We start from the raw sequence: 61,286 nt of genomic DNA on the forward strand, positions 1-61,286 counted from the left end.
CCCGGAAATCGCGGGAGAGGATTCCCCACCCGTTCGCGACGCGCCGTGCGTCGGGGCCGCGTTTCGCGGGCCGGGGGCGAGGGAATTTTGACTGCGGAGCGGGGGAAAAAGCCGCAGGAAAGACACAAGTGGGAAAATAGCCGGCGAGGCGGGACGCCGCCGCAGAGGGAGCCGCTTTCCCGCGGAGCGGATCCCGGCGGCGCTTCAGGACATTCTGAAATATTGCAGAAGCCATGAGTGAAATTTAAAAAAAAAAAAAAAAAAAAAATCTTTCAGGGAAGGGAGCGGGGTGGGAAAAGAAAACCTGATGCCTTTAAGATACGCATTAAAATGTATTTTTTTTTTTTTTTTCCTTACTGGTATGGGTGGAGTTGGGAGCGATCGGAAGATGACCGCCGCGATGGTTGTGGTGAGTTCGGAGCGGAGGAATGTCAGGAGCGGGCGCTCCGTCTCATCTCCTCCGGCCGCTTCCCCTATCACCTTGACTCATGCCTTAACTACGCCTCGGCTTTATCCGAGCGGGCTCCACGCCACGGCCGCCTGCGGTTGGATTTGGCGGAGCGTTGGGATTTCGCCTGCTGGCGGAGGAGCGAGGGAGAGCGCGGCGGCGGCGGCGCGGCCGGGCAGTGTAAATCTCGCCGTGGTGGTGGTGATTTTTGGTTTTTTGGTTTATTTTTTTTGCTGTAAATCTGCTGTTTCCCTCCGCGGCTGCGTTTCTCGTTAGGCTGATGAGCTTAGGCTGCGGCTTCCGTCCGGGAACACGCTCGTCTCCCGCTGCGGCGGGCCGAATCCCTACGGATTCCTTGAGAGGAGCTTGGAAACAGCCCCTTCTCCGCGGGGATCGAGCCGTGGCCCGTTATTCTGGGCGAGAGGCGTGCGCAGGCGGATCTCTCCGCTCCGGGATTCCGTAATTCTCCGAGGAGGGAATGTGCGTGAGCGCGGGATTGTTTGCGATGAGGCAGGTAGAGGCGGGGTGCTGCTCAGGCCCTGCCGCCCTGTGGGCCCCCGGCGCCGGGATTTACCGAGCGCGGAGGAAAGGGGGGCGAAGGAGCCCCTTGATCCGGATCCACCCCCCCCTACCCCGGAGCCAGGAAGAGCGGGGGGGATGAGCGAGCGAACTCAGGAATTAGAAACACGAGGCCTTTCCCTCCCCGCGCCCAAGTGCCGCAGCCCGCGGGGCCGTTTTGAGGCAAAAAAACCACGAAAAAATGGAACCGTTTGGCTTTAAAAGTTTGTAATCGGTTTTTTTTTCTGAGGGGGGGTGGTGAGAGAGGGGGGGGGGGTGTTGTCTTCAGAGCCATTGCACTGCAAAGCCGGGAGCTCCGCGTTCAGGGATTCAGGACTCAGGTTTTCAGGACAACGGATCGGCCGCCGGCGACGGCACCCGTGGGCAACGGCACCCGGGGCGGGGAGGGTCACCGCGGCGCGAGGCGAGGCGGGGGGGGACGCTCCTCCCGACCGGACTTCCCATTGCCTAGCAGCGACCTCGGCGGAGGTTAAAGAAGAAAACGGAAAAAAAAAAGAAAAAAAAAAAAAGAAAAAAAAAAAAGAATATATATATTCCGATGTGCCAAAATATTTAAACTGGGAAAGTTGAACTGGTTTGGAATCGCCACGTCCACCTGTATTAATCGCGAGCATGTTCATGTTTAAACCATTTTTGCTTTGTTTAGTCGTAGAAAACCTGTAGGCAAGAGACTTTGAACCGGACAACCAGCACCAAGGCAAGATTTTAAGTGGGGGGGGAAATTAATTAAAAAATAAAGCTGTCGAGGCGCGGCGGGGCGGATTAACGCTGCGGAGCCGGAACGAGTCCAGGGGAGGATGAAGAGGAGGAGGAGGAAGAGCCCCTCTCCAGAAGCATTAACCTCGGCGGCGGCGCCGGCGGGAGCTTCCACCCCGTGCTCGGTTGTCCCGTGTTTTTTATTTATTCCATAATTATGATTTTTTTGTTGTTGTTGTTGTTGTTTTTAAAGTAACTTGGGGGTTGTTTTATTTTTTTTTTCCTCTCTTTTTTTTTTTTTTTTTTTTCTGTCTTATGGATCCTGGTGGGTTTAAAAAAAAAAAATAATGAATTTCTTTTGGTTTGAAATAATCGTAATCAGATTGTTTAAAAAAAAAATTGATTTTTAGAGTGCTTTTAAATATTTACCGATAGCAAGTTGGAGGGTTTTTTTTTGGTTGGGTTTTTTTTGGGTTTTTTTTCCCTAAAAAATCCCTTTTCCCGAGGCGTGTTCACTAGGATTGGTTCAGCAGGGAACGGGTGCGGACGCACACGCGGCCGGCGGTGACGCGGGACGGGGGGGACGTGTGCGTCTGTGTACATAACGGTGTAAAGTAGGCTTTACATTCTCCGTCGTGCAGTGCCTTTTCGACGTTCCACTTTCTAGAAAGTCTTCGAAAAAGAATAAAAAAAAAAAAATAAAAAACCACAAAGTTTGCATATATATATTATATATATATGATGTAATGTTATAGAAATATATGTATAATATACATATTTTTTTCCAGGGGTATCTGATAGCTCTGTATTTTGTTATGGAAGTTCAAACAAACAAACAAACAAAAAAAAGTATTTTACCTCAAATTAAAAAGTTAAATAAACCTTTTAATTAAGCGCTGCTGCTGCTGGCTGGGTTCTTGGGGGGTTCGCGGTGCCCCCCACCCCGCCCTGGGGGGGGTTTTGGGGGGGGTTTGTCCGTCCCCAGGGTGATCCCGGTTCCCGTCATCCCGACTGCGCGGATGGGTGCAGGGTTAGGGGGGACGCGGGGCGCTCCTGAAGTCGAGATTAAGCTAAATTTGGGTAAACCCGGCTTAAATCCACACCGTTTTCTTAGGATTCTCCGGCGGGAAGAAGCTGGGATGGAGGGGCCGGGGACGCCGTGCCGGCCGGGAACGCTGCTCCGGCTGGGAACGCTGCTCAGGGCTTTGGTTTGGGTTTTTTTTATAATTTCTTTTTATTCCAGAGCGAAGGATCTGTGTCAGGAGAGGATTAGGGGCTGGAGCTCCTGGCTCCCAGCCCGGTGCTCTGCTCCGGCTACCCCCTTTCCAGGCCCTCCTCGTTACTCTCTTATTATTAATTATTATTAATTATCATTTTTCTTTGGCGAACAGCGGCATGGGGCAGCTCCCCGGCACCCTTCTGTCCACGCCGGAGCTGCCCGGCGAGAGCTTTCCTTCCCGGGCCACGCAGTTAATCTAATAAGAAATATATTTAATTAAACACTCATTAATTCCACGGGCGCACGCGCTAGCGTTCTGACAGCCGGTTAATCCTCAGGGTGGATTTTTTTTTTTTTAAATTTATCAATCAGTGCTTCTCAATTAAAACGTGGATTCAAGGCCTTGTTCTTGCTGTTGCCGGTGGCTTCGGTGGGAATTGCGGGGGGGGGAGGTTGAGATATTTTTGGGAAAAAAAAAACCCCACGGATCCTGTTTGGAAGTTTGTAAAATGGTCAAAAAAAAAAAAAAGAAAAAATCCCGTTGTATGAGGCGCCGAGCGCGGAAGCCGGAGAGCGGGCGGCCAGGAAAATTGGGGAAGAAAGTATTTTTGTCGCTGCTTTTCCAGCTTTTTGGTGGAAAAGGAAAACCGCAAGCGCTCCTCGGATTTCCCGATGAAGACGAGCGCCCTTCCAGCCCCGCGGAGGGTTCCTCCGGAGCGTTACGCCGTCCGGGAAAAACACGGGAGATTTGAGCCCCAGCTGGAAAACCAAACCTTTGCCTTTAGAAATTTCCAGCAAAAATCCAAGCGGGAATTTTCCCAAGCAGCTCGTGCCGGTGGGCGAGGGCGAAGATGACGGAGAGGCCAGGCTGCGCGCCCTCCTCTTCATCGCCTTCCTCTTCATCGCCCTCCTCTCCTTCCTCCCCGTTTTCACCCCTTCCCTCTGCCGGCTCCTCGGCTCCCCAAAAAATCCTCCCGGGAATCGCCTGCCTCCGTCTGCTCCACGCCAGCAACGGGGGCTGGAAATCCCTCCGGGACTTTCCAGAGCCTTTCTGGGGAGCGATGCCTGGCTCGGCGGGGTGCGGGGGGGACGCTGGCGTGCAGCTGGGCGCGTGGGAGGTGCCCCCACCCCGAGGGCAGCGAGCCCACTGGGGATTTCCCCACGCTCCTAAATCCCCTCGGGTTTGTTCTTGCCATCCCTCCTCCCTCCCAAAAAAAAACCAAAATGTATCCCGGGGGGATGTCCTGCCGCTGTGGAATCCCGAAGCTCCTTCATCCCGTCCCGGCGATTAAAATCCCCCTCCCGCCTGGGGGGGGCCGCTGATTCGGGCCCCGGGGCCTGATCCTGCCCGGCGCTTGGGCTTCGCGCCCCGCGGGAGCGGCCGGAGAGGGTGGTTGCGCTGGCGGGGCGGGGGTGCCGGAGGGGGTGCGGGTGCCGGAGGGGGCGCGGGAAGGCGAGCGGGAGGCTGGCGGCGCGATGGCTGTCGATCGGCGGCCGTCGCTTTCCATCCCCGCTGACGGGACCTGAAGGGGCTCCGGGGGCGCGCGGCAGCCGCATCCTGCCCCCGGCACAGCACCCTGGCCCGGCTCCTGCGCCCCTTCTCCCTTTTCCTTCCCTCCGCTCCCTCCTTTATCCTCTCTCCCAATCCTGCCTTCCCTCCTCTCTCCCCGTCCCCGTTCGCCGCGTCCCCTCGCTCTTCGCCCCCTCCGCTCGCCCCGACCCTCATCCTCACCCTCACCCTCACCCTCACCCTCCCACCCACTCTCTTTGTCTCTTCCCTTCCCTTTCCATCCCATTTCTCCCTTTTTCGTGGATTTTCCTCCCTCACTCCCCAGGTCCCTCTGCCCCCCTCCGTCCCAACCCCTCGGCTCGGCCGCTGCCGTCCTGGGCTCCGCTCCCACTCCCGACCTCCCCTTCCCGCCCCGCTCCGTCGTATTAATAATTATTTTAATTTGCCAGGTCTCCCGGGCGGCAGGGGGGTGGATTAACCCATCCGAAACGACTTATTGATCCTGGCTCGCGCTTCGCGGCCCCATCCCAGTGGGGGCTGCGACGTCTCGCTGGGCGGCTGGCGGGTGGGTTTTCCGCCAGGATTTTTGCCGGGCGCTGGAGCGGGAGCATCCCGGCGCAACGGGCAAGGGGAAACCACGCACGGGACGCGATGGGTTGGGGGTCCGGTGGCGGCGCCGCCTCCCCGTCCCACCGTGCTCCCGGCTCACGCACGTGCGAGCGCTCGAGACGTTCAAGTCTGAACAGAGCGCAAGCTGCCTGGGCCTTCCCTCCCAGTTACGGAGCGGGAAAGCGAAGGAGCGGGAACTCGCCCGGCGCTTTGGTAGGCAAAGCGCCTGGCGCCCCAGGCCCTGGCACCGTGCCGGCGCGGCTGAACGGTGTCGCAATGGGTGGGCAACCGCGAGCCGGCCTCGCCCGGCGGGATCCGCAGCGAGGCTCCTGGATCGGCAAGAAACGTTTCGGCGGGCTCCGCCCGGCCTCGGCGCTGCCGGGACGCGCCTGGCTGGCTCCGGCTGGGCTCGGGGCCGCGGTGCCGGCTGGGAGCGGGCAAAATCCAGCCGTTGGCGCATCCCCGCGAGTGGAGCCGTGCAGGGCGTCCCACCGCAGGCTGGCGTCTCAGTAGGAGACGTCCCGGTGCTCCCCTCCGTCACTGCCGGCTCCCCAGGACAGTCGAGCCCAAGGCCACGGGCGCCGTGTCCTAGCCCCTCCTCGCCCAGCCTTTCCCTTCAGATCCCGGCTTTTCCCTGTGGCCGGATCCCTCCTGGCTTGGATCTGACCCTGCACCACCAGCTCAGACAAACTGGGAAGGGTCCAGTTGCCCTTCCAGCTGCCCGGCATCACCCGCTCCTCCCGAACCGCGGGGATGGAGGCGCTTTTGGTTCCCTTGAGCTTCCCGCGTGGCTCCGGGAAGGCTGGTGAATCCCTGCTCCGGCCAAAATATCCCTTGGGAGCCCCTCTGCCTCCCGGCGTAGGTCGGACGCCTGCCATGACGGCGCTGCGGACGCTCGGGGTGGGAGGTGGCTCTGCTCGAGGTCGCCGCGCCGGCCTCGTGCTCCCGAGGTCGCTCCACCTCCGGCCGCGGGCAGGGTTTGGCGCAGCCAGATCCAGCCCAGGAAGGACGTATCCAGCCCTGGGATGGTCGGATCCACCCCAAAATGGCCGAATCCACCCCAAAATGGCCGGGTCCAACCCCAAATGGCCAGATCCTGCGCCAGGAAGGACGTATCCAGCCCTGGGATGGTTGGATCCAACCCAAAATGGCCAGATCCAACCCAAAATGGTCGTATCCATCCCAAAATAGTCGTATCCATCCCAAAATAGTCGTATCCAACCCAAAATGGTCGTATCTAACCCCAAATGTCCAGATCTAACCGCAAATGGTCGGATCCAACCCAAAATGGCCGGATCCAGCACCAGGAAGGATGTCTCCAGCCCTGGGATGGCCAGATCCAACCCAAAATGGCCAAATCCATCCCAAAATGGCTGTATCCAACCCCAAATGGCCAGATCCAATCCAAAATGGTCGTATCCATCCCAAAATGGCCGTATCTAACCCCAAATGGCCAGATCTATCCCCAAATGGTCGTATCCAACGCCAAATGGTTGGATCCAACCCAAAATGGCCGGATCCAGCCCTGGGAATGCCGTCTCCAGCCCTGGCATACGGGAGAGGACCAAACAGGGGCCAGGGGGTGCCGCCGTCCCAGGACACGGCACGCTCGAGGACCCTGCAGACCCCCCCCCCAGCCCCTTACTGGGATTTTTCCAGGGCTGTGTGGCTTTCCCAGCATGACCTTCATCCCCTTGTCATCCTCCCCCCTGCCCTCCCTTTTCAATCCCGCAGACCCAGGAGATGGAGGGCTGGGAAGGAGCAGGGAAGGGAGGAATCACCGTGGGCGGCGGAGGGTGCTCCGAGCCTGGGGTGGGGGTCCCAGCCGGGGTGGGGGGGTCAGACCCCGCGGCACGGCGGGGAAGGAGGGGGTGACGTGTCCCCGAGGGTGGCCGCGGAGATGCTCCGTCCCCGTTCCCGCTGCGGGAACCCCTCTCCCCTGTCCCAGAGCTGGGATCTGGCCCCCCCCAGCCCCATTGGGGTGTCCGTCCCCCCCCCGGCTCCCGGCTGTTCTGAGGCCCCCTAATCCGCTTGGTTTAATAGCATTAAGCACTTTTAAACAAACAGGCCCTTCACCTCTGCCTGTCCGGGGCGGGGGGGCGATGTCCCCCCGCCACCCCACCCAGGACCAGGGTGGGGGGGCCACCTAAGGAGATTGGAGCAGGATTTGGGAGAGATCAAGGGGCAGGAATCCGGCCAAATCCCAGCCCGGCCAGCCAGCCCTGCGGGATCAGCCCCAAAATCTCCCCTGCGCCCCCACCCTGCTGTCCCCCCACATCCTGGGGGGGGTCCCAGGCAGCCTGGCTCGCTGCCCACCCTTAGAGCAGGGCAGCGGGGACCCCCTCCCCAATTGGGACCCCACTCCCCTTCCACGTCTGTGGTCCCTGCTCAGCTCCTCTCCGCCTAATCCGGGGGGACACCATCACTTGGGGATGGGGCATCCCAGAAAAACAACCCCCCTCCATGGGGTCCGACACTCCCCGGGGACCACAGCCCCCCACCCTGCACCCGAGAGGCGAAGGAGGCGTCGAGATGGAGAATAAACCAGGAGAGGAACACAAATTGGGGGTCGGGGGGGGATAAAGCGGGCAGGAAGCCTGGGCACCGCCGCCGCCGCCGGGCAGGGACCCCCCCAAACCTCCCCCCTGCACCCTGACCCCCCCCACCCCGCCAGGGTGTAAGCAGATTTGTGCTCCCCCGTCCCCCCCCTGCCCCGTTATAAACCCGGGAGATGCTCCCCCAGCTCCCACCCCGCAGCTCCCGCTCGGGAGGACCCCGGCCCCGGCGAGGCCGAAGGTGAGTGGGGGCTGGGGGGTCGGGGTGACGCCGCGGGGAGCGATCGGGGCGGTTTGGGGGGGGGGGTTCGGTGCTACTGAACCCCCCCCGTGGGTGAGGACACCACCACCCAACCCCGGAGCTGCAGTGGCCACCTTGGGGAGGTCATCGTCTGGCGCCGGGTGTGTCCCCCAAATGATGGGTGCATCCCTAGTGGTGGGTGAATTCCCAGTGATGGGTGCATCGCCCACGTGATGGGTGCATCCCCCGAATAATGGGTGCATCCCCAAATGATGGGTGAACCCTCAGTGATAGGTGCATCGCCCAGGTGATGGGTGCATCCCCAAATGATGGGTGCATCCCCCAAATAATGGGTGAATTCCCAGTGATGGGTGCATCCCCCAAATAATGGGTGCAACCCCAAATGATGGGTGAACCCTCAGTGATGGGTGCATCGCCCAGGTGATGGGTGCATCCCAAATGATGGGTGCATCCCCCAAATGATGGGTGCATGCCTCAAACGATGGGTGAATCCCCGGTGACGGGTGCATCCCTGAAATGATGGGTGCATCCCCACGGTGGGCGAATCCCCGGCGCTGGGTGCATCGCCCCGGCGCTTGGTGCACCCCCGCAGCGGGTGCTCACCGCAGGGCCCCTCTGCTCTCTGCTCGCAGGCTGGAGGATGCAGTGTGGCTGCCTGGCGCGGGGGCCGCCCGGCCCACCCGGCTCCCGCTGCCTCTCAGGTGAGAGCCCCCCGAAAGGGGCAAAGCCTCGGGGAGGGAAGGGCCCCCCTCAGCGCCCCGCTTTCCGGCTCTGCAGCTGCTCCGGGATGGGGCGCGGATTTCCTCACTATCCTCCCCGGAGCGAGGAACAGCGGGGAGCAGCCCCCGCTCCCCAGAGACCCCCAAGGGTGCCGCGCTCGCTCCGCAGGTCTGGCCTTCCCAGAGTGGGGGTACAGAGCCGAATCCAGCCCCGGCTCCCGCCAGATCCAGCTCTGGCATTTCATCCTGGAGCTGCTGCAGAAGGAGGAATTCCGCCACGTCATCGCCTGGCAGCAGGGCGAGTACGGGGAATTTGTCATCAAGGACCCCGACGAGGTGGCCCGGCTGTGGGGCAGGAGGAAATGCAAACCCCAGATGAACTACGACAAGCTCAGCCGGGCGCTCAGGTGAGCGCGGGGGGCGCGGGGCCCTCGCCCACCCCGCAGGGTGGCACCCAGCGCCCCGCAGGGACCCCCAAACCCCTGGGGGTGGCACCCAGCGCCCCACAGGGACCGCCAGACCCCTCAGGGTGGCACCCAGCGCCCCGCAGGGACCCCCAAACCCCTGGGGGTGGCACCCAGTGCTCCGCAGGGACCCCCAGACCCCTTGGGGTGGCACCCAGCGCCCCACAGGGACCGCCAGACCCCTCAGGGTGGCACCCAGCGCCCTGCAGGCATAGTCAGACCCCTCAGGGGGGCACCCAATGCCCTGCAGGGACCCCCAAACCCCTGGGGGTGGCACCCAGTGCTCCGCAGGGACCCCCAGACCCCTTGGGGTGGCACCCAGCACCCCGCAGGGACCCCCAGACCCCTCAGGGTGGCACCCAGCGCCCTGCAGGCATAGTCAGACCCCTCAGGGGGGCACCCAATGCCCTGCAGGGACCCCCAAACCCCTTGGGGTGGAACCCAGTACCCTGCAGGGACACCCAGACCCCTCAGGATGGCACCCAGCACCCTGCAGGGACCCCCAAACCCCTTGAGGTAGCACCCAGTGCCCCGCAGGGACCCCCAGACCCCTCAGGGTGGCACCCAGCGCCCCGCAGGCATAGCCAGACCCCTCAGGGTGGCACCCAGTGCCCCGCAGGGACCCCTAAACCCCTGAGGGTGGCACCCAGCACCCCGCAGGGACCCCCAGACCCCTCAGGGTGGCACCCAGCTCCCTGCAGGGACCCCTAAACCCCTGAGGGTGGCACCCAGCACCCCGCAGGGACCCCCAGACTCCTTAGGGTGGCACCCAGTACCCTGCAGGGACCCCCAAACCCCTTGGGGTGGCACCCAGCGCCCCGCAGGGACCCCCGGACCCCTCTCTGGGGATGGCACCCCCTCGGCCCGCTGACCCCCGCCCCGCACCCCCCAGGTACTACTACAGCAAGCGCATCCTGCGCAAGACCAAGGGCAAACGCTTCACCTACAAATTCAACTTTGGCAAACTCCTCTTCCTCACCCGCCCGCCATGGGACGCCCGCTGCTCGTCCTCGCCGCCGCCCGCCGGCACCCCGAGCCAGGTACGGGGGTCTTGGGGCACACACCCCCCCCCCCCCCAGGCCAGGGATATGCTGCCATCTCCCCTTTTTGTTGCCCCAGTTGGTGCCGGGCCTGCCGCTGGCCTGGCACCCGGGACCCCCACACCCTGACTCGCCAGAGAAGAGGGCGGCCGCGGCCAGGACCCGTAAGTTGGCGCGAGTGCCGGCACCCAGCACCCAGGGGTGGGTGGGGGATGGAAGCCCACCCTGCGGCGGCGGGGATTTTGTGGGTGTAGGGTACGGGGGGGGATGACTGGGGGGCCCTGGGCGCGGGCAGGCAGGGACGCGGCCGTTGCCGATCCCACAGCAGCACCCAGCGGCTGCGGCTGGGAGAGGGGACGGGGCACCCATCCGGAGGGTGCTGGGCTGGGAGCACCCCCCCACACCCAGCCCCGCGCCCCCCCGTCGCCGTGACCCCGCTCACGGGACTCCCTGTCTCTCGCTGCCCGCAGGCCTCGCTTCCGCCTCCCCCCTGTTTCTGGGGGGGTCCTGCTGCCGGCTGGGGGTCCCGGGCGAGTTTTGCCACCTGCTGCCGGCACTGGGACCCCCGCCCCCCACCTGGGACCACGTCCTGGCCCCCCCCAGCTGCCCCCCGCCGCTGCTGACCCCCAAGCTGGGGGTCCCCGGCCGCACGTGGGTCCCCACGTCGATGCTCCTGCACCCCGGCTTCCCCCCCCGAGCCTTCCCCATGGCTGGGGGGCTGGTGGCGGAGCCCCCACCGTCCCAGGCGGGGGAGGAAGGCAAGGAGGAAGAGGAGGAGGAGGAAGGCCGGCAGAGCTGCCCCGAGGCGAAGCTGGAGGTCAAGGGCGCGGGGACAGCCAAAAGTGGGGGGCTCCTGGCCAGCAGCTCCGCACCCCCCCGGCCTCCCAACTGGTCCCACCGGCCGCCCTAGGGTGGGCTGTGCTGTGCATTGTTGGGGGGGTGGGGGGGCAGCCATGACACCCCCTTGTCCCAACCCTGCAGCACGCCGGGAGGTGGCCGACGTCCCCAGCGCAGCCCCCGGGGTCTGGCTGAGCCCCCCCGCCCCACAAATTCCGCGGGGTCCCCAGTCGTTGGGTCCCTGCCCGGGTACAAACCCAGGTGTCCCTGTGGGTCCCCCCCATCCGTGGTGTCCTCATGGTCCCTGGGTCTCCCCCTGTGGGTCCCCCCCAAAAAAATAAACCAGTTTACAGAGAGGGGTCTGGCTGTTCTCGCCCCGAGTGGCACCCCAAATTCGGTGGCACCCCAAATCCGGTCACCGTGGAGGGGACGCCACGTCCACCACCCCAAACCCACCGCCCAGAGCGTGCAAACGGGATTCGGGGGGGACAGCGGGGTGCAGGGCTGCCCCCCCCGCCGATTTGGCGCCGGGGGGAGCAGTGGGAAGCCAGGAGCTGGGGGTCGGGGTGCGGGATTTGGGGTGCGGGGGGATGAGCCAGGCGCTGACTCCCAGAGATTCCCGGAAACCAGCTCGTTTTCATTTTCGCTTTCCCGTTTTCCACGCTGGGAAATCTGCGGGGGCAGGAAGCGGACTCGGGGTGTGGGGGGGAGCGCCTCGCTCCCCTTTTTGGGGACCCCCCCCGTCCTCCCATCACAGCACAGCGCACCCGTGGGGGCTGAAGGGGTGCGAGGGTTTGGGGGGCTCCTCACGGAGCCCCACTTCCCCTCGGAAGCCTCGTGCTCCCCAAATCCCTGCAGTACGGCCCCCCCCCATGGCCGGGGTGCAGGCGGGACCCCTGCAACCGGGCTGGGGCCGTGGGTCCCCCCCACTCGGGGGTCCATGTGGGTCCCCCCCATCCACGCTGTCTCTGTGCATGCCCCCCACTCGGGGGTCCCCGTGGGTCCCCCCCATCCACGCTGTCCTCATGGTCCCGGGGTCTCCCCGCATGGGTCCCCCCCATCCGTGGTGTCCCCGTGGGTCTCCCCCAAACCCAGGTGTTCCCGTGGGTCCCCAGCTTCGGATCTCCCCGTGGGTCTCCCCCAAACCCAGGTGTTCTCGTGGGTCCCCATCCGTGGTGTCCCCGTGGGTCCCCCCCAAACCCAAGTGTCCCCATGGGTCCCCACCTTCGGGTCTCCCCGTGGGTCCCCCCCATCCGTGGTGTCCCCGTGGGTCCCCATCTTCGGGTCTCCCCGTGGGTCCCCCCCATCCGTGGTGTCCCCGTGGGTCCCCACCTTCGGGTCTCCCTGTGGGTCCCCCCCAACCGTGGTGTCCCCGTGGGTCCCCTTCACCCACGCTCTCCCCGTGTCCCGTCCCCCCCCCGGGTCCCCCCACACTCGGCTCTCCCCTGGTGTCCCCCCACACCCCCTTCTTCCCGCGTGTCCCCCGACCCACGGGCCCCCCCATACCCGGTTCTCCCTCCCCGCGTGTCCCCGCACCCAGCTGTCCCCGCCGATCCCCCGCCACCCTCCGCCTCCTCCGCCCGGCCCCCGCCGGCGTCGCCCCCTCGCCGGCGGCGGCGTGGGCCGGGCGAGCCCGGGGATTGGGAGCGGGCGTAGGCCTCTCCCTCGGCCCGGCCCCCAGCGCTGCCGGGCGGGTCGGGGGTAGGGGGGGGCCGGGCCGCGCCGCCGCCACCGCCTCCTCCTCCCCCTCGTCCTCCTCCCCCTCCTCCTCCTCGTCCTCCTCCCCCTCCTCCTCCTCAGCCGCCACCGCCGCTCCGAGCCCAGCCGGGCAGGGAAGGGATCCACGCCGGACCGGAGGCGGTGGAAGCGGGGGTGGGGGGGGGTCGGGCCCCGCCGAGGCCGCCGGGGATGGTGGCGGCCGGAGCGGGGCGGCGGCTCCCCGCGCCCTGACCGCCGAGGGGCCGCGGGCGAGGCACCATGAGCGTGCGGCCTCCGCAGGCCCTCGACAGGTAGGTGCGGGGGCCGGGGAGGGCCGGGGCCGGGGGGACCGCGGCTCCCCGGGGGCTTCTGGGCGGCTGTCGGGGGCGGGGAGACCCCCGTGGGCAGCGGGGAGAGGCCGCGGTTTGGGGGGGAAACTCGGGGGTTTGGGGGAGGCCGCGGGCTCGCCGGGGAGGGGTCTCGGGCCTCTCTGCGGCCCCCCCCCCCCCCCCCCCGTCGCCCCGGGATGGGCCCGGCCCGCCCCGCGATGCAGGGACCGGGCTTGTGGTGTCCCCCCGCTAAAAAAAAACCCCACCCCAAAACCGCCTCAGGCCGCTCCCGGCCATCGCAAACCCACCCCTGGTCACCCCAAAACCACCTCAGGCCGCCCCAAAACCACCCTAGACCGCTGCAAAACTGCCCCAGGCCACACCAGCCCACCCCAAAACCACTCCCAGCCACGCCAAAACGACCCTAGACCACCGCAAAACTGCCCCAGGCCACACCAGACCACCCCAAAACCACCCTAGACCACTGCAAAACTGCCCCGGGCCACCCCAAAACCAACCCAGGCCACACCAGACCACCCCAAAACCACCCTAGACCGCTGCAAAACTGCCCCAGGTTACCCCAAAAGCAACCCAGGCCACACCAGCCCACCCCACAGCCACCCCAAAACCACCCTAGACCACCGCAAAACTGCCCCAGGCCACCCCACAACCACCCTAGGTCACCCCAAAACGATCTCAGGCCACCCCAGGCTACCCCAAAACCACCCCAGGACACCCCAGAACTGCCCCGGGCCACCCCAAAACTGCCCTGGGACACCCCAAACCCACCCCAGTCCACCCCAAAACCACCACAGCGCGGCCTACCCCATGTCCAAGCGGTGGGAAAACGCAGCCGAAATTAGAAATGGGGGGCGGGGGCGGGGGGGGAAGCACCTGGGTTCACTCCTGCGCCGTTCGATATCTTTCCCTGGAGCTTTTTACCCCAAATAGCCACAGTTTTTACCTAAATGTCTTCAGGTGGGTTTTTGGGGTGGAGGGTGCGCCCCTGGGGTGCATGGGGTGTCTCATCCTCGCCAGGGCTCAGTTCCTCGCAGGCGATTAAGCTAATTAATCCAGCTAATTAAGCCAGCGGGACGTGGTACCTCCAAAAGAGGGGGCAGGAGGGCAGTGAGGGTCCCGCTTGTCGCCCCCCTCCCCGTCTCTGGGCGTGGGGAAACGGGGATCCCTGGATGTTTGGGAGCTGGGAAGGGGCACCTTGCCCCTCAGCCGGGACCCTTCCCGGCGTGGGTGCCCCGGCTCCGAGCAGAGCGGCGTGGCAGAGGGCACGCTAGCCGCTAAAATAACTCCCAAAAAAACCAACCCCACGTTTGCTTTTGGGGTGACTCGAGGAGGAGAACGAGGTTTTCTTTTCGCTCCCCGTGCCCGGGAGGCTGATACGGGGCGGCGGGAGACGACATCCCCGGCCGGTGGCGTTGAAGATGCTCGCCGTCAGCTCCCGGCTGCTGCGCCGAAATCTGGTTCGGTGCCCTCGCTGGCGGGCCGGGCGGCGCGTTTCCACCGCCGTCGCCCTTTCTCCTGGTTTTGGGGGAACGAGTGCGGAGCAGAAAACCACCCCGCGTAACTCTGAATTCTCCGGAGAGCCCGGAGCCTTGGCAGCCAGCCCCTCCGCGGCAGAAATGAAGGAGCCGCGGAATTTCACTCGGGAAGCGGCAGGATGGGGTGTCGGCGGTGTGTCAGAGCCCGGCTGCCCGATTTCCCCGCCGAGGCGTTGTGACCGGGGCTTAAGGCTTCTCTCCGCTCTTTAAATAGCCGCCGGCTCCTCCACTCCTTAAGGTCAGGCGCCTGGAGCGGCCCGGCCGAGCCGGGAGTCGCTCGGTGCCGGGTGGCGGGGCTCTCCGGTGACAAAAATGATCGGAAAATGGGTTCGCGCGAGGATTTTCCCCCTCTTAAAAATAAAAAAAAAAACCAAAACAACCCACCCCAGCGGCCCCCGCCCTCTTGCCGGTGCCGAGCAAACGATGGCTTTGGGGTGGTCGCTGGTCCCCCGCAGCTCTCCCCGCAGAGACCAGTGCAAACCAGTATAGATCTTCCTCCTCCGCCGCAGAAGGAGCCGTGCGCCAGCAGCGAGCGTTTTAGTCACCGAAGGAGCAGCTGCGGGGGTGGAGAGAGGCACGATCTTCCCCGCCGTGGGGTGCGCGGCTTTGATTTGGGAGGAGGGCCGGGGAGAAAACGCATCCCTTCGGGGCAGGTTATTCCATATCTCGCTGGCTGCCGTGGATTTTCGCGCCCCGGAAGCGCGAAAATGGGTGCCAGCCAAACCAGATCTGCCAGTCTGCCTTTTCCAGGAGACGAGTGGCACCGTTAATGATTACACTGCCCAGCACTTGGGAGAGGTCGGGAGCCCTTCGGAGCGGCATTCCCGGAAAAGCTGGGCCTTGCGCTGCATGCGAACCGCGTCTCCCTTGGTGGGGAATTCGCATCCCGGCTCCGTTTTCACCGGCGGGCTCCCTCTGGCTCTTACTGGGCCCAGCATTCTGGTTTTCGTGGATTTTTGGGTCTAATCCCACTCGGAAGCTCTGAGGGAGTGGAGTTGGGGCAGTTTAAGGTCTCCCTTCCTTGGCTGCCCCCTCGCAGAGGCTGCCAAGGCTGTTTCGGGAGCCAGGCGGGTGACGGAGACCGCGAAAGCCGACGGATTTGGCGTGACCGAGCGGCTGCCCCGTGTCCCGGCTGTCCCCGGTCCTCCCCGTGGGGAATCGGCGCTGCAAAAATTTGCGGACGATTAGAAACGCGGGGGACGGAGGCTGCTGCGCCGCGAAACACCAGGGCTGCTGCGCTCGTCCTGTTAATTTTATTTTATTTTTTTTTTTCCCCATTTAATTAAAAGTCTTAATTTAAACAAAGCTTTTGCAGAATCCCCTGCCTGCTGCAGGGAAGCTGCTGGAGGAATCCGGGGATTTAAATTCGGTTTGCTGCGGCATGGACGCGGGACTTTGCATCCGATTTGCGAAATGAAATTTGCTACTGGCCGGAAAAAAAAAAAAAAATTAAACAGAAAGAGAGAGAAGGAAAAAGCTTTGCTGCAGAAACCCCGGCTGGATCCGGGATGATTCCGGCCTCGTGGATTTGCGGGCGGCCGGGCGGCAGCTGCAGGGCGGCTTGGCAGCGGCACGGAGCCCGCGTGCGGCGGGGATGCGCCGAGCTGGGCCGGTTGCCGCCGCCGAAATCCCGGGCGGAAGGAGCTGGGTGGCAGCGGGGTCGGCGCGGCGCGGGGTGGGGTCTTCGTCTGACACCGCTCCCCGCCGCGCTGTGAGCGGGCTCCAGTGCTCTTTGCCGGGAGTCGGGAAGCTGTTGTGTGCTGAAAAGATGAGAAGAAACCCAAATCTCCTCGAGGACTGGGGAGGCTGCGTCTGCAGGCAGCCAAAAATGGCGAGAAATGGTGATTTTTGGGGGGTTTTCCCCCCTTTTTTTCATTTGCTAGCGAGGTTTAAATCCGCCTCGCCGTGCCAACTTGACGCGGAATTCCTAGCTCCCCCGATGCGTCATCGTGCAGCGGCCCACGGCTCGGCCGCGGAACGGGCGCCTTCCAGCCTCGACCCCTCCGTCCCCGGCGTTCCCGGGGGACACCCACCCCGCTCCCGGAGGGATGCGGATCTGCGGAGGGATGCGGTGGGATGTCCCCGGGAGCCGCGCATCCTCGGCACAGCCGGCTTTCTGCTGCGAGGCTGGAGCGGCTCCAGCGAGCGGAGCGTCGCGGCTGGATGCGGTTTTCCCTCCGCCGTGCCGCGGGGAGGGGGAAGGGGAGGAAGCTGAATCATTTTTCTTTTTTTTTTTTTTTTTCAGCTGAAATTCCTTCCTTCCTTCCTGTCCCCAGAATACCAGTACGTGAAACCGTCTGTGGCCCGGGAGAGCGGCCGGCGGCGGGGTTTGGCACGGGAGACGCTGGGAATCCTGGTGCTCCCGGCAGCGCCGAGCGGGCTGCGGTGGAAGCAGTGACTCAGTTGCGAGAGGCGTCCCACCACGACGCCGATTTCCCTTTTCCAGTTGTTTTTTTTGTCCTATTTTTTATTTTTCTTTTTTTTTTTTTTTTTCCATATGCGTTTCTATTTTTTTACTTTTCCTGCCCATGGGCCAGCACCAGCGGTGGGTTTCCAGCCGTACCGGTGCAGCCTCCGGATCTTTGCAAAACGTTTTCTCTTCCCTAGAGCTGGAATCTCCGGGAGCATCCGTTCGGAGACCTGAGGGGGGGGGGGCGTGGAAAAAGGAAGCTCCCAGTCTGGGCCAGAGGCTGACCCGCTTTGAGGCTCTGATCCTGTTCCTCTCTTAATCTTTTAATTGCCGGCGTTTGCTCCGCGTGGGCTCCTGCGGTGGTGATGCTTTGCTCTTTAGCGTGCGGGATGATTTTATTTTCCTCCTTTTCTTTCTTTATTTTTTTTTTTATTCCCTTGGCTGTGCCCACCTGGCTGCCCAGTGCCCTCGCTCCCAGCCGTGCCGCCCCCGTCCCGCTCCCGCTCCCGTCGCGTGTCCGTGAAAAGCGAATCGCTGGGATTTCACTGAAGGGGAAAATGAAACGAGCTTCCACGGCTGGAGCCGGGCACCTCAGTCGGGTTGCCGCCGAGCCGGCGGCATTGGGTTTAAAATGGCATCTTTTGGCTTTCCGTAAGTCAATTAGGAAGGAGCTTACGCAAAGCCGAATTAAACCGCTCTTATAGCCGGAATAAGCCAGCGCTGGCCCAGCTCCTCCGAGCGGGACGGAAACGGGCTCCTGCCGTGGGCATGGGGTCGGCTTCTCCCCGTGTGGGACTGGTGGCTCCTGGCCTGGCTGGGGGCTCAGCCGCGCGTGGTCCTGGTGCCGTCGGGCACCAGGGAGCTTCCCCCGACGAAGAGGCTTAATGCGGCGGCGCCTTAAGTCCTGGCATCCGGAGGGATGCGGAAAAAGGAGCCGATCCTTCCTTGGCCTGGATAAGCGGCGGGGCTGACCTGCCCCCGGCACGCTGCGGGTAATCCCGTGGGGTTAATCCCGCAACCTCCCTTTCCACTGAGCTGCCGTCCCGGATTGGGAGGGGACTGGGCCCGCTCCAGCTCCCGGGAAAGCTGTTGGGGATGGCGTCCCCCCATTCCGCAGCCCCCATCCTGGGCTGCCACCGTGCCTGGGCTCCTTCGCGCCGAAATCCTGGTTTATCAGCGAGCGAGGGTTGGGATGGAGTGAATTAGAGGCTGTGGCCTAATGCTTGTGCAGGTCAGGTCTGGATTGGGATTATCCTCATGAGACATTCCCTAATATTCCTCTCCTGGAGTTGGGAAGGAGTTGGGGAGCCGCTGCGCCTCGGGAAGCGGCTACGGCAGCGGGGCCGTTGGGTTTGCGCCGCTGAGCTCCGGCTTTGCGTCCCCGTGGGGTGGTTTTGGGGAGCACCCTCTTGCTGGTGGCCCGAGGGGCGATGCCTCCCCCTCCCCGTTATCCAGAGGAAGGCGCGAAACCGGGAGGAGGGTTTGCGCCGGCGAATCCTGCCCCGGGCCTGATGGGCGCTGCGAGGCCGTGGCGGGCACGGGGCAGTGTTTTCGGGTCCGCACCTCTGCCTCTTGATCTGTTTGTCTCCTCTTTCCCCCCCTCTCCCCGCGCCGCTGTCCTCCGGGTGTCCCTCGGGCCACCCCTCTCTCTGTCCTCCCCGCCAGCCGGCCGGGCGGCAAGAGGCACCCTCACCTGCCCAGGTAAGCGGGGTCAGGGGCTGCTTGCGCCCTCCTTCTGCGCCCTCGCTTCGTTGCGGCCCTCGGGGTGCGAGGCAGAGGCCGGCTGCTCTTCCCCTTCATCGTTTTCTCCCTCTTCCTGTTGCTTTCCGACCCCTCGGGGGAAAGCTGTGGCTGGTTTGCTTGGGAGGAGGAGAGACAGGACAGCGGAGCTGGGCTTTCGTCCCTGAGACGGAGTAGGATCACGGAGGGGCGCGGGGAAGGGGAGGCAGCGCTCCGGGACCCTCGTTTTGCAGATGGTGCCGGGTTTGGATGCTGTGGGACGCCGTTCCCTCTGGCCGCAGCTCGTGGGTCCTGTTCCAAGGGTGTTGGCAGGGGAGGGCTGCCCAGAATTGATTTCTCCAGACCCCCGTGAGCTGGAGGACAAACGCCAAGGCCAAAAGAGCTGCGCGGGTGAGCCCCTCTGTCCTTCCAGCGCGGCGGCGAGGGGCTGTGCCGTGCCCCTTCCGTGCGGAGAAAGCCCCGGCACCCAAAGCCTTGGAGCGACGCTCAGCGAGAGGGCAAGACCGTAAAGCCTGTTGTCCGGCTGCCCGGCTGTCTCTCCCCCATCCCTCGCTGCTTCGTGTCTCTCCTTCCGCCAGCCCCGCCGCGGCCTGGCGAGACCCGCATGCCGCATCTCTCCCCTCGCCCGCCGCCTCCGCCGCTTGTCCCGGGCAGCCCCCGCCGCTCCCGCTGCTGGCAGACGCGAGGCCTCAGGGTCCTGGCCCCGAGCGGGGTCCTTTTTGGGGCTCTCCCCAGAGCCCTGGGGTGGTGAAGGGAGAGGAGCCTTTTCCCGAGGCGCTTTGGGGACAGGCAGCTGGCGGGACGGACAGCGCTTGCCCGTGCTGGCTGCCGTCACCTTCCAGCTCCGGGCATTTGTTTTCCCGAGCCCAGGAAGGACCCGCAGCCGGAGGATGGCTCCGTCCAGCCGTCCCCCTCCCTGACCTCTCCTCCTCCTCCTCCTCCTCTGCAGGTTAAGCAGCCTGTCCTCCGTGGGCGATTCCTCTTCAGAGCGGAGGTCTCCCGGCCACCACCGCCAGCCCTCTGACGCCTCCGAAACCACAGGTAGGGTTTTCCCACCTCCTCCTCCTCCGGTTTCTCCGAAACCACAGATGGGTTTTCCCACCTCCTCCTCCAGTTCTCTTGCGCTTCAGGACTGCGTTTCGTGCCCTGTCCGTCCGGGGAGCTTGGTGGCACGTTGCCGCCAGCCTCAGTCCTTGGAGACAGGGCTCCCGTGCTCCTTCGGAGCACCCGGAATCACCCGGCCAGGGCTGCGGGTGCCTGGGGAGGGGAGGACCCTTCCTCGGCTGCCGACGAAGCCACAGAGTGGCTGGGCGTCCCTGCAAGCCGAACCGGCGCCCCGGGCTCGGAGCCTCACCGATTCTCCCTCCTCTTCCTCCCCAGGTTTGGTCCAGCGCTGCGTTATCATCCAGAAGGACCAACATGGCTTCGGCTTCACCGTCAGCGGCGACCGCGTCGTCCTGGTGCAGTCGGTGCGGCCAGGTGAGAGGGGACAGGAGCTGCCACGGGGGTCCCCTCACTCGCTCAAAGACGCATCCCTCGTCAGAAAACACGGGAGAAACGGGATTTCATTCCTAAGCCTTGCCAGCTCGGGATCCCGCTACGGCATCAGCCAGCACGGGCTGGACACGATTGCTGGGGGGAAGGCAGGCGTTTTTAAGGGGAGCGTTTTGGGGAAGCTCCCCAGAATCGCTCCGCTCTCCCCGCTCCTTGTCCGAGGCGGGAAGCCGGGTGGGGGAATTCCCGTTTGTAGCCCCAAGTAAAGACGGATTCGGCGGCTCGCTGCTCCTGGCGCAGTGCTGCGGGACACGCTGCCGGTTTTGCTGGATAATGGCTTTGCGGGGTGACAGGGCTTGGAGCGGCAATTTACATGGACAATGAGCTGCTTATTTTACAGCGGATGTTCCCACCTCCTCCCCCTCCCCCCCCACCTCCTCTAGCCCGAAAGCCAGGAAAAATGGGAATATAGGAAAGGGAAAACACTCCGGGTTTCAAGGGCAGGTTAGCGCTGGAGTGCCGCTCTCCTGCGACTGGAGACCCCCCGCCTTGGCCCCCTCACCCCAGGGCTGGCTTAGGGAACGAGGATGAGACCCCCGGCCAGGAGTCCTGTCCCCTCCCTTTCCCCGCTGGCTTCGTTTGCCAACAGCAGGACCGTTAGAGCCGAAAGAATCCAAACAATCCGACGTACTTTCCGCTCTCGCAGCCCGCTGCCGTGTCTCGGGCCCTTGGCGTGGAGTCGAACCTCATGGAAACATTTTCCTCTCGGTTTTGGCTTTGGGAAGAGGGAATTTTTTCGTGTATTCCAGCCTCAGCGGCTCGGTTAAAGAGCGGGAGGCGGGAGAGGAGGCAGAGTGGTGCTGCTCTTCCGGGGCCCTGCTCCTGCCTGTGGATCCAGGCGCGTGGTGGCTCTCCGGATGTGCCGGAGCCCGCGCGGGTGGTGGGATAACATCCCCGTGATGGATGGAAAGGCTGGGGTCTGGCTGGGTGAGCCGAGGAGGGCTCGTCTGGATGAGCTGTGAGCTGAACGTGCGCTGGGTGTTGGACGTAAAGCACCCGCGGCGTGGTCTCCAGCCTCATCCCGTGCAGGATACGTGCCCGGTGGTCCCCGTGTCCCCGCCCCACGCGGAGTGTGCGGGACCGGTGTGGGGTGAGCCCCTGGCTCGGTCTGCCGCCCCTCCGGCCCCACTGACGCCTGTCTCTCCTCCCTGTGTCGCAGGGGGGGCGGCCATGAGAGCCGGGGTGCAGGAGGGGGACCGGATAGTCAAGGTGAGCATCCCCAGCCATCGCCCCTGCCGCTTCTCTGCGCGGGACCGTGCGCCCCGCTCCCCGCTGCCAGCCCGTCTGACCCCTTCTCTTCTCTCCCAGGTGAACGGCACGATGGTCACCAACAGCTCTCACCTCGAAGTGGTGAAGTTAATCAAGTGTGAGTATGGCCGGGGAGCTGCGGCGGCTCCTTCCCGGCTGGGGTGACCCGCGGCCCCGCTCCCCACCGGCCGCCCTGCTCCGTCATGCCCGCGTTGCTGGGGATGGAATGGGAGGAGGCAGCGCGAGTGTGCAGGGACGCGTTTCCATCAGGCTCTTCGGGAGACGGGTGGCAGCCAGCACCCACCTCTTGCACCCAGCAGTGTCCTAAAAGGCCAAACCAGCGTGCACAGCCTCGCTCGCAAGCCCTGCGAGCACGGAGAGGCGCACCTCACTGCTCCCCAGGCTGGGAGGCCACACATCCCACCCAAGGGAAGGTCTTGATCCTTGGGAAAAGATGGGAAAAGCTTTCTCGATCCTTCCAGTGGGCATTTGCAGGGTGGACCAAGGTAGCACCTGCCGCGGCAGAGGTGGCCTCGCTGCTTGCAGGGACAGGGACGTGCCCGCCATGATGCCCATCACGTGTTTTAGGTTGAGAAAGTGAATAATGGGGATTTTCTAACCCTCCCTTTCCTGTTCCCACATTTTTCCAGCCGGTGCCTATGTTGCTCTGACCCTCCTGGGCTCTCCCCCTCCCTCGGTGGGGCTCTCTGGTTCTCAGCAAGACGTGAGCACGACAGGGGCTCCCCGCACCACCCCCGCCTGTCCCCCGCCGCCTCCCCCGCCACCGCTCCCCCCGCCGCAGCGCATCACCGACCCCAAGCCCCTGCAGGTAGCAAACCGTGCGGTGCTGCCTCCGTGCCGCCGCCCCGCTCCGGCCCCTCGCCGCCGGCCGTGGTGGGCAGGAGGGAGGCGAAGCTCAGCCTGTCTCTTTGCAATTTCGGATGGGTGCAGGACCCCGAAGTCCAGAAGCACGCCACGCAGATTCTCCGGAACATGCTGCGGCAGGAGGAGGCAGAGTTACAGGTACGGTGGTGGCCCGGCTCTTTTCTTTTGCGGAACCGTGGCGGAGCAGCCCTTGGTGCTGCCCCGCTGCCGTCCTGGCTTCCCGGCCCTTCACCCCTTCGTCCCACCGGATCCGCTCAGCCCCGTTTCCTCGTGGGCAGCGGGACGGGGCCAACGGGATTGGGGCCGGTGCGAGCGTCCCCCCTCTTGTCTCTCCGCTCAGCGCTTCTACGAGGCGTACAGCCGAAACCCTGCCACGGCAGTGGAGGAGCAGATCGAGGGAGCGCGCCGGCGGGTCAGCCAGCTCCAGCTCAAAATCCTCCAGGAGACCGGTGGCTCTGTGGTACGTGGGGTACGCTGGGGAATTAGCGGGGTTACCCTCGGTGCGGGGGTCCTGCCGTCCTCCCGGCTCTCCCGGAACTTGGGAGACCCTCCCGAGGCGCTGGGCGCAGCAGCAGAGACAAAACCTGCTGCGCTGGGAGCCGCTGCCCGGCTGGCCCCGCATGCCGGGGGACGTCCCGCCGGTCCAACGCACCTCCTTGCCTTGCAGGATTCGGGACGGCTGTGCGGCGACTCCGGCTTGGCAGGTTTCAGGGCAACGGAAGGTGAGTTGTGCTGGCGGCTCGGATCGTCCCCGCGCCCCCGGCTCCTGAGCGCGCCGTCAGCTTCTCCTCCGCTCCCAGGACGTCTCTCCCTGGACTCACAGGACGGCGACAGCGGCTTGGAGTCTGGGACGGAGCGGTTCCCCTCCATCAGCGAGGTGAGAGCAGGGTTACTGCGGCTCTGACTTTCTTGGGCTTGTAATGCTTAGCCTGGCGTGACTGCCCCCAAAATGAAGGGTACCCCAAAATTCCTGGCTTGTGCTCCTAATTTTAAAGCGTTTCTGATGGCCCCAGAGGGTTTTTGTGGTGGGCTTGTCTCCCTTTCTGGTCTCTGTCCTGGAAACTGCTCTTGGGACGGCCCTGTGTGCCCGCGCCGGGTGGGCGAGCGGTGGCGGCAGCCCCCGGGGTGCAGCCTGCCCCGCGTCCCCTGACGCCTGCGCTGCCGTCCTGAGCAGACCTCCCTGAACCGCAACTCCGTCCTCTCCGACCACGGCCTGGACAGCCCGCGGACCTCCCCCATCATCACCGCCCGCCTCTTCCAGCACCATCGCCGGCAGGGATCCGACACCCCCTTCACCCCCTCGGCCGAGCAGGTGGGCTGGGGCCGGGCCGGGGGGTCCTGCTGCGGGGCCGAGGCGGCCGATGGGTGCTCGATCCAATCGGATGGGAGCTAGCGGGGTGGGACGCTGCGGGGAGGGCGAAGGCGTCCCCCCAAAGCCAGGCGCCTGGCTCCTGACTCTGTCCCCTCTCCCTGGCAGGGGTTGGACCGGACGGGACAGCCCCTCATCATCGGGCCGGAGGAGGATTATGACCCGGGATATTTCAATAATGAGGTAATGACATCCGAGGCGTTCTTACCTTCATCCCCTCACCTTCGGGGTCAGAGCTGGCCCCGTCTCGTGTGGCCTCCCATGCCCTGGCACCCGGGGGCATTTAGAAATCTTCCGGGCTGGTCCCAGGAAAGGGATGAGGAAAGAGGCGTGGGAGCTGGAGATCTACCCCGGAGTGAATTCCTTTCCTTCCGAGCTGACTCCTTTCTCCTTCCATCCCTTCTCTGTGCAGTGCGACTCCCTCTTCCAAGACCTGGCCAAGCTGAAATCCCGGCCGGCGCATCTGGGGGTCTTCTTGCGCTACATCTTCTCCCAGGCAGATCCCAGCCCCCTGGTAAGGGATGCGCCGCCGTCACTGACACGCGGGACGGGGCCGGGGACGGAGGGGACGCAGACAGGGAGGTGTGTTTGGCACCGTCCCCTCCTCCGGCGGAGCGCAGCTCTGCATTTGCCCTTCTTGCCAGCTGCCAGCCGGCATTTCCCACCACTCGGTGCGCACGCGAGAGGGAAATGCAGCGCAGGGTTACGCTTCCTCCCCTTCCTCCCAGGCGTAGCACGCTGGGGTGCTGCCCTCCCCAGACCCCGGCCATCGGTTCCGCTTTACTGAGCCTTTCACCTCCCTGCTCCGAAACCTTCCTCCTCCTCCTTCGCTGCCCACCTCTGCTCTCCCCTTCTTTGCAGCTCTTCTACTTATGCGCGGACGTTTGCCAGCAGACGACGGCCAAGGATTCACGGGTTTTGGGGAAGGATATCTGGAACATCTTCTTGGACCGGAACGCGGTAAGGGCAGGACTCAGGTGGGAGCCTGCGCAGGAATCCTTGTTCCGACAAGGAATCAGCTGGAAAGCCATCCCCCTTCCATCGGGACGCTTTTTTAGCGGTGTTTTTGCCTTGTTGCTGCTGGTTCCTCCGCATCGCTGCGATCGGTTGTGTAAGGCGCGGACCCACACGTTGCACAATTGCAACCGCTCCAGTGTGTGGAAGCTCAGCGCAGGCAGGAGAAGGAGGGTCCTGGCAGCGAGGACAGGGCTCCAGGCGCTCCCGTTCAGCGCTCCAGTGCCCCCTCGGAGGGAGCGGGGTCCCGTCGCGCTGCTCCGGAGAGGGTGGCGTGCTGGGACGAGTGCTGAGCGCTTGGTGTGTGGGATCCCCAGCTCTCACCTGGTCTGGCTGCCGAAATTGCCATGGGGCGATGGCGCAGGAGCGCGGGGCACTCTCTCCACTTGTATCCCCAGCTCCTTCCAGCCCTGCACGCGGAGAGCAATCCGGTGCTGAGCCGCTCTTCTCTTCTCCCTTTCCTCTGCAGCCTCTCCGGGTGAAGCTGTCCGAGCAGCTCCTGGCCGAGATCGGTGAGTGAGGGGCTCCCCGGCGGTCTGCACGGCGGCCCTTTCGCCCTGAGGGGTGTTCCTTACGATGCCAAAGCAGGATCCTTAAGGAATTCTGCCAGGCTCTGCCCTTTTAGAGAGGAGGTGCCGAGGTTTGGGACTGGGGCTGCTGAGCTCTTCCCCAGTTTGGTCCCAGGGGTCTTGTTATGGGTGGGTGTCTCAGCTTGAGTCTGCAAAATGGGAGACAGGTTGTCCCAGCCTGGAAACCGGTTGGGAATGGGGCTACGCTCTGGGAGAGGGGGGCCAGCAGAGCCTTGTGCCCTTCCTTGCCTGCTGAGCGTGCTTGGTGACACTGATTCTCCTCTCCCGTCCGCAGAGACTCGCCTGCGGAATGGGGATGACGTCCGAACCGCCCTCTTTGAAGCTCAGGAGATGGTGATGCCCGAGATACAGGAGCAGATCCAGGACTACAGGTAACGCAGCCGCCCGCGTGCCCCGCAGAGCTCGACGGGCTCCTGCCGGCGCCTGGGCTCATGGCCCTGACCCTCGTCCTCCCGCAGAACAAAGCGCACCATGGGCCTGGGGAGTCTGTACGGGGAGAACGACCTCTTGGACCTGGACGGGGACCCCCAGAAGGAGCGGCAAGTGGCCGAGAAGCAGCTGGCCCAGCTGGGCGACATACTGTGAGTGCCAGGCTGCCGCGGAGGGTCCCTGCCGTGCCGCTCTGCCTGGATCTGGGGTGAGGAGGTGGGGAGGGGGATCGGGCGCAAGCTTACCTCTGCTCCTTGATCCTACTTGATCCGCACGTTCGGTGTCGGAGGCGGGAAGGAGAGTTTGGAGGAGGCACTGCGTGCGGTGAGGGGCAGGGGGCGTGGTGGGATGGAGGGCTCGGTGCTGTGGGCGCCCTATCTGGGGCTGAGTAGAGGAGCCTTTTCCAAAAAAGCTCTTTTCTCCCTCCCCGTCTCTCTCTCCAGGTCAAAATATGAAGAGGACAGGAGGTGAGTGGCCCTGGGGCACAGTGGGAGCGCGTCCAGATGTGGCTGCCTTGCAGTTGTTCGCTGAGGAGGCGAAAGGAGAGGAGTGGCAGCAGCGTCCCCTTCCCGTGCCGGCCCTGGCACCCCCTTCCCGTGCCAGCCGTGTCCCCATGGGGTCTCAGACCGGCCCTGGGGGACGGGGAGCACTTCCCTTGGGGTTCTGGTGCCCTGGGCGCGGCTCCCTGTCAGCCCCAGCTCGCGCTCTTGAACTGCTTCTCGCTTTTCCTCCCTTCTCCCTCGCCTGCATCCCCACCTGCCTGGGAAAGGATGGACCCTCTCTTCCCCCTGGAGTCCCACAGGACGTCCCAGCCTCCCCAGCTCTCTCCCCTGGCCTGCGGTGCCCTACACTGGTGTTGGATCTCCAGCCTCACGCTCTGCTCTCTTCCAGCTCCCCCATGGCTTTTGCCCTCAGCACCTATATGAACCACACAGGCATCCGCAGCCGGGAGCCCCGCGCGGCCGGCACCGGCGAGAAGGCCCAGTCTCTCCCGGACAAGGACAAGTGGCTGCCCTTCTTCCCCAAAACCAAGAAGGTGGGTGGCTTGCTCACAAGCACTCCTCCGCCCCGAAGCCGGGCTCTTGCTGCTGGATCTTTTGGGGCAACCCTGGGAGGGGTTCTTCGGGGGTCCTCGTTTCCTCACCGCCTCGGAGAGCTGCTCGGTGCCCGGCCCGGGTCTCTGCGCCGTCCCTTCCCCGACAACTCGGCGCGGTGAAGGCTGGGGACACCCTGGGCGCTGGAGCGGTGACGTGGGTTTTTATCGGTGCTCCTCTCGGCTGTCCCAACAGAGCAGCAGCACCAAGAAAGACAAGGATGCCGCGGAAGACAAGAAGCGCAACCCTATCCTCAAGTATATCGGGAAGCCCAAAATCTCTCAGAGCAGTGAGTATCGGGACCCTCTGGGGTGCTGTACCACCAGCTTCTCCGCTGCCTGGAGGAGATCGGCGTGCCCGGGGCCGTGGGGTGGCCTTTGGCACCCGGGGAACTCCCGTTCACCCGGTAGCATCAGCCACCCTCTGCTCCAGAACTGCTCTGAGCCGTCTGTGCTCCCGCGTGGCTTTGAGGGGAGCGGGAAGGGAGCAGAGCCGAGCTCTCTCCCCAAATTTATCTTCTGTACCCCATCCTGCGGGCTTACAGGCTGCTCGCTGTGCCTCCTGTGGGGGGCTGAGGTGGTGCAGAGCAGGCGTGTACAGACGTGTGCGGGTGCACACGTATGTGTGCCCGCGTTCCTCTTCCTCCCCTTCTGCTTTGAGTTCTCATGCCGTTTGCTCACGCCTTCCCTCTTTGCCTCCTCCGTTGCTGAAACGCGGGATTGATTTGACATCTCATTTTTGTTTTTCCTTTCAGCATTTCATGTCCCTTTGTCCCCTGTCGAAGGTAAAAACCCTCTTCTTTTGTTTGCCCTTCACCTCATGTGCTTCGTTTTTATTTTGTCCCCCCCCAGTGTTGTCTCCCGGGGTGTCGGGGTGGGTTGGATGGGTGCCGCAGGGTCTGGGAAGAGGGCTGCCCGCGCCGGGCACCCTCGGGGGTGGGCAGCAGCCCCAGGGTCTCCTTCCCAGCCGCGCACAGCCCGCTCTCACTGGGATCGCTTCCCCGCTTTCGCCCCAGCAGTCAAACCCGGCAACGTGAGGAACATCATCCAGCACTTTGAGAACAACCAGCATTACGAGAGCCAGGAGCCCGGCACCCAGCGTCTCTCCACCGGCAGCTTCCCCGAGGACCTGCTGGAGTCCGACAGGTAGGGGAGGGGGGCTGCGTGAGGGGCAGCCCGTGTTTTCGGGGCTCCCGTGGCGGTTTTTGGGGGGATTTGCGTGGGCGGGGGACGTCCCTGCTTGTCCCAGCCTGTTCTCGGCTTCGTCTCCCCGCTGCAGTTCGCGCGCCGAGGTGAAGCTGGGCCGCTCGGAGAGCTTGAAAGGCCGCGAGGAGATGAAGAGATCCCGCAAAGCGGAAAACGTGCCGCGCTCCCGCAGCGACGTGGACATGGATGCCGCGGCCGAGGCCACGAGGCTTCACCAGTCGGCATCGTCTTCCGCTTCCAGCCTGTCCACGAGGTGGGAGACGCCATCCCAGTCCTGGGGCAGGGAGGACCTGCGTTCCCCTGGGAATGTTGGGCTTGGGGCGGGGAGCGGGGATGGCCAGGGGTCTGAAGGCTGAGCCCTCTCTCTTGGGAAAGCTTTTGCTGAGCCTCTGGGTCAAGGCCAAGCCGCAGCCACCCAGAGCGGGGTGGTCCTGGCCCCGCAGCACCCAGTCGAGCCTCCTGGCCGACGTTTGCCGAGGGAAAACGGAGAGAATTGGCTTTTAGTTCCCATTTGCGCCCCAAACCTCTCTGGGCAGCCCACGTCTGGCTGGGGCTTACAGAAAAGCCGCTGGGTGCTGCCTCACGTGGTGCGGCGGTGGGAGGAGCGCGGCCGGGATGTCGGGACGCGAGGGTGACTCTCCCATCCCTCCCCAGGTCGCTGGAGAACCCCACCCCCCCGTACACGCCGAAGATGGGACGCAGGTGAGTGAGCCAGCCTTGCTCTCTGCCACCTCTACCGCGCCGCCCCGCGTCCCCGGGGCCAGGTTTCCTTCAGAGCAGGAGGGGGTCACTGTAGGGGTGTTGCCGGGGCCGTGCCCCAGCTTGTGGGGGTCAGAGGGGCTGCGTCTGCGCTTTCCCAGCTTCCCCCGTCCCGTAAGCCAGCCTGGGTAGAGCACAAGGGGAGGCGATGGCCAGGGCTGTCCCCCGTTAGTTCTCCGTCCTCCTGGGGGCGAGGGGGCACCTCTGTTCCCTTGTGTCTCACGCAGGACCTATGTAGATGTCTGCTGGGGGACCTAGTCTTTTAGCTCAAGAGTCAGAGGCTTGTACTTCTTGTGCTGAAGGCCCCGGGTTCAAGCCGAAATAGGGCCCAGGTAGATATTGGCTGTACTGGGAGCGCCGCGGGGTGGGCTGGCTGGACGCGGGTGGCTGCAGAGTACTCCCACCGCCGCCTTTCACCCCTCCCAGGAGCATCGAATCGCCCAGCCTGGGTTTTGGCGTGGACCCTTTCCTGCCTCATCTGCTGGAGGATGAGCAGGGCCAGCTCTCCGACCTGGAGCCCGAGCTGGATTCCCAAAACTGGCAGCACACCGTCAGCCGGGAGCTGGTGGCCAACTTGCCGCAGAAGGAGATCGACCGGCAAGAGGTGATCAACGGTAAGGAGCGCGGCGGCGGCCCCGGGACACGAGGGACCCCCCCCCGGTGGCGCGTCCTGGCGCCACGGGGCTCCCCGCGGCGCTTCTCCACCCCCCTGCCTTTCGCGCAGAGCTCTTTGCCACCGAAGGGTCTCACCTCCGCATCCTCCGAGTCCTCGACCTCCTTTTCTACCAGCGGATGAAGAAGGAGAGCCTGCTGTCCCGGGAAGAGCTGGCGCTCCTCTTCCCCAACCTCCCTGACCTGATAGAAATCCACAGTAAGCCTCTTCCTGCTCGGATCCGGCTCTTCCCGGGAAACGCCCCGCCGCAGCGGGAGTGGAGGGTGGCCCGGGGCTCCTGCGTGGTCGCCCACTGTTCAGACCAGCCCTGCTGACGGCATCGTACTGCCTGGCCGCTCCAGCTTCTCCTTCCCCTCTCCTGGGAGCCAGCCAGAGCCGGATTTTTTTCTGGACTCTGGGATGCCCGGTCTGTGCCTAGCCCTTGGCGTAGCGTGCTTTCTGGCGTCACGCTCCTTGACGCAGTGATCGAAACCCGTCCGTGTCTCAGTCCCTTCGGCCTTGCACCCGTGCTGGGAAGCCGGCAGGGACCCTCTGGGGCAGGCAGCTCGGTGGGGGCTCGCGCGGGGACGAGCGGTGGGGTGGCCCCGGTGCCGCGGTGACGTCCCTCGCATCCTCGTTCAGATTCTCTCTCCGAATCCATGAAGAAGCTCCGGGAAGAAGGACCAATCATCAAAGAAATAGGGGATCTCATGCTGTCTCGGGTAAGGGGGGGACACAGAGGTGGCAGAGCCCCTGGGGGCATCTTGTCCTCCATCGTGGAGGGGTTGGCATCCCCAAGGGGAGGTGGTGACGCCGCTGTCACGCTGACTGGATGAGCTCGGGGAGACTCGAGGGGCCCCCACGAGCGTGGGGGGTACCTGAGCCCGGTTCTCCCCTCCTCACCTCCCCCAGTTCGATGGCCTGGCCAAAGAGGAAATCCAGCAGGTGGCCGCCGACTTCTGCTCTTACCAATCCATCGCCCTAGAGCTGATCAAAACCAAGCAGCGCAAGGAGACCCGTTTCCAGATCTTCATGCAGGTTTGTCCCCGTCCCGGGCTGCTCCTCACCCCGACGCCACCTCGCGCCTCTCACCCTCGGCTCTCCGCCCCTTAGGAAGCGGAAAGCAACCCGCAGTGCCGGCGCCTGCAGCTCAAGGACTTGATCATCTCTGAAATGCAGCGCCTGACCAAGTACCCGCTGCTGCTGGAGAACATCATCAAGCACACCGAGGGTACGGGCTGGGGGGGGACAGCGGGGGCTCGTCCCCGGGGTGGCTTGGCCGCGTGCTCCCGTCCGGAGGTGATCGCGTTCTGCCACGGCGCTCCTGCCTCTCTGGTGCCATCCAGAGCGAAATCCCAGGGCGGCGGGGAGGAGGCGCTGCCTTCCCAGCAGAGAGATCCGAACCGGGAAGGTCCTGCGGGGTGGGAAAATGGAGCTCTGTGCCGGCGGCGTTTCAAGCCCGGGACGCGCCTGGCAGCCTGCCGCAGCGGGACAGGGCCAGCTTCATCTTCTCGGGGCGCTGGTCCCCCGCTGCCCCTCTCTCACCTCTCCCCCGTCCCAGCGGGCACCTCGGAGCATGAGAAGCTGTGCCGAGCCCGGGACCAGTGCCGGGACATCCTCAAGTACGTCAACGAGGCGGTGAAGCGAGCGGAGAACCGGCACCGCCTGGAAGGCTACCAGAAACGCCTGGATGCCACCTCGCTGGAGAGGACCAGCAACCCGCTGGCCGCCGAGTTCAAGGTAGCCCCTTGCCAGGCAGCGGCGACGGCAGGGGGCCGCTGTGGGACCGCCCGGCCCCGGCCCGCGCTCACCGCCGCCCTCGGCTTCCCGCAGAGCCTGGACCTCACCTCCCGGCGTATGATCCACGAAGGGCCGCTCACCTGGCGCATCGGCAAGGACAAGACTGTGGGTACGGACCTTCCCCAGTGCCCCTCACTGGGAGCGCTGGGAGACCTCTCCCTGCATCCTCATCCTCCCCCAGGACATGGGCGTTGTACCCCCGGCCCCAGGGGCGTTACAGGGACCCCCAGACCCCTCCGTTGCCCCCGCCACACGGCTGTTGTCCCTCCTGGCTGCAAGGAGGGAGCTTCCACCTGGCTTCCAAGCGCATCCCCGGCTCTATCTCCTCTCCCACCCCAGACCTCCACGTGCTGCTCCTGGAGGACCTCTTGGTGCTGCTGCAGAAGCAAGACGAGAAACTGGTGCTCAAGTGCCACAGCAAGACGGCGCTGGGCTCTTCGGACAACAAGCAGACCTTCAGCCCCGTCCTCAAGCTCAACTCGGTGCTCATCCGCTCCGTGGCCACGGGTAGGGAGAGGGGCTGGGGGAGGGGGCCGGTAGCGAGGACCACCGCTCGTTCAGCCCCGTCCCACCGCGGCTGTGCTGCTCTCGCCGTGCTCTGACCTTCTTCTCGGTCGCCCCGCGCAGATAAACGAGCCCTCTTCATCATCTGCACGTCGGAGTTGGGGCCTCAGATCTACGAGCTGGTGGCGCTGACGTCTTCCGAAAAAAACACGTGAGGCTCGGCGGGACGGGGGCTGGTGCGGGACGGGGGCTGTTTCGGGGGGCACCGGGTGCTGACGAGCGGCTTTCGGGCGGGCAGGTGGATGGAGCTGCTGGAGGAGGCGGTGCAGAGCGCCACGAGGAACGCCACCTTCCCCCCAAAGCGCCGGACGCCGGAGCCCACCCGTGCGACGCCCTCCGGGTGAGCAGCCCGGCCCTCGTTGGGAGCTGGTGGGCGCGGAGGGGGGGGGGATGGGGACAGGGGGTCCTTCCCAGTCACTGGGGACCTGGGGGGGTGGCAGCCAGGGCTCCTGCACCCTTGCGCTGCCCCCCCGAGCCCCTGCCCCGTGCCTACCACCCCTTCTCTGCCCGCGCAGCCTGGTCTTGCAGGACCCCGACGTCTCCCCACTCCTGTCCCGCGGTGCCAGCTCCGGAGCAGAGGTGGAGGAAGGCTCCTCAGGTGAGCTCCCCCCGGCCCCGCCGCCGCTCGCTGCACGCACCCTGCCCCCTTTTTAGGGTCTGAGCTCTCTCCTCTCCTCAGCGGATGACGATCCCGCCGCGCTCCTGGGTGGGGAGAAGCCCCCGGCGCTGCTGGAGGAGCCGGTGGGCAGCGAGGTGGAGGAAGAGGAGGAAGAGCTACCCGCAGTCCCCCTGCCCACGGGGGCTGAGGTGGAGGGGGCTGACCCCCTCCCGGCCGAGCGGCCAGGACCCCCCCGGCGCTTGCCGCTGCCGGGACCCCTGGGCACGGAGGGGCTGGCCGAAGCGGCGCTGGAGGATGGTGAGTGCCGCGGGGAGACCCCCTCCTCGATACCGGCCTCTCCCCGAAGGGGGGGTGGGGAGCAGAAACCCCAAATCGCCTCTTCCCCCTCCCTCCACGCCCCGTCCCAGTGGAGAACCTCCGGCTCCTCATCCTACGGAGGCTCCTGCCCTGCCGGGACGCGGAACCCGAGGACGATTTGACGCCCACGCCGTCGGTTCTGGGGGGCGCCGGCCAGGCCTGGGACTCGTTGCTCTCCAGTCAGGATTCGGCCTCCCAGGAGGTGCTGGCGGACCCCCTGGGCGCCCCCCAGGACCCCAAACTCCCGGAGGAGACAGACGGGACGGGTCTGGCCGCCGAGGAGCCCAGCGGCTACAAAGTGGTCCGGAAAGGTAGAGGGGGCGAGGGGCAGCGTGGGGGGGAGGCGCTGGGGACCCCTCTCTTCCCCCTGATCTGCCCCGAATTGCTGGGATTTGGGGGTCTCCCTGCGCTCGCCTGCGGGGGCTTCGCTGGGGGCTCGCACGGCGGGAGGGTGTGGGTGAGCCCCCTCCCTCCCTCCTGTGTGCACCCCCTGGGCGTGGGGGCTCTGGTTTGGGTGCTGGTGTGGGGGATGCTGCTGGGTGCCGGTGATGGGGTGCTGGTGGATGCTGGTTTTGGGGTGCTGGTGGTGGGTGCTTGTTTTAGGGTGCTGGTGATAGAATGCTGTCGGGTGCTGGTTTTGGGGTGCTGGTTTTGGGGTGCTGTCGGGTGCTGGTGATGGGGTGCTGGTGGCAGGATGCTTTGGGTGCTGGTGGGTGCTGGTTTTGGGGTGCTGGTGATGGGATGCTGTCGGGTGCCGGTGATGGGTGCCGGTGGCGGGGCCTCCTCACCCCTTCCCTCTCCCTCCCCCCTCTCTTTTTGGGGTGCGCAGCCCAGGCGGAGGGGGCTAAGGAGGGGGCTAAGGAGGCCACGCCCTCACCCGGCAGCAGCCAATCAGAAACTGAGCTGCGGGAAGGAGGCGGAGCTAATGTAGATGGTAAAGAGACCCCCCCCCATCCTCTCCCCAGCCCTCGCAGGGGGTCCCCGCGTCCCCGGGGGGGGGCCAGGGTCCCGTCTCCCCGCGAAGGGGGGTGCCCTCCTGTCCCCTGAGTCCCTTCCTGGGGGACGCGTGTCCCTGGCAGGGGGATGGTGGGGGGGGACACCCCGTGTCCCCGAGGACTGTCCCGTGGCTGGGGACACCCCCACCCGCGTCCCGTGGCCGGATCCTGCCCCGAGGGGGCACAACCCCCTGCTTTGGAGTGGGGGGCGGACAGGACCTCAGGCAGCAAACACCCCCCCTCCGGGGGGGCCACCGCCACCCACCTGGGGGTGCCCCCACCACCCTAACGCTGCTCATCCCCCCTCTCAGGCAACTACTTCTACGTCAGCATGCCCGCCGGACCCCCCCCGCCCGCGGCCCCGGACCCCGCGCCGCCCCCCAGCCCCCCGCAGGAGGCCCCCCCGCGGCGCAGCCCCCCCGAGGGCTCCCCAGCCCCCCCGTGCGACATGGACCTCATCTTCCGCACCATCGAGCAGCTGAGGCTGAAGCTCAACAGGCTGAAGGTGAGCTCCCCAAAATCGGGGAGAGCCGCCAGGAGGGGGGGGTCCCGGAGGGGAGGGGGACACGGGCCGCCACCCCAAACCTGTGCCCCCCCCCCCCTTCCAGGCGGTGGAATGGGCGCACCAGGAGCTGCTGCGGACCCTGGGGCGCGGCTCTTCCGCCGCCGCCTTGGGGGGCTCAGCCCCGGAGGCCGACGGGTGGGCGCTGCGGCCCCCCAGCCCCACCAGCGACAGCCCCCTGTCCCGCGCCCTCTGGAGCCTGCAGGGCCCTGCCGCCAACGCCCCAGGTGAGCCCCTTGCCATGCGGCTGCCCGCTTGCGCCCCCCCCAAAATCCCCCTCACCCCCTTTTCCATCTCGTCCAGGCTCCAGAGCCCCCCTCGCCGAGGACCCCACTCGTGACGCCGGCCTTTAGCCGCGGTGAGGAGAGCCTGGGGGGGGGGCGTCCCCGTGTCCCCCCCCTCCAAACCTCGCTGGAAGCCGGGGAGCTGCCTGCCAGCCCCTCCCCGCGCGTGGGGCTTTCGGCTGGAAGGGGGGAGCACGACCGGGCTGGGGAGGCGGGGGGGGCCAGCAGCCGGGTGTGTGTCCCCCCCCACGTCCCGCCCTCGCATGGCAGCCCCGGTTCGGTGCCCCGTGTCCCCCCCCCGCGCTCCCCGGGCGCGAGAGCTGGATCTAGTCTGTATAAATGCACTTTGTTCCGTTCCTCTCCGCGCTGCCGCCCCCTCCCCGCGCCCCCCCCGCCTATAAATATGTACGTACGCCCCCCCCCCGCCCCCCACCTCCTCCTGTAAATAACCCCCGCCGGCGTGCGCGCGAGTGTCCCCCCCACCCCCCCAGCCGAAGCGGGGCCGCCCCCAGCACCGGGCTGACAATCGAGGGCGGAGGGGGGGGGGGCGGGGCGCATTCCCCCCCCGCTGCGTCCCGTGGCGGGCACGGGGGCGCGGGGGGGGGCGGTATATATATTATATATAACAGAGCGAGACGGCCGCTCGCCGCTGCGTCCTCTGCGTTATTTCCTCCCTTGCCGGCGGAAAGATTTGGATTCTTTTTTTTTTTTTTTTTTTTTTTTTTTTTTTTTTTTTTTTTTTGAAGGAAAAAGGGGAGAAGCCAGCTGTCCTTCGCGCCCCGGGGGCCCGGCTATGCGCCCCCCTCCTGCTCCTCCTCGCGCCCCGGGGGTTTGGGGAAGGGGTCCTGCGGCGGCAACAGCTCCCGCAGCCGCGCCAGGGCCGGGCTGGTGGGGGGGATGCCATTCATCTGCGGGGATGCGGGGCGTCAGGCTGTGCCCCACGGCGCCGCCGGCCCCACAGGGATGCCAGCCCCACGGTGAAGCCAGCCCCACGGCGATGCCAGCCCGTGGCCCCACAGGGATGCCAGCCCTACAGGGATGCCTGCCCATGGCGATGCCAGCCCCACAGCGATGCCAGCCCCCAGCCCCACCCCGCTCACCTCCAAGGAGAGACGCAGCAGCCCTTGCTGCCCCGCTGCCTTCGCCTGCTTCTCCTGCTGCTGCGCCTCCAGCGCTGCCAGGAAGGCGGCCAGGCCCCGCTCCGCGATGCGGTTGTCTGGGGGGGGACGACACACAGGGAGGAGCGGTGGGGGGGCTGGCGGGGGTGAGCCCCCCACCCGCGCTCACTCACGGCTCAGGTTGAGGTTGAGCAGCGCCCGGTTGCCCGGCAGGACCACGCTGCCCTGCTGCTGCCTGGCCTCCAGCAGCGGGTGCGGCGGCTGGGACGCATCCGGCGCCTGGACACAGAATTTGGGGGGGGGGTCTGGGGGGGTCCGTGAGAGGGTGGGGGGGAATCCCAAGATGGGGCACCCCCTCTCCCCCACCTCTGGGTTTGACTTCTCGTGGCCGCTCGTTTTGGCGTCTCTGCTGCGGGCGCCTCTGGGCTCCGATGCTCCCGGGACGGGAGAGCGGGCGCAGCCCCCCCTGTGCCCCACCAGCAGCCCCTCGGACCCTCGCTCGCGCTTCTTGTGCTGCCGGGCCTCCTCCTTCCGCAGCAGCTCCTGCAACGCACAGAGCCCTTGCGGACTCGCCCCTCCGCCTCCCCCCTCGAAGGGTGGGGAAACTGAGGCACGCCGGCCCCCAAAGCCAGGGGAGCCCCCCCCCCCCACCTTCTTTCTGGTGGGGGTCTTGCCGTGCTTGGCCGAGGCGGCGCTGGAGTGATGCTCGCTGTGCCCCCCTCTCTCTCTTGAAGCCTGGGGGAGAGGGGTGCTCAGGGTGCTGGCAGCCCCCCCCCCAACCTGGGAGCCGAGGTCGGGGTGGGGAGGGAACGTGTCCCCCGCAAAATGGGGAAGAGGGTTGGGGGGGGTGGGTCTCACCGTGTGGGACCATCCCAGCGCCTCCGCCAAGAGCAGTCGCCTCCGCTCGACGATTTCGGCATGGGTCAGCGCGAAGGGGCCCAGGACCTGGCGGGCGGTGGCGGGGGTGGGGGTCGGGGCAGGATCCCACCCCGACCTCCGGGAGGTGGGGGAGGGGGGGAGGGGCACCCACCTCAGCCAGCTTGGTGGCCCCCGCGTCGCCGATGTCGTTGCTCGCCAGGGACAGGGAGAGCAGGGAGCGGTTCAGGCGCAAACCCTGAGGGGGCCGAGGGTTCGGGGTGGGCGCCGGGGGTCCCGTGGCCCCCGTCCCCCTCCCCCGTCCCCCCCCGTTGCCCACCTGGGCGATGTGGGCGGCCCCCAGGTCCGAGATGCGGTTGAAGCTGAGCACGAGTGAGCGCAGGCTGCGGCCGGAGGACCCCAGGCTCTGCCCCACGACCCCCGCGCCCGCGTCCCCCAGGCCGGTGTTCCGCAGCGAGAGGTGGGCCAGCCTGCGGGGGTGGGGCGGGGGGGGCGTCGGCCCATGGGGTGCAGGGATTGGGGTCCCAGGGGTCCCATGGGAACGCCGGCCGATGGGGTGCAGTGATTGGGGTCCCAGGGGGACTCCGGCTGATGGGGCGCAGGGCCGGGCACCCCTGGGGGTACCGGGGGGGGGGGGGGGGGGTCGGCCGATGGGGTGCAGGGATTGGGGTCCCGGGGGTCCCGCGGGGACATCGGCTGATGTGGCACAGGGACAGGCACCCGGGGGTCCCGTGGGGAAGCCAGCTAATGGGGCACAGTGATTGGGGTCCCGGGGGGTCCCGTGGGGACTCCTGCTGATGGGGCGCAGGGCCGGGGGTCCCTGGGGGATGCCGGCCAATGGGGTGCAGGGACGGGCAGCCGGGGGGTCCCGTGGAGACGGGGCGCAGGGCCGGGGGTCCCGGGAGTCCCCTGGGGACAGCCAATGGGGTGCAGGGATGGGGGTCCCATGGGGACGCCGGCCGATGGGGCGCAGGGACGGGTTCCCAGGGGTACCAGGGGGAAGCCAGCTGATGGGGCACAGTGCTTGGGGTCCCGGGGGGACGCCGGCCGATGGGGTGCAGGGACGGGCAGCCGGGGGGTCCCATCGGCTGGTGGGGCACAGGGATGGGGGTCCCGGGGGGACTCTAGCCGATGGGGTGCAGGGCCGGGGGTCCCGGGGGGGTCCCGTGGGGAAGCCAGCTGATGGGGCACAGTGATTGGGGTCCCGGGGGGACGCCGGCCGATGGTGCGCAGGGACAGGTTCCCGGGGGTCCCGTCAGCTGATGGGGCGCAGGGCCGGGGGTCCCGGGGGTCCTGTCGGCTGGTGGGGCGCAGGGGTGAGCGCGGCTCCGTCGGGATTCGGCCCCGACTCACTTGCTCTCGCCCCCCATCAGCGTCTGGAAAGCGGCGTCGGGCAGGGGGCTCCCCTCCAGGCTGAGGGTCCTGCCCAGGACAAACCCCCGTTACCCCCGTTCCTTAATTAGCGCTAACGAGGAGCCCCCTGGACCCGTGGCGTACCGGAGGCGAGAGCAGTGTGCCAGCAGTGCGGCCAAGGCCGGCAGCGAGCGTTCGGTCAGCCCGACCTTCCAGAGGCTGCGGTGGGGAGGAAGGGACGTGGCGATGTTTTTGGGGGGGGCTGCCCCCAGCCCCCCCCCCACTCCCTGCCCCTCACTCACTGCACTGCCTGCAGGCCGGCCAGGGCGGGCAGGCACTGGCTCAGGACCCCCAAAAAGTTCTCCTCGAGCTTCCAGCCTGAGGGAGACACGGAGGCCAAGGCGGGGTGATGGGATGAGGAGGCTGAGCCCCCCCAAATGCGGCCTCTCCCCTCCCTGGCACGGCTGGGGAGGCGGCCCACAGCGTGATTTCCGGGGGCTCCCCGTCCCTGGGTGCTGGGGGGGGGTCCCCACCTCGCAGGAAGACGGCGCAGACGCTGTGGGGGTCCTCGTGCTCCAGCTCCACCTGGATGCGGGGCTGGAAGCAGCTGTACTTGTGCTGGATGCGGGCGAGGACCTTGCTCAGCGGCGGCTCGGGGGGCTCCTCTGCGGGCCGGGGGGGCGAGGGCGGTGGGTCGGAGGGCTGCTACTGCCCCCCCCCTCCCTGGGAGGGACCCCATAACCCGTGTCCCACCCAGCCCCGCTCACCGTCCGGGGGGAAGCTGGGGGGCGGCCGGGGGGTGACTCTGGGGACGCCGGTGAGGCCGGCGCGGGCGCAGAGGTCGGGGAGGTCCTGCTCCAGGAGGCCGGTGCACTGGTACCCCTCTGCGGGCAGGGTGGGCAGTGTGGGACACACACACACACACAACCCCCCCTCAGCCCCCCCAAGTCCCCTGCCAGGGCTGGGGGCTCACCTTCGCCCTGCTCGGCCTTCCTCCCCGCGCTCTTCGTCTCCTCCTCCGCCGCCGCCTTCTCCTTGAGCGCCCGATCCCCCCGCCGCCTCATGGCCTGCAGCTGGGGGGGGGACCGGGGTAGGGGGCTCAGTGCCCCCCCCCCGGACCCACCAGCCCCAGCGCCGGCCTTGTCTGGCACCCAGACCTCCCCACAGCCAAGGGGTCCCGGTGGGGTCCCGATGTGGGTGAGGGGGGGTCCCAGGGTCCTGTGAGGATCCCTTTGTGGGTGAGGGGGGGTCCCAGGGACAACGGGGGGGTGTCTTTGGTGCGAGGTCCCTGTGAGGGGAGGTCCCTGGAAGGGGAAGGGGGTGTTCCCAGTGGCGGGTGGCCTCTATTGGGGGGGGGGGGGGGGGGTGTCTCTGTAGGGGGTGAGGGGAGGTCCTAGGGTCGGAGGGGTCCCTTGCAGGTCCCTACAGGGGCTGGGGGGGGGTGGTACAGAGGGGTCCCAAGGCCCTATGGAGTCCTTTTGGGGCGGGGAAGGGGGGGCGTGCCAGGGCTGAGAGGGAGGGGCTATGGGTGTCCCTATGCAGGTGACAAGAGGGTCCCAGGGACAAGGGGCCCTACGTGGGGGGGGTCTCTTGGTTGGGGGGGGTCCCTATAGGGGTCCCTGCAAGGGGAAAGGGGCATCCCGGTGGCAGGGGGCCCTAAGGGGGAGGGGGGGGTCTGTGTGCAGGTGAGGGGGGGGGTCTCAGGGCTAGGGGACCCTATGGGGTGCGGGGGGGTCTCGAGGCCCCATGTGGGGGTCCCTATGGGGGTCTCCTTGGGGTGAGGGAGGGTTCTAGGGTCGGGGGGGGGCCCTATGGGAGTCTTATTTTTGGGGAGGGGAGTCTCAGGGCTGAGGAGGCCCATGTGAGTGGGGGGGGGGGCTCCCAGGGTTGGGGGTGGTGCGGAGGTGGGGGGTCCCAGGGCCGCCTGCAACCTGGGTGCTCGGCCGGGCCCCGTCCCCATGGCAACGCGTCACACAGGGGCGCTGCTGCGCCTGCGCAGTTGATGGTAGACGCCGAAGCCCGGTTGGTCAGGGAAAGCCCGGAGCCCCGATGTCTGTGGTGCTGTAGATGCGCTGCCAGTGGCCGGTGAGGAGCAGCAAGAGCTTGACTGGCTGGCACTTTCGGTGTGGGAGCAATCGTCCGACGTTCGTGATTTTTAGTTTTTTTTTTTTTTTTTTTTTTTCCTGTGGGTGAGGAGCCAAAAAAATCACGAATGTCGGACGATTGCTCCCGCACCAAAAGTGCCACCAACTCAAGCTCTTGCTGCTCCTCACCGGCCGCTGATGCCGCATCTCCAGGTTTACAGTCAATGGGGGTCCGGGCTTTTCTGGACCACCTGAAGTCCCTTGTTTACCACCACCTCACCCCGACCCCCCCTCATAAAAAACCCATAAAAATCACAAATGCATTAAACCACGTAGAGATGGAAAACCAGCCAACAAAATCCAGGAACAGGGGAAAAAAAATGTATCACCTTTGTTCTGCTACAGTACCCATCGCAAACCCTGGAGCTCAGCTTCGTCCCAGGAACCTCCAGCCCCCTCCTCCCTTAAATACGGAGCAGGGGGTCACCTGGGGAGGAACAGCCCTGGGCTCACTGGGTGAACTGTCCCACCGGGGGGCAAATTGGGAACCCAGCCCAGCTCTGTCCCCAAACTAACAGCAAAATATTCCAAAGTGAACACCAAAGTGTTCCCAAACATACACCCATATGTACCGAAACGTCACCAAATGGAACTGTAAGGGCTCAGAGGGGCTAGGAGGGGGTCCCAAAGAGGGATATAAGGGATCAAAGCCTTTTTTAGAGTCCTTCAGGGGGTCTATAGGATCCCAAAGGGAGTAGATGTGGGTCCCAAAGGGCATATTAGGGCTCACAGGGCACATATGGGGTCCTGAACAGGGCTATAAGGGCTCACAGGGTGGATTTGGGGTCCCAAATGAGCATCTATGGGCACACAAGGGGTGTAAGGGGACCTGTAGGGGGTATATAGGGTCCTGAAAGGGGATATAAGGGGTCACTGGTGGTATTTTGGCTCCCAGAGGGGGTACATGGGGTCCCAAAGGGGGCATAAAAGCTCCCAGGTTGGATTTTGGCTCCATAAGAGGAAATAAAGCATTCCTAAAGGACAGACATGGGCTCTCAGAGGGTATATGGTATCCCACAGGGGGTCTATAGGGTCCCTAAAGGGGACAAAAGGGCTCAGAGTGGCTGTACGGGGGTCCCAAAGAGGGATATAAGGGCTCAAATGGGTTATCTGGGGTCCCACAGAGGGATATTAACGGGCCCAGAGGGGCCACGTTCCCTCAGAGGGTGAGGGGAGTGAGAGGGAGAGAGAGAGACCATGTAGTCCAGTCCCGACCGGGGCTGAACCAGGACAGGCAGGGAGGAGAACTGGGAAAGAAAAGAAAGCAAAACTCAGGGGTTCCAATTAAAAAAGAAAACAAACAAACAAACAAAAAAAAACCAAAAAGAAAACCAACCACTATGAAGAGAGCAACAGAAAAAGGCAAATTAAGAACAAAAAATACTTCAGCATGTTGTTTAAAATACTCACAGGGAACTGTGGTGCCCAGCTTCCTCCTGAGGAGGAGGAGCAGCAACCTCACCTCATCCCCATCCTCCCTGTAAATGCTGAGCATGATGTCCCCTGGGAAGGAATTGGGCCAATTTGGGTAATATACCCCACCTATGGGGTAATTAGTGGCCTCCCCCAGATGTGGGGTAATTAGTGACTGCCCATTGCACTTGCTGGCAAACATGGAAGCGCAGTTTGTCAGGGAGAGGCTGGAGCCCCAACGTCTGTGGTGCTGTAGACGCGCCGTGAAGGATGAAGATGCACTCTTCCTGCTCCACACCGGTTCTTGACCCCGCATCTCCAGCTCAACAAACACTGGGACTGGGGGATTTCCTAGAAGACCAGGACTCTGACGCTTACCAACAGATAAAACCAGCCATGCCGTGAGAAAAAGACATCAAAATCACAAATGTCAGACTATTGACCCCACACCAAAAGTGCCAGCAACTCAAGCTCTTGCTCCTCCTCAGCGGCCATTGGCAGCGCATCTACAGCACCACAGACATCGGGGCTCCGGGCTGTCCCTGACGAACAGCGCTTCAACATTTTGTGAAATTGAGACAAGAAGTGAACCTGACATGGCCTCAGTCTCTCCCTTTAGCCCTTTTGCGTATACGAACAAGACCAAGGACGAGGGAAGGTCCATTTTGTATGGACGACCCTATGAGATACAAAAGGGGATATCTATGCAAATTGCGGACGAAATTATGACTTCCTACACGGTGGATTGAGCAAACAGCTCAATAAAATTAGAAAACATGTAATTGGGACCCGGGGAAGAGGTCTAGATGAACCTGTGCATGATATACAACCTGGAGATTATGTATATGTAAAGTCTCTTGCAGAAAAAACCCTGGAACCGCAGTGGGAAGGACCATACCAGGTACTCCTCACCTCCTTCACAGCAATCAAGATCAGAGAGCAGAGCGCCTGGATACACCACACCAGGGTAAACAGAGCACCCAAGTCTACATGGAGGGTCACAAAAGTACAGCCTCAAAAACTTGTATTATCACGACGCTAGTCGTTATCCTGACAAATAAAGTCGGGGCACAGGAAAGTAACACATTTCTGCAGCTCCATGAAAAAGTCGCTAAAGTCATGAGTTGGTCTGACTGTTGGTTATGCTCGCATCTGCCGAAAAACGTGGGGAGTGGACACCCTGTAACGGCTATGGTCTTCCCAAAAGGTCTCAAGGCTTTCCTAGGCATGTCTCCCGAGGCGTATGCAGAGATAAAATGGGAAGATCTTAATTGGCAGATAAATTTATGGGGTGAAACCCAAGGTGTACCGTGCATTCAAGGGTGCGATTTAACAACTGCCGCACCACTTGCGGGGGAAAGTAGCGCTGATCCAAGGTGTAAGGGGAAGACATTTGTAGGACAGCACCCCAATTGTACCAGCTCTCTTCAGTGGGCAGGAGACCAGACCCCAAAGGCCAAAAGCGCTAAATACTTGTGGACGAAAGACCAGGTCCACATGAATAAAAAAAAAATCGAACTGATGGGATTCCCCACCCCACGTGGTTGGTACTGGATTTGTGGACATCCAGGATATAAAGTCTTACCATTGGACTGGGCTGGCCGATGTGCTGTAGGGATCGTAACACCTAACATCACTGTTACGCGGAACCTGACCTGCCCTAACACACCAAAATTCTTACGCACCCGCAGGAGACTCTTTCGGCAGAGGCGTGGTAACAACCCCCTAATAAATAGACAGGCCCACTGGCTTTCATAGTTTTGTGCGGTGGTTTATTCCACGGCTGGGAGTGAGCGAGTTAGAAAAGGCTTTGGTAAATATTTCGGCTACTACGGAAAGTCTCGGTACCGCGGCAGGGGATGCAATCCAAGCCCTCCAAGAGGAGACTTCTTCCCTGAAAAAAAATGGTCCTCCAGAATAGACTGGGTTTGGTATGTTGTTTGCCCAGCAAGGAGGATTGTGTACTGCTACAGGCGAACATTGTTGTACGTATGCAAACCAAGAAAAAAGGATAGAGAAAGACTTATCTAAAATCTGGGAACAAACTAAAAGTTTTCATGAAATAACCAGGGACAACATTTCCTGGGGATTTTCTGACTTGTGGGAAAAGTTAACCTCTTGGCTGCCAAATTTAACACGGCTGAAACAACTATTTATTGTAACAATTGTAATTGTAGTTTTGGCCATAATCCTTTTTATAACAGTTCGGTGCGGCTTCTGGTGTTTCCAAAGGACGGGAAATTCCTATAGTAACTGGAAGAAAACCCAACTACGACAGAGGCTTGAGTCTAATCAATACTTTGAGAAAGTGCTAAATAAATAAACATTGTGCCAGAATTAGGTACAGTAAAGGAATTTACTAATTCTCTAGAAAAGAGGGGACTGATCTTTCGGGGTTTTTTTCAGTGGGCACTTCCGTGCAGTTGATGGTAGACGCCGAAGCCCTGTTGGTCAGGGAAAGCCCGGAGCCCCGATGTCTGTGGTGCTGTACATGCGCTGCCAACGGCCGCTGAGGAGCAGCAAGAGCTTGGCTGGCTGGCACTTTCGGTGTGGGAGCAATCGTTCGACGTTCGTGATTTTTTCGGGGTTTTTTTCAGTGGGCGCTGCCAGTGCAGAAAGGGGCGGCGACAGCCCCACGCCTTCCCCTGGCTGCAGAGGCCGGGAACTGGGCAGCGGCGCTGGGAGTACTGGGTCCTTACTGGGCCGTAACTGGGCCCTTACTGGCCCCGCACCGGTCCGCGCCTCGCCCCACAGCCGGCGCCCACCCACCCGCACGCACCAGGCCCTTTACTCCTTTATTCACCGCCCCCGCCTACCCCGCGCTCGGGGGGCGGGGACACCCCGGCCCCTCCGACCCCCCCCGCGCCCCCCGAGGGTCCCTCAGCGCAGCGGCGGGGAGGGCGGGGGGCGGCGGGGGGGCGGCAGGTCGTAGTGGGCGGGGATGTGGCTGTTCTTGGGGGAGTCGTAGTGGCCGAGGGGCGCGGGGGGGGCGCCTTCGGACTCCAGGGGGCTGCTCTCTGCGGGGACCAGAGGGGGCTGCAGGGGGCCGTGTGTGCCCCCCCTGCAGCCTCAGTTCTGGGCCGTGTCGTCCCCGCCCCCCCCCAACTCCCCATCCCCAGATCTGTGTCACCCCCCCATGCAGCCCCCATCCCTGGATCTGTGTCCCCCCCCCAACCCCCACCCCGTCACCAGGGCCGCGCGACCCCCTCATGCAGCCTCCACCCAGGGCCATGTCTGCCCCCCCAACCCTGTCACCAGGGCCGTGTCCCCCCCATACCCCTATCCCTAGATCCATGTGTCCCCCCCAACCCTGTCACCAGGGCCGTGTCCCCCCCATACCCCTATCCCTAGATCCATGTGTCCCCCCCAACCCTGTCACCAGGGCCGTGTCCCCCCCATACCCCTATCCCTAGATCCATGTGTCCCCCCCAACCCTGTCACCAGGGCCGTGTCCCCCCCATACCCCTATCCCTGGATCCATGTCCCCCCCCCAACCCTGTCACCAGGGCCGTGTCCCCCCCATACCCCTATCCCTGGATCCATGTCCCCCCCCCAACCCTGTCACCAGGGCCGTGTCCCCCCCATACCCCTATCCCTAGATCCATGTCCCCCCCCCAACCCTGTCACCAGGGCCGTGTCCCCCCCATACCCCTATCCCTAGATCCATGTGTCCCCCCCAACCCTGTCACCAGGGCCGTGTCCCCCCCATACCCCTATCCCTAGATCCATGTCCCCCCCCCAACCCTGTCACCAGGGCCGTGTCCCCCCCATACCCCTATCCCTAGATCCATGTCCCCCCCCCAACCCTGTCACCAGGGCCGTGTCCCCCCCATACCCCTATCCCTAGATCCATGTGTCCCCCCCAACCCTGTCACCAGGGCCGTGTCCCCCCCATACCCCTATCCCTAGATCCATGCCCCCCCCCCAACCCTGTCACCAGGGCCGTGTCCCCCCCATACCCCTATCCCTAGATCCATGCCCCCCCCCCAACCCTGTCACCAGGGCCGTGTCCCCCCCATACCCCTATCCCTAGATCCATGCCCCCCCCCCAACCCTGTCACCAGGGCCGTGTCCCCCCCATACCCCTATCCCTGGATCCATGCCCCCCCCCCCAACCCTGTCACCAGGGCCGTGTCCCCCCCATACCCCTATCCCTAGATCCATGTCCCCCCCCCCAACCCTGTCACCAGGGCCGTGTCCCCCCCATACCCCTATCCCTAGATCCATGTCCCCCCCCCCAACCCTGTCACCAGGGCCGTGTCCCCCCCATACCCCTATCCCTAGATCCATGCCCCCCCCCCCAACCCTGTCACCAGGGCCGTGTCCCCCCCATACCCCTATCCCTAGATCCATGTCCCCCCCCCAACCCTGTCACCAGGGCCGTGTCCCCCCCATACCCCTATCCCTAGATCCATGTCCCCCCCCCAACCCTGTCACCAGGGCCGTGTCCCCCCCATACCCCTATCCCTGGATCCATGTCCCCCCCCCCCCAACCCTGTCACCAGGGCCGTGTCCCCCCCATACCCCTATCCCTGGATCCATGTCCCCCCCCCAACCCTGTCACCAGGGCCGTGTCCCCCCCATACCCCTATCCCTGGATCCATGCCCCCCCCCAACCCTGTCACCAGGGCCGTGTCCCCCCCATACCCCTATCCCTAGATCCATGTGTCCCCCCCAACCCTGTCACCAGGGCCGTGTCCCCCCCATACCCCTATCCCTAGATCCATGTGTCCCCCCCAACCCTGTCACCAGGGCCGTGTCCCCCCCATACCCCTATCCCTGGATCCATGCCCCCCCCCCCAACCCTGTCACCAGGGCCGTGTCCCCCCCATACCCCTATCCCTAGATCCATGTCCCCCCCCCAACCCTGTCACCAGGGCCGTGTCCCCCCCATACCCCTATCCCTGGATCCATGTCCCCCCCCCAACCCTGTCACCAGGGCCGTGTCCCCCCCATACCCCTATCCCTGGATCCATGCCCCCCCCCCCAACCCTGTCACCAGGGCCGTGTCCCCCCCATACCCCTATCCCTGGATCCATGCCCCCCCCCCCCAACCCTGTCACCAGGGCCGTGTCCCCCCCATACCCCTATCCCTGGATCCATGCCCCCCCTCCCAGTGCAGCCCCCATCCCCAGGTCCGGCCCCCCCCCGCAAATCCCTGTCACCAGGGCCGTGTCCCCCCCAGGGCCATGCAGCCCTCATCCCCCCCATACCCCTCTCACTGGGTCCATGTCCCCCGCCCCCCCATGCAGCCCCCAGTCCAGGGTCCGTGTCCCACCCCCCAGCCCCGGGTCCATGTCCCACCCCCCTGCCGTACCCTCCTGGGGGAGCTCCTCGGGCCCCCCGATCTCGGCGTAGGACGTCTCCCGCCGGACCGGGGATTTCATCTCCATGTAACCGCCCTCGGGGGTCTTGGTGGCGGCGGGGGGGGCCTCCACAGCGAGGGGGGGCTCCTTGATGGTGGCGTAGGGGCTCTCGCTGGCCAGGGAGCTGGTGCTGGCCCCCAGCCCCTCGGGGGGGGATTCTGGGGAGAAAAGGGGTTGGGGGGGGTGCCCAGGGCAGCGAGCGTGGGGCAGAGGGAGCAACCGTGTTCGGCTGGGTCCTGGCAAGTCCCGGCCCTGTCCCTTCCCCATCCCATCCCCATCCCACCCCATCCCCATCCCACCCCCATCCCATCCCATCCCCATCCCATCCCACCCCATCCCATCCCATCCCATCCCAATCCCATCCCCACCCCATGCCACCCCATTCCCATTCCCACCCCATTCCCACTCCATCCCCATCCAATCTCCATCCCATCCCACCCCATTCCCACCCCATTCCCATCCTCCCCGTCCCACCCAGTACCTTTGCCCTCGTTCCTCCCCAGGCCGGGGGTGCAGCCGTAGCTGTAGCTCCAGTCCAGCTGCCCCCCTGCAAGGGGGCAGTTTTGGGGTGTCCCCCAGCTCCTCCCAACCCCCCATCCCGCTGGATCCCAGCAGGGAGGGCACCCACGTCCCTTCCCCCCGCCCCAGCCCCCTGTCCCCTCACCGCGGGGGCGCAGGGCCGGTGCCCCCCGGTGCCTCCAGTCGGGGGGCAGCGTAGCGTTGCCCTCGGGCCCGAGGGGTCTCTCTGCACCGGGGAAGGGCTGGGGGCCGGGCACCTGCAGTGCAAACAGGGGTACAGCGTGCACCATCGTCGTGCACCGTGCCACGCCATGGCGCACCGTGCAGCACTGCTGTGCACCGTGCAGCACCGTGCAACACCGTAGTGAACCGTGCAGCACCGTGCAGCACCACCGTGCACCGTGCAACACTGAAGTGAACCGTGCAACACCACAGTGCACTGTGCAACAGCATGCTGCACCATGCTATACCGTGCAACACTTTAGTGTACGGTGCAACACCATAGTGAACCGTGCAGCACCGTGCAGCACCGTGCAACGCAATACTGCACCATGGTACACCATACAGCACCATAGTGCACCATGCAACACCATGCTGCACCATGCAATACTACAGTGAAACATGCAACACCATAGTGCACCACGCTGTACCCTGGTACACCATGCAACACCACGATGCACCGTACAGCACCACAGTGCACTGTTCAAAACCACGGTGCACTGTCATGGTGCACTGTGCAACACTGTGCTGCACCGTACAACACCGTGGGACACCACAGCGAGCTGTGCAACACCATGCTGCACCACTCCACACCACGGTGCACCGTGCAACACCATAGTGAGCCATGCACCATCATGGTGCACCGTGCAACACCATAGTGAACCATGCAACACCATAGTGAGCCATGCAGCACAATAGTGAGCCGTGCACCATCACGGTGCACGTGCCACACGAGGCCACGCCGCGCCGTGCCCTACCTTGAGGGTGCTGGCCCTGTCCTGGGCGCCGGGCGCCGGCGGCGTGCACTGCGACAGCGTATGGTAACTGGGGTTGGAGTAGTAGTGCGCGTGGTGGCCCGGTGGCACGTCTGGGGGCACGGGCGTCAGGCGGGCGCCGCGGGCGCTGGGGGGGGGGGCTGCGTCCCCGTCGCCCGCCTCACCTGGCACCATGTAGTCGGAGGCGTCCGGCCGTCCCGCCGTGTAGGCCACGGCCAGGTGCCCGCTCTCCGGTCCCTTCCACCGGCGCCGGTGGCACAGGGCCACGGCCACCACGGCCACCAGCAGGGCCACCAGGGCCACCAGGCTGAGCACCAAGCCCAGCGGGCTGTAGGCGGCCGGGGGGGCCGGCACCACGGTGTAGGGCTGCTCGGGGGTCCCTGTGGGGCGGAGAGGGGGACACGGGGTCCTTAGGGTGGGGCGGGGGGCCCATCACTCCCCCCCCCAGGCCAGCACCCACTCACCGTCCTGGCAGCGGGGCCCCATCCTGCCCGGGGCGCAGGCGCAGGTCCCGCTGGTGGGGTGGCAGGAGGCGTTGTGGGGGCAGCGGCAGAGCTGGGAGCACTGGAGCCCGAAGGTCCCGGGGGGGCAGGCTGTGGGGACAGTGCTGGGGCAGCATGCTGGGACCATATCGCTCCATACTGGGAACATATAGCTCTGTACTGGGACCATATTGCTCCATACTGGGACCATATCATTCTGTACTGGGACCATATTGCTCCGTACTGGGACCGTATAGCTCTGTACTGGGACTGTACAGCTCCATACTGGGACCATATCGCTCTGTACTGGGACCATATTGCTCCATACTGGGACTGTATAGCTCCATACTGGGACCATATCGCTCTGTACTGGGACCATATTGCTCCATACTGGGACTGTATAGCTCCATACTGGGACCATATCGCTCTGTACTCGGACCACATTGCTCCGTACTGGGACCATATCGCTCCATACTGGGACTGTATAGCTCCGTACTGGGACCATATTGCTCCATACTGGGACCATATCGCTCTCTACTGGGACCATATCGCTCTCTACTGGGACTGTATAGCTCCATACTGGGAACATATTGCTCCGTACTGGTCCCCCACAGCTCCCTACCGCTCAGGACGGAGCGGGGGGTGCCCCGGGGGGTGCAGGGCAGCTCCCTCACCTCCCCTCAGGCAGGGCCGGCTTGGGGTGCGGGGGTGTCCCCCCCTCCCAGTGTGTGTCCCCCCCTCCCAGTGCGTCCCTACCTTCCCCGCAGAGCGTCCCAGTCCAGCCGGCGGGGCAGCGGCAGCTCCCCTCGGCGGGGTCACACGTCCCCCCGTTACGGCACCGGCAGGGCTGGGCGCAGGCGTCCCCCCAGGAGTCTGGGCCGCAGGCTGGTTTTGGGGTGGGTGAGGGGCTGGGGTCAGGCCCGCTCCCCAATCCCCCCCCCCACCCCACCCGCGTCCCCCCACTCACGCTGGGCGCAGCGGGGGCCCCGCCAGCCCGGGGGGCAGCGGCAGGAGCCGTCGGCGGGGTGGCAGGAGGAGCCGTTGGCGCAGGAGCACAGCAGCGAGCAGCGCTTGCCGTAGCGGCCGGCCGGGCAGGCTGGGGTGAGATGAGTGCGCCCGGCCTCAGCCCGGAGGTCCGGGACACACTGGGCTGGCAGCAGCCGGTTATTTTGGGGGCGGGGGGGGGGTAGACACACACACACACAGGGGACTCACGGCGCTGGCAGGTGGGCCCGCGGAAGCCGGGGGCGCAGGTGCAGGACCCGTCGAGGGGTGAGCAGGTGGCCCCGTTGCGGCAGGAGCAGGGCGAGCGGCAGCCCCGGCCCCAAAAGCCCTGGGGGCAGCCCTGCTTGCACCGCGGGCCTGCCGGGAGCGGGGGGGGGGGGGGGGTGAAGGCCGGAGCAGGGGGTGCAGCGGGGTCACCCCTGTCACCGGGGGTCCCCCCTCTTACCCGTCCAGCCGGGCAGGCAGCGGCACTCTCCCGTCACCGGGTCGCAGCCGTCGGCGTGGGCGCAGTCGCAGGGCTGCCCGCAACCCAGCCCGAATGTCCCATTCTGGGGTGCGGGGGGGGGGTCAGGGGGTCCGTGGCGGGGTCACCGAACCCCGGGGACACCGGACCCTGGGGGTCACCAAACTCTGGGGATGCTGAACCCCAGGGATGCCAAACCCTGGGGACACCCAACCCTGGGGACACCAAACCCCGGGGACACTGAACCCTGGGGGTCACCAAACTCTGGGGATGCTGAACCCCAGGGATGCCAAACCCTGGGGACACCCAACCCTGGGGACACCAAACCCCGGGGACACTGAACCCTGGGGACACCGAACCTTGGGGATGCTGAACCCCAGGGATGCCGAACCCTGGGGATACCGAACCCCGGGGACACCAAACCCCGGGGACACCAAACTCTGGGGACAGCGAACCCCGGGGACACTGAACCCCGGGGACACCGAACCCTGGGGACACCAAACTCTGGGGACAGCGAACCCCGGGGACACTGAACCCTGGGGACACCGAAACTTGGGGATGCTGAACCCCAGGGATGACGAACCCTGGGGATACCGAACCCCGGGGACACCAAACCCCGGGGACACCAAACTCTGGGGACAGCGAACCCCGGGGACACTGAACCCCAGGGATGCTGAACCCTGGAGACACCAAATCCTGGGGATACCCAACCCTGGGGATGCTGAACCCCAGGGATGCCAAACCCTGGGGACACCAAACTCTGGGGACAGCGAACCCCGGGGACACTGAACCCCGGGGACACCAAACCCCGGGGACACCAAACTCTGGGGACAGCGAACCCCGGGGACACTGAACCCTGGGGACACCGAACCCCGGGGACACCCAACCCCAGGGACACTGAACCCTGGGGACACCAAACTCTGGGGACAGCGAACCCCGGGGACACCAAACTCTGGGGACAGCGAACTCCGGGGACACTGAACCCCAGGGACACCGAACCCCGGGGACAGCGAACCCCGGGGACACCAAACTCTGGGGACAGCGAACTCCGGGGACACTGAACCCCAGGGATGCTGAACCCTGGAGACACCAAATCCTGGGGATACCCAACCCTGGGGATGCTGAACCCCAGGGATGCCAAACCCTGGGGACACCCAACCCTGGGGACACCGAACCCCAGGGACACCAAACCCCAGCGACACCGAACCCTGGGGACACCGAACCCTGGGGACACCGAACCCTGGGGACACCAAACTCTGGGGACAGCGAACCCCGGGGACACTGAACCCTGGGGACACCGAACCCTGGGGATGCTGAACCCTGGGGACACCGAACCCCGGCACCCCCGGGACTCACCGGGCAGGGCCGGAGGCAGCGGGGGCCCTGCCAGCCGGGGGGGCAGCGGCAGACCCCGCTCTGGGGGTCGCAGGGGGCTTCGCGGGCGCAGTCGCAGCTCCGGTTGCAGCCGGGACCCCAGGAGCCGGCGGGACAGGGCAGCGAGCAGTCGCGGCCGTGCCAGCCTGCGGGCAGAGGGGCGGGGGGAGGTGGGCGGGGGGGGGGGACGGGGACGGGGACCACCCCCCCGCCCTCAGCCCCCCCACCCCGGGGTGCACCCACCTTCCTTGCAGAGGCAGGAGCCGTCCAGGGGGGAGCAGGCGAGCGCGTGCTGGCAGGAGCAGCGCCCCGAGCAGTTGGTGCCGAAAGTGTCGGGGGGACACAGGGAGGAGCAGTGCTCATCCTGGGGGGGGGGCAAAGACTTCAGGACAGCCGGGACCCCCACCCAGCGCTGGGGAAGGGCCCCGGGGGGGGTCTGGGAACCCCTGGTGCTGGAGGGAGAGTGGGTGACCCCCAAAACCCCCGCCCCACCCATGGGACCCTCACGCTGTCCCCAAGGTTGCCTGGATCCCCCAGGCCCCCCCCAGCGATGCCTACATGCCCCCCCTCCCTCCAAAGGATGCCGAGACCCCCAGTCTTTTCCTAGAACCACCCAGACCCGCCCCCCCGGTGATGACCCCAGAACTCCCCAGACCCCCCAACTCCTCCCCAAGACCACCCAGAATCCCACTCTCCCCCAGGACCACCCAGAACCTCCCATGCTCCCCCCAGAACCCCTCAGACACCCCCGCCCCCTGCCCGGACCACCTAGATCCCCCCACGCTCCCCTCCTAGGACCACCCAGACCTCCACTCTCCCCTTAGGGACACCCAGAATCCCCCTACTCCCCCCTAGGACAGCCCAGACCCCCTAGAGCCCCCAGTCCCCTCCCCCCCCAGGATCACCCAGACCCCCACTCCCCCCTAGGACCACCTAGACGCCCCCAGGACCACCCAGACCCCCCTGTGCTCCCCCCAGGATCACCCAGACCCCCCACTCCCCCCTAGGACCACCTAGACCCCTCCAGGACCACCTAGACCCCCCTATTCTCCCCCCAGGACCACCCAGACCCTCCTGTGCTCCCCCCAGGATCACCCAGACCCCCACTCCCCCCTAGGACCACCTAGACGCCCCCAGGACCACCCAGACCCCCCTATGCTGCCCCCAGGATCACCCAGACCCCCACTCCCCCCTAGGACCACCTAGACCCCCCCAGGACCACCTAGACCCCCCTATTCTCCCCCCAGGACCACCCAGACCCCCCTGTGCTCCCCCCAGGATCACCCAGACCCCCACTCCCCCCTAGGACCACCTAGACGCCCCCAGGACCACCCAGACCCCCCTATGCTGCCCCCAGGATCACCCAGACCCCCACTCCCCCCTAGGACCACCTAGACCCCCCCAGGACCACCTAGACCCCCCTATTCTCCCCCCAGGACCACCCAGACCCCCTGTGCTCCCCCCAGGATCACCCAGACCTCCCACTCCCCCCTAGGACCACCTAGACCCCCCCAGGACCACCCAGCCCCCCCCACTCCCCGGCCCCCCCCGCACCGTGTAGCCGGGGGGGCAGCGGCAGCGGCCGGTGGTCCCGTCGCAGGCCCCCCCGTGCAGGCAGAGGCAGGTCTGCAGGCAGCCGGCCCCGAAGGAGCCGGGGGAGCAGCTCTCGTTGCAGAAGAGCCCCCCCCAGCCCGGGTGACAGACGCAGTCCCCCAGCAACGGGTGGCAGCTGGGGGGGGCACCCACTCAGCACCCCAGTGCTCCCAGTGCAAGGGACTGAGTGTGCTGGGAAGGGGCTTTGCAAATGGAGGGGGGGGGCACAAAGGACCGGCCCCTGGGTTGAGGGGGGGGTGAGTCCTTCCAGCCAGGACCCCAGCTTGGGGGGGGGCGGAAATGGGGAAGATGGGGGGATGTGAAGGTGTTGGGGGGGCTGTGAGGGTGCTGGGGGGGGGCTGTGAGGGTGCTGGGGGGGGGCTGTGAGGGTGCTGGCGGGGGGCTGTGAGGGTGCTGGGGGGGAGATGAGGGGGTGATGGGAAGATGTGAGGGTGCTGCGGGGGCTGTGAGGGTGCTGGGGGGCTGTGAGGGTGCTGGGGGGGCTGTGAGGGTGCTGGCGGGGGGCTGTGAGGGTGCTGGGGGGGAGATGAGGGGGTGATGGGAAGATGTGAGGGTGCTGGGGGGGCTGTGAGGGTGCTGGGGGGATGTGAGGGTGCTGGGGGGCTGTGAGGGTGCTGGGGAGGGGATGAGCGTGCTGGGAGGGGGGGGTGTGAGGGTGCTGGGGGGGATGCCAGGGTGCTGGGAGGGGATGGGCGTGCTGGGGGGGGGGGCTGATGTGAGAGTGCTGGGGCGGATGGGGGTGCGGGGGGGCACGCCGGGCGGCGGGGGGGGCCGGCCCCACCTCTGGCTGTGCTGGGGGTGGCAGAGGCAGCGGCTCTGGCAGGCGAGGCCGTAGAGGCCGGGCAGGCAGCGGGGGTCCTGGCAGCGGCTGCCCTGGAAGCCGGGGGGGCACATGCAGCCCCCGTCCACGTGGAAGCACTGGCCCCCGTTGGCACAGTCGCAGCTCTCCCGGCAATCCTGCCCGTACCGGCCCGCCGGGCACCGCTCCCGGCACCTGTGGAGGGGGGCGAGGGGGGGGACACGGCCCCGCGGGGAGCTGGGGCGGCCGCCGGAGCCCGCCCCGAGCTGAGGCCGCCCAGCTCAGCGCGTGCCAGGCTGGGTGCACTGAGACCTGGCACTGCAGCAGCGGGGGCTCGGTGGCCCCATCCCCGTCTGCCCACAGCCCAAAGTGCCCCGGCCCCCGGCCCCCCACCCCTCCCACCTCCAGGTACCCCCACTCCCGTTTCCCCCCCCATGTCCCCCCATCTCTGTCCCTCCATCCCTTGCCCCCTATCCCCCTGCGCCCCCCACCCCATGTCCCCCCATCTCCCTGTCCCCCCAGCCCCTTTCTCCCCGTCTCCCCCCCCCGTGCACGGCCCCCCCCTCACTGCTCTCCGGTGAAGCCGGGGGCACACCGGCACTGTCCCCCCCGGGGGTCGCAGTGTCCCCCGTTGTGGCACTGACACTCGCCCTGGCAGCCGGGGCCGAAGCGCCCGGGGGGGCACGGCACGGAGCAGACCTCCCCCTGCGAAGGAGCGAGAGGGGTCGGTGGGGGGGGGAAACTGAGGCACGCCTGTGGTTCTGGGGTGGGGGGGTCGCAGCCCACCTACCATCCATCCGTGGGGGCAGACGCAGGCGTCGCTGTCGGAGGGGTGGCAGATGCCCCCGTTCTGGCAGGGGCAGGGGGTCTCGCAGGGCGTCCCCTCAGGGCAGGGCACCTCACAGCTGCGGGATGGCGGGGCGGGGGGTGAGCGGGACCCCCATGTCCGGGGGTTGGGGTGGCAGGGGAGGAGCCCCTTACTCACAGGGGCCCGGCCAGCCCCGGGGGGCAGCGGCAGGCGCCGGTGGAGGGGTCGCAGGGCGCGTGGTGGCGGCAGGCGCAGGGCAGGCGGCAGGCCTGGCCGTAGGTGCCGGGGGGGCACAGCTGGCGGCACAGGGGGTCGGCGAAGCCGGGGGGACAGGAGCAGGCCCCGCTCAGGGGGTCGCAGGGGGCCCCGTGGTGGCAGTCGCAGCGGTGCTGGCAGTCCGGACCCCACGACTGCTCGTCACAGCCTGCGTGGGGGAGACCACCGGTACCTGCCTGTCCCAGTCCCCGTCCGTCCCTCCATCCAGCTGTCCTGGTCCCATCCCCGTCCTGTCCCCATCCCTGTCCCTATCCCACCTCATCCCTGTCCCCATCCCTGTCCCCATCTGTCCATCCGTCCATCTCCATCCCATCTCCATCCCCATCCCATCCCATCTCCATCCCCATCCCATCCCATCTCCGTCCCATCCCATCCCATCCCATCCCATCCCATCCCATCTCCATCCCATCCCATCCCATCTCCATCCTATCCCATCCCATCCCATCCCATCCCTATCCCATCCCATCTCCATCCCATCCCCATCCCATCTCCATCCCATCCCATCCCATCTCCATCCTATCCCATCCCATCCCATCCCATCCCTATCCCATCCCATCTCCATCCCATCCCATCCCATCCCATCCCATCCCATCCCATCCCCATCCCATCCCATCTCCATCCCATCTCCATCCCATCCCCATCCCATCCCATCTCCATCCCATCCCATCTCCATCCCATCTCCATCCCGTCTCCATCCCATCCCATCCCCATCCCTATCCCATCCCATCCCCATCCCAATCCTATCCCAATCCCATCTCATCCCATCCCATCCCCATCCCATCCCATCCCCATCCCAATCCCATCCCCATCCCATCCCATCTCCATCCCATCCCCATCCCCATCCCATCCCATCCCATCTCCATCCCATCCCCATCCCATCCCATCCCATCCCATCCCATCCCATCCCCATCCCAATCCCATCCCAATCCCATCCTGTCCCTCACTGCTGGAGCAGTCGCTGCCCCGCCAGCCCGGCTCGCACTGGCACACCTCGGGGGCCACGCACCGGCCGTGGACGCACTCCTGGGTGCAGCGCGCTGCGGGGACACGGCCGGGGGGCTGAGCCGGGACGCGGCCCCCCACCCTGGGACCCCCAGGCTCGCCCCACGCGCCCCACTCACGGACGCAGGCGTCCCGGCTCTCGTAGTAGCCCAGGCAGCAGTGGTAGCGCCTCCGGTAGTCGGTGCGCACAGCTTGGCGGTACTCGGTGCGGTACACGATCCTGCGCCCCACGCCACGCCGTCAGCACGGGGACAGCCCCACGGCAGCACCCCACGGCCACAGGGACACCCGCAGTGGGACAGACCCCCATGCCATGGGGACACCCCAAGGTGGGACAGACCCCCACGCCATGGGGACACACCCAGTGGGACAGACCCCCACGCTGTGGGGACACCCGCAGTGGGACAGACCCCACATCATGGGGACACCCGCAGTGGGACAGACCCCCACGCCGTGAGGACACCCGCAGTGGGGCAGACCCCCATGCCATGGGGTCACCCCCAGTGGGACAGACCCCCACGCCATGGGGACACCCCCAGTGGGACAGACCCCCACGCAATGGGGACATCCAAAATGGGACAGACCCCCATGGCCACGGGGACACTGCAGTGGGACAGACCCCACATCATGGGGACACCCCAAGGCGGGACAGACCCCCACAGCCATGGGGACACCCACGGTGGGCCAGCCTCCACACCATGGAGACCCCCCCCAGTGGGTCAGCCCCACTCCAGCCCCCCATGGCCATGTCCCCCCACAATGGGACAGCCCCCCCACATCACAGGGACACGAGGGGCTGCTCCCACCTCTGCTGCAGGCAGGGCAGGGGGGACGCCGGCGGTGCGGGACAGGGCTCGGCGGAGGCCACGACGTGGGGTTTGGTGTAGGACTCCTTCACCGCCGCCGTGAAGCTGCCGAAGGAGTGGACGCGGGGTGACGGCGGGTCTGGGGGTCCCCACTGCCATCCCCCCGATCCCCCCCAGTGCCCCCAGTCCTACCTCTCCCAGTAGCTGCAGACGTTGGGGTCGGAGGGGCGGAGGGCGGCCAGGAGGCAGGCATGCACCGCCAGCGCCGCGGCCCGCAGCACCATCCTGCACGGGGAAGCGGGAAAGACGACGGCTTCGCCCTCGGCCTCGCCGCATTCCCGCTCCCCACCCACCGCCCCCGGCTCCCGCTGCGGCACAGGACACGGCCTCCCACCCCGCATTCCTCCGGCCCAGCCCCGGCCCCTCGCCGATCCCCCAGCGCCGCTTCGTGCCAAGGGGAAACTGAGGCACGGCCGCTCGGCTGGCCCCACGCAGCCTCACCCCAACATCCCGAGGCCTCATCCTGGCATCGCTGCCACCCCTGCCGCCGCGCCCCGTCCCGCCGCGGGATCGCAGGTACCCCGGGGTGCCAAATTCGGCACGACGGCTGCCGGCCCTGGCACAGCGCCGCGTGGCCCCGTTTCAGCCTCTTTCGTGTTTATTCCCAGTTTTTTCCTCCTGGATCCGCCCGCTTCTCTCTCAACTCAACAGCGAGGGTCCAGCTTCGCCGAGGCGGCTCCGGGATCGTCGCCAGCCGGACCCCCCCCGAGCCCCCTGCTCCGTGTTTACCGGGACACGCGTGTTACGGCCATGTGCCCGCGTGCCCGGGGAGGAAACAGAGGTTTCCTGGTCGGCACAGCTGGATTTACGGCCTCTTCCGTGCCCCTCCAGCCGTGGGACGCCCCGAGTCCGTTCTCCCCCCTCGTGGGGCCCGTGCTGCTATTTGGGGCCAAACGAGGGGGTGGAGGGAGGGAACGACCCCCCTCCTTGTCCCGGAGCGGCCGGTTCGGGGTGGAAAAACCGTTTAGTGGGAAAGTTTCCCTCCCGTTTCCCTTCGGCTCCCGGCGGCGAGGAATTAATTTCTCATCCGCAGGCCAAATCCCCTCCCCTGGAGCCTCCCGGAGGGGTGGGGGGGACGCAAAGCCCCCCCCCCATGGCCCCGCTGATGCGTGGTGGGGGGGTCGGAGTCGGGCGGGGGGTGGTCCCGGCGCTGCTGCGACCGGCAGGACCCGCTGGGAGATGCGGGCGGAAAACGTGAGGAGTCACCGGGCCCCGCCCCCTCCACATTGCGGGGAGACCCCCCCCGCCCCTCAAGTTTGCCAGAATGGCCAGGGACCCCCCAAAAGCCAGTGCACCCCACCCCACGGGTGCTCCGCGAGCCATGGGGAGCGCCACCCACGGGGAGTGGGAGCAGGGTGAGGGCAGGGCATCGGGGGGGACACGCTGCTGAGACCCCCCCCCGCCCGCCCCAGAGCCGTTATCTCTGCCCCAGCGTTTCCTCCGCCGCAGCCCCACGGCCGACGCGTTTTGCGTGGGGGTGGGCTGCGAACCCGCAGGGACGGGGGCTGGGTGAGGGCTGCGGGGGGCGAGGAGGGGGTCAGGCTCCAGGTTAGGGGGTCGCTGCGGGGTGTCGCAGCCCAGTCCCGTACCCTCGCCGCCGTCCCCCCACCACCGTCCCCTCAACCCCGCAACGTCCCTAAGCCCCCCGCCACGGCATCACCCTGCCTGGACACGGTGTACCCCCCCCCAACCCCCTCTGCGGACCCCGGGGTGTCCCGGGGGCACTGACCTGGCCGGGGGCCGCGGCGACGCCAGGTCGGGGTGCGATGGCCCCACGGGGGGGCTCGGCCGGCCGGGACGGCGCAGCGCGGCCGTCGGAAGCGGAGGGAGGGCCGGAGCCGCGCTCAGGAAGTTTGGACACAAGATGACTACGGAAAAGGGAAAAAAATAAAAAACCTTAGGGGTTGGGTTGTATTTTTTTTTTTTTTTAACTTTTCTGGCCAGAAACCAGCGGGTTCCGGACAGCAGCAGCGCCGGGGCGGCTCGCACACGGCGCTGGGTGGGGAGGGGGCCGTGGGGGCGTCCCGTCGCGTCCCGGTGCTGAAAGGTGCCCCTGTCCCCAGGGGTCCCCTCGTGACCCCCTCGGCAGCGGGGCCGGGCCAACCCACCCCACGTCCCGTGCCAGTGGGACTCTGCGTGGGAGCAGACGGAGACCCCGGGGACCTGGGTGCCCACCCCTGGCTTCTCCCCCCCCCAGTGCTGGCACCCATGGGTGCAGGCCTTGAGCCGGGATAAGTGGATGGGACCCCCGGCCGAGGCGGGGGGGGGGCGTGAGGGGGCAGCAGGGACGGGGGTTTCCTTCAGCTTAACGGCGTCGTGGAGCAGAGCCTGGATCGGGTGCCCGGCATCCCAGGAACACGTCATCCTGGCATCCCAGGCACACGTCATCCCAGGATCCCGCATTCCACACAGACATCAGCCCCGCATCCCAGCATCCTGGGCACACGTTACCCCAGGATCCCGCATTCCACACAGACATCAGCCCCGCATCCCAGCATCCTGGGCACACACGTCATCTGAGGGACCCAGCATCCCACTCACACATTGTCCCTGCATCCTGATTACACGCCATCCCAGGATCGCGGGCACATGTTATCTCAGGGACCCCGCATCCCCAGGAATGCATCGTCCCCGCATCCGGGCATCCCAGACACACATCTTCCCAGGATCCCTGCAACCCCGGGCCAATACCATCCCCACATCCTGGGATCCCAGTCACACATCATCCCTGCATCCCAGAATCCCAGGCACATACCATCCCTGCATCCCAGGCAAACATCATCCTGGGATCCCAGGCACACGTTTCCTGCATCCCAGCATCCCAGGTGCACAGTATCCCTGTATCCCAGGCACACACCGCCTCCACGTCCCAGTATCCCAGGCACACAACATCCCTGTATCACAAGATCGTGGACACACACGGTCCCTGCATCCCAGCATCCTGGGCACAGGTCATCCCTGCATCCCGACATCCCAGACACACATCATTCCTGCATCCCGGACACAGGTTATCCCAGCATCCCAGGATCCCCAGCCACGTGTCACCCCCACATCCCGGGATCCCTGGCCTTGCATCGCTCCTGTACCCCAGGATCCTCAGCCATCCACCCCCGCCCCTGTATCCCGGGCTCCTGGCCGTATATCCCACCTGCATCCCGGGATTCCCAGCCACGTGTCACCCTCATCCCGGGACCCCTGGCCGGGCAGCTCAGCACCACGTCCCCCCGCCACGTTCCCAGCGCCCCCCGCCCATTCCCAGCGAGCACACCGTACATTAGCCGGCCTCGACTGATGTCAAGGCGCCGTTAATTGCCTCTCCTCGTTACTGTAATAGCTCTAATCACTCATAACGGATTTTCGCGTCCCAGGGTGGCTCAGCTGCGCCCCCCTCGCCCCCCTCCATCCCTGCCCACCCCGGGGTTCCATTAGGATCAAGCCCACCCGCAGCCAGGGGTCTGCTTGGGGCCACCTCAAAACGCTGATTCCCGGAGCGGGGCCACAGGGGCTGCGGGGGTCTGGGGGGCTGGGACCATCTGGAGCTGGGGGCCGGGTGTGGAAGTGACCCCCCCGCAACCTTCTTAAACGAGGGGTCCCCAGGGCAGCGAGGAAATATTGCTCGGGGACACTTCAGCTGTGCCTCAGCGCCCGGATGCCTCTGCAGCCCCCCCGGGACCCCCGGTGCTGCAGGGGAGGGGGACCCCCGAGTGCACTTAGAGGCAGCTGGGGGCTGCATGGGGTCCAGCCACTGCTCATGACCCCCCCCCCCCAGGACCCACAATGCTGGGATGCAGCTGCGTCCCTGGACCAGATGTCCCCAAAAACCACCCACCCCATCCTTGGGGGGGAACCCCCCAAAACACATGGGATTGCCCCTTTGGGGGGCTCATTTTAGGGGCTTTGGGGTGGGACCCCCCCCAGGAGCAGACCCATCCCCACTGGCGTCCCAGGTGGCAGCACTGGGGGCTTGGCCGGGGTGGGACCCCCCCCCCACCCCGTGCAGGATGCGGCCGGGATCACCGGCAGCAAGAGGCAGGATCGGGCCCGGGACCCCCCGACCCTCATTAACCTGCGTTGGGGGGGGGGGGGCAGGCCGCGGAGGCGCGCGCGGTGGGGGGAGCGGGCCGTTAATTACCTCATTGCCAGAGTCCATTACCGCTCCCCC

At 65.6% G+C, this 61,286-nt stretch overlaps 5 protein-coding genes across 11 annotated transcripts in view; 3 read left to right on the top strand and 2 right to left on the bottom strand.

The window, feature by feature from the left end:
* The window catches only part of ETV3 (ETS variant transcription factor 3), an 11,126-nt gene extending 8,509 nt beyond the window's left edge, over window positions 1–2,617 (top strand). The window contains exon 5 of the mRNA XM_086768314.1: window positions 1–2,617. This exon is cut by the window's left edge and continues 1,519 nt beyond it. The gene's annotated coding sequence lies outside the window, so the exon portion shown is untranslated.
* A 5,186-nt stretch (window positions 2,618–7,803) lies between these two features.
* LOC147597243 (ETS translocation variant 3-like protein) lies at window positions 7,804–11,188 on the top strand. Of its 2 annotated transcripts, none has more exons than XM_086768363.1 (6): window positions 7,804–7,857; window positions 8,511–8,579; window positions 8,767–9,004; window positions 9,954–10,101; window positions 10,181–10,302; window positions 10,572–11,188. In XM_086768363.1, the coding sequence occupies exons 2-6, from the start codon at window positions 8,519–8,521 to the stop codon at window positions 11,056–11,058; spliced, it is 1,056 nt and encodes a 351-aa protein (XP_086624489.1). In that variant the 5' UTR covers window positions 7,804–7,857; window positions 8,511–8,518; the 3' UTR covers window positions 11,059–11,188. The 2 variants fall into 2 exon arrangements, with proteins under 2 accessions (XP_086624489.1, XP_086624490.1); XM_086768364.1 differs by having other exon boundaries at window positions 10,181–10,265.
* A 1,520-nt stretch (window positions 11,189–12,708) lies between these two features.
* On the top strand, window positions 12,709–35,307 carry ARHGEF11 (Rho guanine nucleotide exchange factor 11). Of its 3 annotated transcripts, XM_086768133.1 has the most exons (41): window positions 12,710–12,947; window positions 19,621–19,712; window positions 20,052–20,150; window positions 21,385–21,434; window positions 21,534–21,591; window positions 22,124–22,302; window positions 22,425–22,496; window positions 22,699–22,818; window positions 23,026–23,080; window positions 23,159–23,235; window positions 23,533–23,670; window positions 23,836–23,910; window positions 24,140–24,241; window positions 24,589–24,687; window positions 25,211–25,253; window positions 25,606–25,702; window positions 25,790–25,912; window positions 26,204–26,227; window positions 26,652–26,796; window positions 27,050–27,143; window positions 27,609–27,638; window positions 27,870–27,999; window positions 28,133–28,312; window positions 28,714–28,761; window positions 29,245–29,432; window positions 29,543–29,689; window positions 30,113–30,192; window positions 30,383–30,508; window positions 30,584–30,701; window positions 31,032–31,210; window positions 31,304–31,379; window positions 31,610–31,777; window positions 31,898–31,985; window positions 32,073–32,174; window positions 32,350–32,432; window positions 32,514–32,750; window positions 32,861–33,121; window positions 33,640–33,744; window positions 34,117–34,310; window positions 34,414–34,594; window positions 34,671–34,811. In XM_086768133.1, the coding sequence occupies exons 1-41, from the start codon at window positions 12,916–12,918 to the stop codon at window positions 34,718–34,720; spliced, it is 4,545 nt and encodes a 1,514-aa protein (XP_086624259.1). In that variant the 5' UTR covers window positions 12,710–12,915; the 3' UTR covers window positions 34,721–34,811. The 3 variants fall into 3 exon arrangements, with proteins under 3 accessions (XP_086624256.1, XP_086624257.1, XP_086624259.1); XM_086768130.1 differs by lacking the exon at window positions 34,414–34,594 and having other exon boundaries at window positions 12,709–12,947; window positions 34,671–35,307; XM_086768131.1 differs by lacking the exon at window positions 34,414–34,594 and having other exon boundaries at window positions 12,709–12,947; window positions 27,873–27,999; window positions 34,671–35,307.
* Window positions 35,217–39,081, bottom strand: LOC147597245 (leucine-rich repeat-containing protein 71-like). 4 transcript variants are annotated; one of them, XM_086768135.1, is made up of 14 exons: window positions 38,972–39,081; window positions 38,766–38,882; window positions 38,532–38,663; window positions 38,301–38,376; window positions 38,143–38,217; window positions 37,999–38,067; window positions 36,965–37,115; window positions 36,800–36,883; window positions 36,628–36,714; window positions 36,421–36,504; window positions 36,136–36,312; window positions 35,943–36,048; window positions 35,752–35,867; window positions 35,217–35,536 (listed from the first exon to the last, which is right to left on the bottom strand). In XM_086768135.1, the coding sequence occupies exons 1-14, from the start codon at window positions 39,060–39,062 to the stop codon at window positions 35,315–35,317; spliced, it is 1,587 nt and encodes a 528-aa protein (XP_086624261.1). In that variant the 5' UTR covers window positions 39,063–39,081; the 3' UTR covers window positions 35,217–35,314. The 4 variants fall into 4 exon arrangements, with proteins under 4 accessions (XP_086624261.1, XP_086624262.1, XP_086624263.1 ...); XM_086768136.1 differs by having other exon boundaries at window positions 35,358–35,559; XM_086768137.1 differs by lacking the exon at window positions 35,943–36,048 and having other exon boundaries at window positions 35,358–35,536.
* A 5,325-nt stretch (window positions 39,082–44,406) lies between these two features.
* On the bottom strand, window positions 44,407–58,960 carry LOC147597246 (platelet endothelial aggregation receptor 1-like). Its single transcript, XM_086768134.1, has 22 exons — window positions 58,854–58,960; window positions 57,257–57,349; window positions 57,065–57,169; window positions 56,378–56,478; window positions 56,201–56,293; window positions 55,158–55,404; window positions 54,963–55,077; window positions 54,741–54,877; window positions 54,155–54,367; window positions 53,314–53,488; window positions 52,003–52,123; window positions 51,742–51,905; window positions 50,368–50,470; window positions 50,133–50,279; window positions 49,885–50,013; window positions 48,900–49,028; window positions 48,600–48,815; window positions 48,418–48,527; window positions 47,586–47,697; window positions 47,403–47,468; window positions 46,873–47,079; window positions 44,407–44,572 (listed from the first exon to the last, which is right to left on the bottom strand). Exons 2-22 carry the CDS (start codon window positions 57,346–57,348, stop codon window positions 44,436–44,438), a joined length of 2,919 nt encoding a protein of 972 aa, XP_086624260.1. The 5' UTR covers window position 57,349; window positions 58,854–58,960; the 3' UTR covers window positions 44,407–44,435.
* Window positions 58,961–61,286: the final 2,326 nt, after the last annotated feature.

The sequence above is a fragment of the Chlamydotis macqueenii genome, chromosome 28 (genome assembly GCF_036417535.1).
Source record: "Chlamydotis macqueenii isolate bChlMac1 chromosome 28, bChlMac1.mat, whole genome shotgun sequence".
In the NCBI taxonomy this organism is placed as follows: Eukaryota; Metazoa; Chordata; class Aves; order Otidiformes; family Otididae; genus Chlamydotis; species Chlamydotis macqueenii.

What these genes read in the sequence shown, in the direction of transcription:
- LOC147597243 (XM_086768363.1), top strand. Translation starts at nt 8,519, where the DNA reads ATGCAGTGTGGCTGCCTGGCGCGGGGGCCGCCCGGCCCACCCGGCTCC. An exon ending in CGGCTCCCGCTGCCTCTCAG is followed by an intron (nt 8,580 to 8,766) that starts GTGAGAGCCCCC and finishes CTCGCTCCGCAG; the next exon opens with GTCTGGCCTTCCCAGAGTGG. An exon ending in AAGCTCAGCCGGGCGCTCAG is followed by an intron (nt 9,005 to 9,953) that starts GTGAGCGCGGGG and finishes CGCACCCCCCAG; the next exon opens with GTACTACTACAGCAAGCGCA.
- ARHGEF11 (XM_086768130.1), top strand. Translation starts at nt 12,916, where the DNA reads ATGAGCGTGCGGCCTCCGCAGGCCCTCGACAG. An exon ending in GCCCAAAATCTCTCAGAGCA is followed by an intron (nt 27,144 to 27,608) that starts GTGAGTATCGGG and finishes TTTTCCTTTCAG; the next exon opens with CATTTCATGTCCCTTTGTCC. An exon ending in TGAAGCTCAACAGGCTGAAG is followed by an intron (nt 34,311 to 34,670) that starts GTGAGCTCCCCA and finishes CATCTCGTCCAG; the next exon opens with GCTCCAGAGCCCCCCTCGCC.
- LOC147597245 (XM_086768135.1), bottom strand. Translation starts at nt 39,062, where the DNA reads ATGAGGCGGCGGGGGGATCGGGCGCTCAAGGAGAAGGCGGCGGCGGAG. An exon ending in GCACACTGCTCTCGCCTCCG is followed by an intron (nt 38,068 to 38,142) that starts GTACGCCACGGG and finishes TGTCCTGGGCAG; the next exon opens with GACCCTCAGCCTGGAGGGGA. An exon ending in CGCTGGGATGGTCCCACACG is followed by an intron (nt 36,505 to 36,627) that starts GTGAGACCCACC and finishes CCTCTCCCCCAG; the next exon opens with GCTTCAAGAGAGAGAGGGGG.
- LOC147597246 (XM_086768134.1), bottom strand. Translation starts at nt 57,348, where the DNA reads ATGGTGCTGCGGGCCGCGGCGCTGGCGGTGCATGCCTGCCTCCTGGCC. An exon ending in GCTGCCCCCCCGGCTACACG is followed by an intron (nt 52,124 to 53,313) that starts GTGCGGGGGGGG and finishes CCCCCCCCCCAG; the next exon opens with GATGAGCACTGCTCCTCCCT. An exon ending in GGGGCCCCGCTGCCAGGACG is followed by an intron (nt 48,816 to 48,899) that starts GTGAGTGGGTGC and finishes TCCGCCCCACAG; the next exon opens with GGACCCCCGAGCAGCCCTAC.